This window comes from Nicotiana sylvestris, chromosome 7 (genome assembly GCF_000393655.2).
Source record: "Nicotiana sylvestris chromosome 7, ASM39365v2, whole genome shotgun sequence".
NCBI lineage: Eukaryota > Viridiplantae > Streptophyta > Magnoliopsida > Solanales > Solanaceae > Nicotiana > Nicotiana sylvestris.
Window position 1 is genome coordinate 82,407,528 of NC_091063.1, and position 72,089 is coordinate 82,479,616.

Genomic DNA, 72,089 nt, shown 5'->3' on the forward strand with positions numbered 1-72,089 from the left:
ACCGGGGGTTGGGTTTGGCCAATTTCGGGATTTTTGGTATAATTTGATTTATTTCGCATGTGCTTCTTTACTTTTGCCTATTCTAATGTTGGGTAGATTCGGCACGAGTTGAGGCTGAGGCGCGAGGCAAAGGCATCACGGAGTAGTATTTTCATCCGATTTGAGGTAAGTAACCATTGTAAATCTGGAACTGAGGGTACAAAACCCCGTATTCTAATTATTTTGATAAATGCGGTGATACACATGCTAAGTGACGAGTGTGTGGGCATGCACCGGTAGGGATTGTGACTTGGTCCGTCTCGTAGAGACTATTAAGCCGCGTATTTGGTTTGAAATCTTATAATATTCCTTACTTTAGACATTTACACTGTATTATGGGATGTATGCCATGTTTGGGGCCTTGTGCCAACCTGTTGAGATCCTTAGGACCATTTTTATTGGTTTCCTCACTCTATCTGTTTAAAAGCATATCATCAGTCATGTTTCTACTTGTTTATTGTTTTAAACTAGTTTTATCACTCTACTTCTTAAATGTGAGGACTGTTTAGACTGAGTTTCCCTAAATTCTACTGTTATGCCCGAGTGGCTGTGAGGTTAATGAGTGAGTGAGGTCGAGGATCTAATTATATATATATATATATATATATATATATATATATATATATATATATATATATATATATATATATATATATATATGGATCGGGCTGCACGCCACAACGATACTTATTTGGATCGAGCTGCGCACCACAACGATATGACGCTTGGGCTATAGGAGCCACTCCGGAGTCTGTACACCCCCAGTGAGCGTAGTCGACTATAAACTATGTATCGGGTTGCACGCCGCAACTGTTACTATGATTATTACTATTATGAGATAATAATGAGCCTGAGTGCTGAGAGTGAGTACTGAGTGACGAGAGCTGAGTCACGAGTGAAAGAGAGGCTACCCGAGAGGCCATATTCTAAGTGATATCTTGCCCGAGGGTCCCACTTATGATATTTTTACTGATTTCACTTTTTTTTTAAAATAAGCCTCTATTGAAAATTGTTAAGTAGATCATTTCAAGTAATATCAATTGAAACTAAAGATTTTATGATGAAACTGGTTTTAAACTGTGGAGTTTAATATATTATTCTGTTGTTTACTCCTTTATATGGTTTTAACTGCTCGTCACTGCTTTTAGACCTTATTTACTTTAGTTACTTACTGAGTTGGCGTACTCACGTTACTCCCTGCACCGCGAGTGCAGATCCAGGTGCCCGAGTGGTAGAGTGAGGGTCCTCAGCATTATCAGAGTTTGCCGAAGATTTGCAAGGTAGCTGCATGGCGTCCGCAGCCCTGCTTTCTTCCTCTATCCTTGTTTTCCGCATTTTAGACCTATGTTGTATTAGACAGTCATATTTGTATATTTAGAGGCTCTAGACTCGTGACACCAGATGTTTAGGCTATGTTGGTTTACTGTTTTATTGATTTCTGCACATTTTAGTTGTTTTAAACATTTCTTATGAAAAAAATTGAGATTTAAACCCGCGTTAGAAAATGGTTTTATAAAAGAAAAAGGGCTATGATTATTGCTTGGGTTGGCTTGCCTAGTAATGTGATAGGCACCATCAAGACCGGGTATTTAGGGTCCTGACAAGTTGGTATCAGAGCCTAGGTTACATAGGTCTCGCGAGTCATGAGCCGGTTTAGTATAGTCTCGCGGATCGGTATGAAGACGTATGTACTTATCCTCGAGAGGCTGCAGAACCTTTAGGAAAAACTTCATATTCTTGAAACTCTTGTCGTGCAAATCTGTTGATCCGAATACTAAATTTATATTATTCCATTCTCACAGATGGTGAGGACACGTGCTACCGGGCAGGATGGACGACCACCAGTACCACCAACTGGGGCCACTAGAGGCTGAGGACACGGTCGAGGCCATGGTAGGGGTAGATCAGCTAGGGCAGCACCTGCAGATCCACCAACTGCCCTAGTTTAGGATCATGTCCCAGTTGTGGACGCTACAACAACACCAGCTCAGGCACCAGCTGTGCCTATTGTGATTCCAGGCCTTTAGGAGGCTTTAGCTCAGATTTTATTAGTGTGTACCGGTTTGGCTCAAGCAGTCTCAGTTACTACGGCCACAACTACTTCTCAGGCCGGGGGAGGCACCCAGACTCCCGTTGCTCGCACACCCGAGCAGGTTGTGCAGGGACTCCAGACACCGAGGGCACCTCCAGCCCAGCCGGTTGCACCAGCTTATGAGTACGTGGTACCACTTATGTCGGATGATGAGCAGCGTCGATTAGAGAGGTTTGGTAGACTTTAGCCTCCGACCTTTAGTGTTATAGAGGGCGAGGATGCCTAGGTTTCTTGGATAAGTGCCAGAGGATGCTTCGTACAGCGGGTATTCTAGAGACCAATGGTGTAGCATTCACTACCTTTCAATTTTCTGGAGCTGCCTTTACTTTGTGGGAGGTTTATGAGAGGCGTAGACCTGTTGGTGCAGCGCCCCTTACCTGGCAGCAATTCTCTGTTTTCTTTCTAGAGAAGTATGTGCCACAGTCTCGCCGAGAGAAGCTGCGCAGGCAGTTCGAGCAGTTGCATTTGGGAGAGATGACTGTGACATAGTATGAGATGCGGTTCTCTGAGTTTGCTTGTCATAAGGTCTAGTTGGTTCCCACAGATCGAGAGAGGATCAAGAGGTTCGTTGATGGCCTCACATATCAGCTTCAAATTCTCATGACTAGGGAGAGGGTCTCAGGTGCTACTTTCGAGGAGGTTATTGACATCGCCCGTGATATTGAGTCAATTAGTTGCTAGGAGCGAGAGTAGAGGGAGGCCAAGAGGCCTCGGGGATCTGGTAGCTTTAGTAGTGCTCCTTTGACGGGTCAGTTCCAGCACGACAAGGGCCATCCATTCAAGCAGGCTCAGTCAGCTCGCCCAGGTTATCATGGGGCATCTTCGGGTCATGGATCTCACAGTTCTTATCATGTCCATTCATCACTCAGTGCCCTTCCAGCCTAGAGTTCTTCCGGTACTCCATCAGTTCAGGGTTCTTCCATGCCAGGTCCTTCTACTGGTCATTCCGGTGCTAGGGGTTCCCTTTAGTCCCCATCTCCAGCATCGGGGAGTTATTATGAGTGTGGAGAGCTTGGGCATATGAGGAGGCAGTGTCCTCGTCTTCTTGATGGTCCGTCTCAGCAGAGAGGTCAGCCCTCGACTTCAGCTCCAGTTACTTCACCACCCGCCCAAGCAGCTAGGGTTGGGGGTCAGTCAGCTAGGGGTTGCCCTAGAGGGGAAGTCGATCAGGTGGTGGTCAGGCTCGCGTCTATGCCCTCCCAGGTAGACTAGATGATGCCGCTTCAGATGCCGTGATTTCAGGTATCGTTTCAGTCTGCCACAGAGATGCCTCTATATTATTTGATCCCGGTTCCACCTTTTCTTATGTGTCATCATACTTTGCCCATTATTTAGATACGCCCCGTGAGTCTCTTGTTTCACCTGTTCATATATCTACTCTGGTGGGCGATACTATTATTGTAGGTCGTGTATACCTGTCGTGTGTGGTGACTATTGGGGGGTCTGGAGACCCGAACGAATCTTTTATTATTGTGTATGGTGGATTTTGATGTGATTTTGGGCATGGATTGGCTATCTCCGTGTCGTGCTATTTTTGACTGTCATGCCAAGACAGTCACATTGGCTATACCGAGTATGCCACAGATCGAGTGGCGAGGTTTGATTGATTATGTTCCTAGTAGAGTGATCTCATTCTTGAAGGCCCAACATATGGTTGAGAAGGGATGTCTTTCGTATCTAGCCTTTGTGAGGGATGTCGGTGCAGAGACTCCCAGTATTGATTCTGTCCCAGTTATGAGGGATTTTCCAGATGTGTTTTCCGTAGACCTACCGGGCATGCCACTGGACAGGGATATTGATTTTGGTATTGACTTGGCGTTGGGTACTCAGCCCATTTCTATTCCGCGGTATCGTATGTCACCAGCGGAGTTGAAGGAGCAGCTTTAGGAACTCCTTGATAAGGGGTTCATTCGGCCTAGTGTGTCGCCTTAGGGCGCACCAATCCTATTTATGAAGAAGAAGGCTGGCACTATAAGGATGTGCATTGATTATAGGCAATTGAACAAAGTAACAGTTAAGAACAAGTATCCTTTGCCTCGCATTGATGATTTATTCGACCAACTTCAGGGAGCGAGAGTATTCTTCAAGATTGATCTCCACTTAGGTTATCACCAGTTGAAGATCAGGGACTCGGATATTCTTAAGATAGCTTTCAGGACCTAATATGGTCATTATGAGTTCTTGGTGATGTCTTTTCGGCTGATCAATACCCCAGCAGCATTCATGCATTTGATGAATAGTGTATTCCGGCCTTACCTCGACTCGTTTGTAATAGTCTTCATTGATGATATTGTGGTATATTCACATAGTCAGGAGGAACATGCGGAGTATTTGAGGGTTGTGTTGAGATTGAGGGAGGATAAGCTTTATGCAAAATTCTCCAAGTGTGAGTTTTGGCTTAGTTAAGTGGCTTTCTTGGGACACGTGGTGTCCAGCGAGGGTATTCAGGTTGATCCGAAGAAGATAGAGGCGGTTTAGAATTGGCCCAGACCGTCCTCAGCCACAGAGATTCACGGCTTTCTTGGTTTGGCAAGCTATTATCGCGGGTTTGTTCAGGGATTCTCATCTATCGCATCGCCCTTGACCAAGTTAAATTAGAAGGGTGCTTCATTTGTATGGTCGGATGAGTGTGAGGAGAGCTATTAGAAGCTCAAGACAGCTTTGACCATGGCTCTAGTGTTAGTTTTGCCATCAGATTCAGGTTCATACACCATGTATTGTGATGCTTCGAGAGTTGGTATTGGTTGTGTATTGATGTAGGAGAGTAGAGTTATTGCTTATGCTTCTCGTCAGTTGAAGCCCCATAAGAAGAACTACCCCGTTCATGATTTGGAGTTGGCTGCCATAGTTCACGTGTTGAAGATTTGGAGGCATTACTTGTATGGTGTGTCTTGTGAGGTATTTACTGATCATCGTAGCCTCCAACACTTTTTCAAGCAGAAGGACCTCAATTTGAAGCAGCGGAGATGGTTAGAGTTTCTAAAGGATTATGATATCACTATATTGTACTATCCGGAAAAGGCCAATGTGGTGGCCAATGCCTTGAACCGAAAGGCGGTGATTATGGGGAGTTTGGCATATATTCTAGTTGGGAGAGACCTCTTCCAGTTGATGTTCAGGCCTTGGCCAATCAGTTTATGAGGTTAGATATTTCGGAGCCCAGTCGGGTATTGGCTTGTATAGTTTTTTGGTCTTCCTTATATGATCGCATCAGAGAGCGCCAGTATGATGATCCGCATTTGCTTGTCCTTAAGGAAAGAGTTCAGCATGATGATGCCAGAGATGTGACTATTGGTGATGATGGAGTGTTGAGGATGTAGGGTCAGATATGTGTGCCCAATGTGGATGGGCTTCTGGAGTTGATTCTCGAGGAGTCCCATAGCTCGCGATATTCCATTCATCTGGGTGCCACAAATTTGTATCAGGATCTGAGGGAGCATTATTGGTGGAGAAGAATGAAGAAAGACATTGTGGGATTTGTAGCTCGGTGTCTCAACTGTTAGCATGTGAAATATAAGCATCAGAGACCGGGTGGCTTGCTTCAGTGGATGGATATTCCTGAGTGGAAGTAGGAGCAGATCACCATGGACTTTGTAGTTGGGCTCCCATGCACTTTGAGGAAGTTCAATGCTATTTGGGTGATTGTGGATTGGCTGACCAAGTCCGCGTACTTCATTCCTATGTGTACTACCTATTCTTCAGAGCGGTTGGCAGGGATCTATATCCGGGAGATTGTTCGTTTGCATGGTGTCCAGTTTCCATCATTTTAGATTGGGGTACTCAGTTTACTTTGTAGTTTTGGAGGTCTGTGCAGCGAGAGTTGGGTACTTAGGTGGAGTTGACCATAACTTTTCACCCTCAGACGGACGGGCAGTCTGAGCGTACTATTTAGATATTGGAGGACATGTTGCGCGCTTGTGTCATTGATTTCGGAGGGTCATAGGATCAATTTCTACCGCTTGCAGAGTTTGCCTATAACAACAACTACCAGTCGAGTATTCAGATGGCTCCATATGAGGCTTTGTATAGGAGGCAGTGTAGATCTCCAGTTGGTTGGTTTGAGTCGGGCGAGGCTAGGCTATTGAGGATAGACTTGGTGCAAGATACTTTAGAAAAGGTGAAGGTAATTCAGGAGAGGCTTCGTACAGCGCGGTCGAGGCAAAAGAGTTATGCTGATAGGAGGTTCGGGATGTGTCCTACATGGTTGGCGAGAAGGTTCTGTTGAAGGTTTCACCCATAAAGGGTGTTATGAGATTTAGAAAGAAAGGGAAATTGAGTCCTCGATTCATTGGGCCTTTTGAGGTGTTTCGGAGGATTGGGGAGGTGGTTTATAAGCTTGCTTTGCGACCCAACTTGTCGAGTGTGCATCCGGTATTTCATGTTTCTATGCTCCGGAAGTATATTGGGGATTCGTCTCATCTTCTGGATTTCAGCACGGTTCAGTTGGATGGTGATTTGACTTATGATGTAGAGTCAGCAGCTATTTTGGAGCATCAGGTTCGAAAGTTGAGATCAAAGGATATAGCTTCAGTGAAAGTGCATTGGAGAGGTCGGCCCGTGTAAAAGGCTACCTGGGAGACCGAGCGGGAGATACGGAGCAGATATCCTCACCTATTTGAGGCTTCAGGTATATTTCTTGACTCATTCGAGGACGAACGTTTGTTTAAGTTGGGGAGGATGTGACGACCCGACCAGTCGTCTCATGAGTTACCGCTCTGTTTCCCCCATTTCTGTTTCTCATTGCTTTTTTTAGTTGTAGTTCATATGATTGGGTTGGTTGGCTTGGGTTCGGAGAGGTTTTGGTAAGGTTTGAGACAGTTAGTCTCTTTTGAGAAAGCTTAAGTTGGAAAAGTCTACTGGATGTTGACTTATGAGTTAGAGGGCTCGGATGTGAGTTCTGATGGTTCAGATAGCTTCAGGAGGTAATTTGGGACTTAGGAGCGTGACCAGAATGTGTTTTGGAGGTCCGAAGTAGATTTAGGCTTGAATTGGCAAAAATGGATTTTTGGCCTTTTCCGGTTGATAAGTGAGATTTTGATATAGGGTTGGAATAGAATTCTGAGAGTTACAGTAGTTCCGTTGTGTCATTTGCGATGTGTATGCAAAATTTCAGGTCATTCGTATGTGTTTTGGTTATGTTTTTTATCAAAAGCGTAATTTAGAAGATTTTGGAAATTTAGGCTTGAATCCGATGTGTTTTAGTTGATTCGATATTGTTTGAGGTGTTTTGAATATTGGTATAAGTTAGAACAAGGTTATGGGATATGTTTGTGCTTTTGGTTGATGTCCCGGGGGCCTCGGGGTATTTTCGGATGGTTGACGGAGAGTAGGAATGTTTGGTGAAGCTGCAGAATTTTCTGCTTCTGTTGTTTCCGCACCTGCGGATTGGGGACCGCAGGTGCGATGCCGCAGATGCGAGGAAAGGACCGCAGATGCGAGGAAAGGACCGCAGAAGCGGTCAAAGTGGTGAAGGGCAGGAGCCACAGATGTGGTGGGCTGAGCGCACCTGCGATGGCGCAGGTGCGGCTACTTGGTCGCAGGTGCGATTTTTGGACTTTTAAGTGAAAGACGCAGAAGCGGCTGATTGACTGCAAATGTGTTACCGTAGAAGCAGTATCTGGGCCTGTTTCCTTCGCGAAATTTCGCTAAGTTCTCCATTTTTTAAGACGGGAAGCGAGCTAGGGCAGTGATTTCAATGGAAAATCGAAGGGAATCAGTTGGATAAGTTCCCTAAGCTTCGTTATTTGGGTTTATAATTATTTTCCATTATTTAATCATGGTATTAGTGGAGATTAAGGAAGAAAATTGGGGATTAGGGTTTGAGATTAAGAGACCTTAAAATGGGAATTTGAGGGGTCATTTGGACTCCGATTTTAGTGCTCTTGGTATGTATGAACTCGTAGGAGGATAAGGATTCCGTTGTTGTGATTTTTATCGAGTTTCGAGACGAGGGCATGGGGGTCAGGTTTGGCCAATTTTGGGATTTTTGGTATAATTTGATTTATTTCGCATGGGCTTCGTCCCTTTAGCCTATTCTAATGTTATGATTCTGATTTTTGGTAGATTTGGCACGTGTTGAGGCCGAGGCGAGAGGCAAAAGCGTTGCTGAGTAGTATTTTGATCCGGTTTGAGGTAAGTAACCATTGTAAATCTGGAACTAAGGGTACAAAACTTGTATTCGAATTGTTTTGATAAATGCGGTGACACACATGCTAGGTGACGAGTGTGTGGGCGTGCACCGGTAGGGATTGTGACTTGGTCTGTCCCGTAGCGACTATTAAGCCGCGTATTTGGTTTAAAATCTTATAATATTCTGTACTTTAGACATTTACATTGTATTATGGGTTGTATGCCATGTTTGGGGCCTTGTGCCGACCTGTTGAGATCCTTAGGGGCATTTATATTGTTTTCCTTACTCTATCTGTTTAAAAGCATATCCTCAGTCATGTTTTGTTTAAAACTGGTTTTATCACTCTACTTCTTAAATGTGAGGACTGTTTGGACTGAGTTTCCCTAAATTCTACTATTATGCCAGAGTGGCTGTGAGGTTAATGACTGAGAGAGGTCGAGGACTATATATATATATATATATATATATATATATATATATATATATTATGGATCGGGTTGCACGCCGCAACAATATATATATTGGATTGGGCTGTGCACCGCAGCGATATGATGTTTGGGCTGTAGGAGCCCCTCCGGAGTCTGTACACCCCCAGTGAGCGTGGTCGACTATAAACTATGGATCAGGGTGCACGCCACAACGGTTACTATGATTATTACTATTATGAGATAATAATGAGCCTGAGTGCTGAGAGTGAGTACTGAGTGATGAGAGTTGAGCCACGAGTGACGGAGAGGCTGCCCGAGAGGCCATATTATGAGTGATATCTTGCCTGAGGGGCCCACTTATGATATTTTTACTGATTTCACTCTCCTTTTAAAATAAGCCTCTGTTGAAAATTGTTAAGTAGATGATTTCAAGTAATTCCAATTGAAACTGAAGATTTTATGATGAAACTGGTTTTAAACTGTGGAGTTTGATATGCTATTCTGTTGTTTACTCCTTTATATGGTTTTAACTGCTCGTCACTACTTTCAGACCTTATTTACTTTAGTTACTTACTGAGTTGGCGTACTCACGTTACTCCCTGCACCGTGTGTGTAAATCCAGGTGCCCAAGTGGCGGAGTGAGGGTCCTCAACATTATCAGAGTTTGCCGAAGATTTGCAAGGTAGCTGCATGGCGTCCGCAACCTTGCTTTCTTCCTCTATCCTTGTTTTTCGCATTTTAGACTTGTGTTGTATCAGACAGTCAGATTTGTATATTTAGAGGCTCTAGACTCGTGACACCAGATGTTTGGGCTGTGTTGGTTTACTGTTTTATTGATTTTCGCACATTTTAGTTGTTTTAAACATTTCTCATGAAAAAAATTGAGATTTAAACTCGCGTTAGAAAATGATTTTATAAAAGAAAAAGGGCTATGATTAATGTTTGGGTTGGCTTGTCTAGTAATGTGATAGGTTCCATCACGACCAGGTATTTAGGGTCGTGACATATGCGAAGCTTATCTTGCAAAGGAAACTGTCATTTTTGTTCTTATTATTTTGAGAGTAATGTGTGAATGATCCATTATATCTGCCTATGTCCATATTCAATCAACCAGGCCAATGTTCTAAGGATGTTAGAAAGAGAAGTTTGAGTGATATGGAGTACAAGTCAGCTACACTTTATATGTTGCTAAATTGTCCCGAAGTTGTACCTTTTCTCAAGTAATTATTGATTTAGTAGTTATAAAAATATAAAATTTACTGTGATTATATCTCAATGCAACTACTAAAAATATTTGATGTGTCACAGTCACTTCGTGGGTCAATTTGGCCATGATGCTGTATATACGAGATTTGATACGTGGTTCAAACAATTTGTAAGTTTATCCTTATAATATTCTAACACTATGTAGGTAAACAATGTTTGGAAGTTATGCTAACTTATGAATTTTTTTAACAATATGTAGGTAACTGATCCAAATAATGGTGTAAATTAATTTTTGAAAGATATATCTTGGGATCTGAGTTTCAGGTCACAACAACGTCTAAGTACGTTGTGAATGGTTATAAGTTTCATACATAGTATTACTCTAAAAATAAAAATAGCAACAATAACGGGGTGTGGGTTCAAGGTGGTGATGACAACCAAGTTGGAGATATTGATTATTATGGTGTGCTCAAAGAAATAATAGAACTACAATATACAGGTTGGCCATTTAAGAAATTGATACTCTTTAGATGCAAGTGATTTGACCCAAATCCAACAAGAGGTACAAGAGTACACAATCAATACAACATAATTGAGGTTAATCATACGAGGGAGTATGATCGCTATGATCCTTTCATAATTACACATAATGTTAGGCAAGTGTATTATGCTCCTTATCTATTATGGCGAAATAAGTTCGATTGATGGGTTGTAATAAAAACTAAGCCTGTAGGTAGGTGGAAGTCGAGAATGTGTTAGATGTTGCATATCAAAATGATATCTCCAGTGTTCATCAAATAGTGGACGAACTTTTAGAAAATAATTTGGAACATCCTGAACATATATTGGAGGAAGTTGATATAAATGAAGTAACAATTATAAAAAATGAGGAAGAAGAATCAACTAATGAAGTTCAAACTAGTGAGGAAGAAGAATTCTCGGACGAGGAACAATATGTGGATGAGCTTTAAAAAGTTGGTTTCTTTAATAACTCTCGTTTTATATATAGTTTCTTATATGTTTCAATCTAAATATGTATTATATTATGCAGATGACATGCAAGGGTCGAGGTAACAATGACCCTACTGGTTCTCGGGGTCGAGAAAAGGCTAGGGAGGGAAAGAGGAGGGTAAAAGATAATACTCCATCTTTTCCACCATCTTCAGAGATGCCTATGCTTATGTCTTATCCTCCACCCCAGGGCTATTTTGAGCTGCCACAACATCACTAGACCTACACCTTCATGCAGACACCAGGTCTTTTATCACAGGGCCATAGGACTATACGTCCGGCATACAGTCCAGCTGCCTCACGACCACGTGGATCGCAACCATCTGCATTGCATGGATCACATCCATCCATGTCACATCCACATGGATCACATCCATCCGTATCATAGCCACTCGGGTCACAGCCACTCGGGTCACAACCATTAGTATCACAACCATCAGTATCATAGCCACTTGCGGTCCATCAAGCTATGTCGCAGTCACAGGGATCGCAACCATCTCATCAGCGACTCCATCTATTTTATGCCTTCGCCTGCGAGATAGTAGCTCTGACCCCCCTACACCTTCCACACATGTCTCTGATATACATGCTTCGGACGGTGATGTTGATGATGACGAGGAGGTGTATTATGATCAATATGGCAGGATCATCCACTACCACAAAAAAGGTTTTTACCGATAATTATTTAGTGGCAATTAGCTACTTGCTGGTAATTTAATTCTCTCAGTACAAATATTAGCGGCATTTGTATATTTGCCACGAAATTGTGTTCTTTTACCATCCATTCAAAGTAATGGCCAGTAAAGGTTAAAAAATTAAGTCTATTTCCATTGGTTTTATTCTCCATCCAACTTTTTGCTGTAAAATATTCCCTCCCTCCAAGTTGCAAATAGATCTTCTCTGCTACAGCAAGCCGTAAAATTGAGCAAACCTCTCTCTCTCTATCATCGTTGTTAGCGCCTAACTCATCTCTCTCACCATCACCGGCCACTATCACCAGGTAATCTCTCAATTTTTTTTCCTTTTGATTTTGATGACCCTCTGCTCGTGAAATGCAAAGCAAAAGTGTATAAATATTAATTTTGCATTCGTAGTGAGAGCAGAAGAAGGTGTGCCTTCTTTAGATCCTTATGCCGATTAGATTAAATACAAATTTGATCGATCCTGAAGAACTAGGGTTTCTCTACTGGTCACGGCTCTTTTGTTCGTTTCTCTGTACTTTCGACCTTATCTATTTCTTTTTCCTTTGATGGTAGGCATCATTAAATATCAGTTTTTTTTCTCTAGAACCTATATTGGAAAGGTTCAATGTAGACTTAACCTAAGTTTGATCCATAATTTTTATACGGAATTGAGAAAAAGAAAGTAATATTTAAGGTGCATTCTGGTGAATTGGGTCTTGTGAAAAAAATGGAGAATTCAATTGGTAATTAGAATTGCAATACTACTATGTTTCTCAAGTTCTATTGAAGGCAGACATGTTTTATATAAAATCAAATTGATATGCATTTAAACTGCATGTAGTGAGTATAATTTAATTACTAATATTTTTTTATAATAAGTGTAGGAGAATTTACAATATGGGGTTGTTTCTTATGTCTTTACATTGTATTGTCTTGTCCCACACTCTAATAAAGTAAGTTTTCCCTTTCTGTTAATAATTGAGATTATAGAAAATATAGTAGCTGATTTTTTTGAATTACATTTCTAGTTCTTTATTATGTCTTTGTATTGAGAACTTGTTCTTGTATTATTCTTGATATAATAATGTTATACATCTGATAAAAGATGTTCAATCAGTTGCAGTAACATGAATTGGTTTATGTATGAGAGAACATTGCCTATCCAATATGTTTTTAAGTTATTTAAACAGTTCATTATATTATTTGTTAGATGTGAATTATTTACAGACTAAATTTGCTTCACTTACTTATTCATGTTAATTGAATGTTTACCTTATTTTGAGTTGAAATATTCTTGGTTGTATTCCCAAGTTGTCTCATATAGAGAAGAATTATAAGTGAATTTCCCAAGTTTACCTTAGATTCTTGTTTTCGTGGCATAGTACTTTTTTTTCTTATTAAACAATTTAATTGGTATCTTCTGTGCACAATATTAATATTCATCATCTATCAAGCCAAATTATTAAGCATCATATGTCCATACTATTGAAGTAAGTTAACTGATGCATCCACTATACGTATCAGTTCTGTTGAGATATAAGATATTTTTCCAACTTTATTATCTTCAAATTGTTGGTGTAAGTTATTGATGGAAGGTATAACAATTTTGGTTTACATTAGATTTCATATTTTGACATTCATTTTATTTCAACTTCTAGCTATTTCCTGGTTCTTGTGATACCATTATTTTTTTCTATGGGTTTTATTGATTGTACTAATATATTGCATCTTTTCGTCTTCTTGAGCTGAGAGTCTTTCGAAAACAGTCTCTCTATCCCTCGGGGTAGGGGTAAGGTCTGCGTACACACTACCCTTCCCGGACCCCAACAGTGGGATCTCACTGGATCATTGTTGTTGTTGTTGTTGTTGTTGTTGTTGTTGTTGTTGTTCTAGCTATTTCATTTCCAGAGTTACACGTTTTTCTTTTATTTTGAAAAAAGAGGTAAAAGAAAATAGTTCTGCGCGTCTACATTCTTAGCGTGAGATGATTATTTTATGGTGTTTGCATTTTTCGAAGCTGAACAGTCCAAACCAAGTATTCAGGTACTAGTCTTTTCTGAATCGATTACTAAGCTTTTGTACAAATTCTAAGTCATTTGGAATGAATAACTGGAGTTATACATCATATGTTTGGTGAGAGTTGCACCTTTCATGCTAAGCTATTGGAATTCTAGTATTTGTAAACTCTAAAATATACTTCATTGTGTTTGTTTTGTCGATAAACATATCAAAATTACTAAAAAGAAAAAGGAAGTATATGCTTATAAAAAATTAACATGCCAAGTAGATTTAAATGCTACATATATTAAAATTTTCTGAGTTGGAACAAAGCCTACTGATTAGTATATTTTGTTGTAATGTGCCACTTAGGAATATAAATCTCGAAATTGGATATTTTTACTGTGATGAAAAATGGGGTTTATGTGTAATTTTTTTCAAAAAATTGGTAGTGTAGTTACCTGCCCTGTTTCTGATTCTTTTTTGTCAGAGTTTGTTTATAGTATATAATATTTAGGCTTTAAACTCATAAGGTGACTTTTCAGATTTAATCTTAACATCTATTGTAGTCTTCTATTGCTAAAACTTCCATGTAGTTTTCAATGCCTAAAAGAAAAATCAAAAGCTTGACTCAGTGGAGTTAAGTAGATTTAATTTTCACATCGTTATATGTTCGTGAGGATATAAATCACTAGCTACTGCCTCTTCTTTGATATTTCAATGAGTGCTTTTAAGTGCCTCTAAAATGTTTAGTATGTTTACTTTAGTTGTTTGGAACATTCTAGGAGTCAAATTAATATTTTACTAACTTAAATTGTGTAGTGACGTTTTTTCTAGATTATAAAAAATTATTGCCATGAATATGCTGAAGTAGTCTTATTGGGGTAGGCACAAATATAAATCCAACATTGATACACTTTGATGGGCTAGTCAGACAAGTTCTTGGAGCATTGGAACACTGCCTGAATTATATTTTGAACTGGAGGTAAGAGATGATAAAGCTGATGAACTGTCACGACCTTGGTTAGCCCTCCGTGAACCAACATGACGACACCTAGTCTTTATGACTAGGTAAGTCTAACTTTGTAGAAGATAACCATACTTGCGGAAGTAAAATAATTTAAAAACAGAAATAAGGCAATAACAATGTGTAAATGTACCGCTCGGCAAACACCATGCTTAACTCTCAACACCAAACATAAATCCAAGACCCGGAAATCCATGAATCACAAGCTAAGAAAAAGGAAATACTACATAGCTCTAACTACGAATTTGTCTAATAAGAACAGAAAGTACATAAGGGCTAAATACGAAAAGTAGGAATAGAAATGGGCTCCTTGGTCTGCGGACGCAGCAGATGTACCTCGGAGTCTCTACGCAGTCACCTCCCTCAATGATAGTAGGCTTGATCAGCGGTACCTGGATCTGCACATGAAAAACATACGCAGAAGAGGCATGAGTACACCACAGCGATACTCAGTAAGTGCCAAGCCTAACCTCGATTGGGTAGTGACGAGGAAGGTCAGGGCCCTACTGAGATTAAATAAATATAGAGAATATGAGACATGACAGTATAAGATAAGCAGTACAATTGAAAATCTACAGTAAGAATCTATACAGGATAATAAGGAGTACAATAACGGAAACAGAAATAATGGCAAACACCAGGAAGTACCACTCATAACAAGGATGATAACCGGGGATCTCTCAGTATCCCGAGGATCTCTTAGTACCCTCAATATATGCCAGGGATCTCTTGGTATCCCGAGGATCTCTCGGTATCCTCAATGTATGCTAAGGATCTCTTGGTATCCCGAAGATCTCTTGGTATCCTCAATAAATGCTACGGATCTCTTGGTATCCCGAGGATCTCTTGGTATCCTCAATAAATGCTAGGGATCTCTTGGTATCCTCAATATATGCTAGAGATCTCTTGGTATCCCGAGGATCTCTTGGTATCCTCAATAATACTAAGGATCTCTTGGTATCCCGAGGATCTCTTGGTATCCTCAATAAATGCTAGGGATCTCTTGGTATCCTCAATAAATGCTAGGGATCTCTTGGTATCCTCAATAAATGCTAGGGATCTCTTGGTATCCCGCACCTCAGTCCAGATCATAAATATGTACAGGGGATCTCCCGGGATGCCGTCCCATCGTCCCAAATTAAAAACACATAGAAGAAACACAAGAATACACAATTAAATGCAAAATTTCGTACCAAGTAACAGTTAATTCTAACATAACATGCTTCACGTAATGCAATTAAGGTAGTTTAAGCAGATAGGCAATTAAATCAACTAAACATGCTTTTCTAAATTATAATAGGCTAAATTCGCAAGTAGAATAAAGCAGGAAAAAAAGGAACTCAATTGAAATACTTAAAGTAAAAACGGATTTTCAACAATTAGCTCAAGTACACACTTGTCACCTCACGTACTAGGCATTTCAAATACCAAATATATCATATCCTAAGGGGAAGGTCCCCCACACAAGGTTAGGCAAGCCACTTAACTCGAACCGGCTCCAAAATCAACCCGAAACCACACGTTTGCCACGAGTATCCGACTCCAAATGGCCCAAATCTATTCAATTTAATTACATATCGTAAATAACATCTCAAGCAATGATTCTACGATTTAATTCAAAGCTAAGATGTGAAATTAGGTAAAATGACCAAAATGCCCCTCAGGCCAACATCTCAGAATCGGGTGAAATTAACATGTTTAGAAACCTCGTACTCTCACGAGTCTAACCATATAAAAATCTCTCAAATCAGATGTCAACAACCCATTCAAAACTCAATAATTCGGCCTAAGAAGTTTCTTCCAATTTTTCCGAATTTTTAATCCCCAATACGAATTTAGATGATGAAATTAACTATAGATTGATGGAATATAACTAGAAAGGGGTAAATAATCGTTACCCAATGATCTCCTCTTCAAATCCCTCTCAAACTCACCCTCTCCCGAGCTCCAATTTGATTTTTCTAACTTTTGAAACTAAACCCTTAAATTTCATATTTCAGCGCAGTGATTTCCGCATCTACGATCAAGGGACCGCATCTGCGGAACATTGGTTGAATCTGCAACTTTCATTAAATGGCACAGGAAAGGCATCTATGATACTACTTTCGCAGATGCGAAACCGCATGTGCGGTGGAACTTCCGCGTCTGCAGACACTGAAGGGACACCCAAATTCTGCTTTTGTGGTCTCCTAAGCCGTATTTGCGGTACCATATCTGCGGTCCCCAAACTGCAGATGCGAAAATACCAGAAGCAGCAAAAATCTGCAACTCTTCAACTTTAAAATTCTTCCATCAACCATCCGAAATCACCCCGAGGCCTCCGGGACCTCAACCAAAAGCACCAATATCACCTAATACCTTATTCAAACTTGTACCAATCCTTAAAACACCTAAAACAACATCAGAAACTCGAATTAATCAAGAATTTAAGCCTAAGAACTCCAATTTTCCTCAAAATATGCTTTCGATCAAAAACCTAACCAAACCACATCCGAATGACCTGAAATTTTACACACGCATCCCAAATGACATGACAGAACTACTGCTACTTTCGGAATTCCATTCCGACCCTCGGATCAAAATCTCACTATCGGACCGGAAACTTCAAAAATTAAACTTCGGCATTTCAAGCCTAAATTAGCTACGGACCTCCAAAACACAATCCGAACATCCTACTAACCCCAAAATCACCTAACGGGGCTAACGGAACCATCATATTTCCATTCTAAGGCCGTCTTCATATTGTTCGGACTATGGATAACTTTCAAACACTTAAGCTCTCATTTAGGGACTAAGTGTCCCAAAACTCTTCGAAACTCAAAATCGAACATCCCAACATATCACATCAACAGAAATAAACTTGAGGAAAGCAGTTAATAGGGGATCAGGGCATAAATTCTTAAGATGACCGGCCGGGTCGTCACATCCTCCTACACTTAAACAATTGTTCGTCCTCGAACGAGCATAGAGACATAGCTGAAGTAGTAAAAAGATGAGGATAACGGCTGCGCATATCCTGCTCGGTCTCCCAGGTTGCCTCCTCGACCGGTTGGCCCTGCCACTGAACCTTTACCGAAGCAATGTTCTTTGACCTTAGCTTTCTAATCTGTCTGTCCAGTATTACCACCGGCTCCTCAACATAAGATAGATTCTTGTCCAACTGGACTGAATTGAAATACAACATGCGCGACGAGTCGCCATGATACCTCTTGAACATCGAAACACGAAATACCGGATGAACTCCTGCCAAGCTGGGAGGTAAGGCCAGCTCATAAGCAACCTCCCCAACACGCCTCAATATCTCAAAAGGGCCAATAAACCTCGGACTCAGCTTCCCTTTCTTCCCGTACCTCATAATGCTCTTTATAGGCGAGACCCGAAGCAGAACCTGCTCTCCAACCATATAGGAAACATCGCGAACCTTCCGGTCCGCGTAACTCTTCTGTCTGGACAGGGCTGTACGGAGTCTATCCTGAATCATCTTAACCTTCTCCAAAGCATCCTGAACCAAGTCTGTACCCAATAGTCTAGCCTCACCTAGCTCAAACCAACCCACCGGGGATCTGCACTGTCTACCATATAAAGCCTCATACGGTGCCATCTAAATGCTGGACAGATAGTTGTTGTTGTAAGCAAACTTCGCCAATGGCAAGAATTGATCCCAAGACCCTCCAAACTCAATCACACACGCATAGAGCATATCCTCAAGAATCTGAATAGTGTGCTCGGACTGTCCGTCCGTCTAAGGGTGAAATGTTGTACTCAACTCTACCTGAGTACCTAACTCATGCTGAGCGGCCCTCCAGAACCATGATCTGAACTGGGTACCTCTATCTGAAATGATAGAAACTAGAATACCATGCAGATGAATAATCTCCCGGATATAAATCTCCACCAACTGCTTCGTAGAATAAGCAGTACACACAGGAATGAAACGAGCGGACTTGGTCAGCCGATCCACAATTACCCTAATAGCATCAAACTTCTTCAAAGTCCGTGGGAGCCCAATTACAAAGTCCATGGTGATCCGCTCCCACTTCCACTCTGGAATCTATATCTGCTGAAGCAACCCACCCGGTCTCTATTGCTCATACTTCACCTTGAGACACCGAGCTACAAATCCAACTATATCTTTCTTCATCCACCATCACCAATAGTGCTGCATCAAATCCTGATACATCTTCGCGGCACCCGGATGAATGGAATACCGCGAGCTATGTGCCTTCTCCAGAATCAACTCCCGAAGCCCCTCAACATTGGGTACACAAATCCGACCCTGCATCCTCAATACCCCATCATCACCAATGGTCACATCCCTAGCATCACCGTGCTGAACCTGGTCCTTGAGGACAAGCAAATGAGGGTCATCATACTGCCGCTCCCTAATACGATCAAATAAAGAAGACCGAGAAACCACACAAGCTAGAACCTGACTGGGCTCCGAAAGATCCAATCTGACAAACTGGCTGGCTAAAACCTGAATATCCATCGCCATAGGCCTCTCTAATGCTGGTAAGTAAGTCAAACTCCCTAAACTCTCTACGCGGCGACTCAAAGCATCGGCCACTACATTGGCCTTGCCTGGGTGATACAGAATAGCAATGTCATAATCCTTTAGAAACTTTAACCACTCCTCTAGTGCAAATTTAGGTCCTTTTGCTTGAACAAATGCTCCAAGCTCTAATGGTCAGTATAAATCTCATAGGAAACCCCACATAGATAATGTCACTAAATCTTTAGAGCGTGAACAATCGCAGCTAACTCAAGGTCGTGGACAAGGTATTTCTTCTCATGTATCTTCAACTGTCTGGACGCGTTGGCAATCACCCTACCGTCCTGCATCAACACTACTTCGAGGCCAACCCTCGAGGCATCACAATAGACTGTATAAGACCCCGAACCTATAGCAGTGTCAAAATTGGGGTTGTGGTCAAAGCTGTCTTGAGCTTCTGAAAGCTCGCCTTACACTCTTCCGTCCACTAAAATGGAGCACCCTTCTGGGTCAGTCCAGATCATAAATACGTACAGGGGATCTCCCGGGATGCCGTCCCATCGTCCCGAATTAAAAACACATAGAAGCAACACAAGAATACACAATTAAATGTAAAATTTCGTACCAAGTAACAATTAATTCTAACCTAACATGCTTCACGTAATGCAAATAAGGCAGTTTAAGCAGATAGGCAATTAAATCAACTAAACATGTTTTTCTAAACTATAACAGGCAAAATTCACAAGTAGAATAAAGCAGGAAAAAAAGGAACTCAATTTAAATACTTAAAGTTAAACCGGATTTTCAACAATTAGCTCAAGTACGCACTTGTCACCTCACGTACAAGGCATTTCAATTACTAAATATATCATATCCTAAGGGGAAGGTCCCCCATACAAGGGTAGGCAAGCCACTTACCTCGAACCGGCTCCAAAATCAACTCGAAACCACACGTTTGCCATGAGTATCCGACTCCAAATGGCCCAAATCTATTCAATTCAATTACATATCATAAATAACATCTCAAGCAACTGATTCTACGATTTAATTCAAAGCTAAGACGCGAAAATAGGTTAAATGGTCGAAATTCCCCTCAGGCCAACAACTTGGAATCGGGTGAAATTAACATTTTCAGAAACATCGTACTCTCACGAGTATAACCATATAAAAATCTCTCCAATCGAATGTCAACAACCCATTCAAAACTCAATAATTCAGCCTAAGAAGTTTCTTCCAATTTTCCCAATTTTTAATCCCCATTACGAATTTAGATGATGAAATTAACTATAGATTTATGGAATATAACTAGAAAAGGGTAAACAATTGTTACCCAATGATATCCTCTTCAAATCCCTCTCAAACTCGCCCTCTCCCGAGCTCCAATTTGATTTTTCTAACTTTTGAAACTAAACCCTTGAATTTCATATTTCAGCCCAGTGATTTCCGCATCTGCGGTCAAGGGACTGCATCTGCGCGGTCAAGGGACCACATCTGCGCGGTCAAGGGACCGCATCTGCGGTCCCGCTTCTGTGGAACATTGGCCGCATCTGCGACTTTCATTAAATGGCACAGGAACCGCATCTGCGATACTACTTTCGCAGATGCGAAACCGCATATGCGGTGAAACTTCCACATCTGTGGACACTGAAGGGACACCCAAATTCCTCTTCTGCGGTCTCCTAAGCCCCATCTGCGGTACCACATCTGCGGTCCCCAAACCGCAGATGCGAAAATACAAGAAGCAGCAAAAATCTACAACTCTTCAACTTCAAATTTCTTTCGTCAACCATCCGAAATCACCTCGAGGCCTCCAGGACCTCAACCAAAACCACCAATATCACCTAATACCTTATTCAAACTTGTACTAATCCTTAAAACACCTAAAACAACATCAGAAACTCGAATTAATCAAGGATTTAAGCCTAAGAACTCCAATTTTCCTCAAAATATGCTTTCGATTAAAAACCTAACCAAACCACGTCCGGATGACCTGAAATTTTACATACACATCCCAAATGACATGACGGAACTACTGCAACTTTCGGAATTCCATTCCGACCCTCGGATCAAAATCTCACTATCGGACCGGAAACTTCAAAAATTAAACTTCGGCATTTCAAGCCTAAATTAGCTACGGACCTCCAAAACACAATCCGAACACGCTCCTAACCCCAAAATCACCTAATGGAGCTAACAGAACCATCAGATTTCCATTCTGAGGTCGTCTTCACACTGTTCGAACTACGGATAACTTTCCAACACTTAAGCTCTTATTTAGGGACTAAGTGTCCCAAAACTATCTGAAAGTCAAAACCGAACATCCCGGCAAATCACATCAGCAGAAATAAACTTGAGGAAAGCAGTTAATAGGGGATCAGGGCGTAAATTCTTAAGATGACCGACCGGGTCGTCACATCCTCATACACTTAAACATTCATTCGTCCTCGAACGAGCATACATACATACCTGAAGTAATGAAAAGATGAGGGTAACGGCTGCGCATATCCTAGTCGGTCTCCCAAGTCGCCTCCTCGACCGGCTGGCCCCGCCACTGAACCTTTACCGAAGCAATGTTCTTTGACCTCAACTTTCTAATCTGCCTGTCCAGTATTGCCACCGACTCCTCAACATAAGATAGATCCTTGTCCAACTGGACTGAACTGAAATCCAACACGTGCGACGGGTCGCCATGATACCTCTGGAGCATCAAAACATGAAATACCGGATGAACTCCTGCCAAGTTGGGAGGTAAGGCCAGCTCATAAGCAACCTCCCCAACATGCCTCAATATCTCAAAAGGGCCAATAAACCTCGGACTCAGCTTCCCTTTCTTCCTGAACCTCATAATGCCCTTCATAGGCGAGACCAGAAGCAGAACCCGCTCTCCAACCATATAGGAAACATCTCGAACCTTCCGGTCCGCATAACTCTTCTGTCTGGACTGGGCTGTATGGAGTCTATCCTGAATCATCTTAACCTTCTCCAAAGCATCCTAAACCAAGTCTGTTCCCAATAGTCTGGCCTCACCCGGTTCAAACCAACCCACCGGGGATCCGCACCGCCTACCATATAAAGCTTCATATGGTGCCATCTGAATGCTGGACTGATAGCTGTTGTTGTAAGCAAACTCCACCAATGGTAAGAATTGATCCCAAGATCCTCCAAACTCAATCACACATGCACGGAGCATATCCTCAAGAATTTGAATAGTGCGCTTGGACTGTCCGTCCCTCTGAGGGTGAAATGTTGTACTCAACTCTACCCGAGTACCTAACTCATGCTGAGCAGCCCTCCAGAATCGTGATGTGAACTGGGTACCTCTATCTGAAATGATGGAAACTGGAATACCATGCAGACGAATAATCTTCCGGATATAAATATCCGCCAATCGCTCTGAAGAATAAGTAATACACATAGGAATGAAGTGAGCGGACTTGGTCAGCCGATCCACAATCACCCAAATAGCCTCAAACTTCTTCAAAGTCTGTGGGAGCCCAACTACAAAGTCCATGGTGATCCGCTCCCACTTCCACTCCGGAATCTCTATCTGCTGAAGCAACCCACCTGGTCTCTGGTGCTCATACTTCACCTTGAGACACCGAGCTACAAATCCAACTATATCTTTCTTCATCCGCCTCCACCAATAGTGCTGCCTCAAATCCTGATACATCTTCGCGGCACCCGGATTAATGGAATACCGCGAGTTATGTGCCTCCTCCAGAATCAACTCCCAAATCCCCTCAACATTGGGTACACAAATCCGACCCTGCATCTTCAATACCCCATAATCACCAATGGTCACATCCCTAGCATCACCGTGCTGAACCTGGTCCTTGAGGACAAGCAAATGAGGGTCATCATACTGCCGCTCCCTGATACGATCAAATAAAGAAGACCGAGAAACCACGCAAGCTAGAACCTAACTGGGCTCCAAAAGATCCAATCTCACAAACTGGCTGGCTAAGGCCTGAATATCCATCGTCATAGGCCTCTCTGATGCTGGTAAATAAGCCAAACTCCCTAAACTCTCTTCCCGGCGACTCAAAGCATCGACCACTATATTAACCTTGCCTGGGTGATACAGAATAGTAATGTCATAATCCTTTAGCAACTCTAACCACCTTCTCTGACAGAAATTTAGGTCCTTTTGCTTGAACAAATGCTGCAAGCTCCGATGGTCAGTATAAATCTCACAGGGAACCCCGAATAGATAAGGGCGCCAAATATTCAAAGTGTGAACAATGGCAGCTAACTCAAGGTCGTGGACAAGGTAGTTCTTCTCATGTATCTTCAACTGTCTGGACGCATTGGCAATCTCCCTACCGTCCTGCATCAACACTGCTCCGAGGTCAACCCTCGAGGCATCACAATAGACTGTATAAGACCCCAAACTTGTAGGCAGTGTAAAAATTGGGGCTGTGGTCAAAGCTGTCTTGAGCTTCTGAAAGCTCGCCTCACACTCTTCAGTCCACTGAAACGGAGAACCCTTCTGGGTCAACCTGGTCATAGGGGCTGCAATCAATGAAAACCCCTCCACAAAACGACGGTAGTAACCCGCCAAACCAAGGAAACTGTGGATCTCCGTAACTGAGGATGGTCTGGGCCATCTCTGCACGACCTCTATCTTTTTCGGATCCATCTGAATGCCTTCGCTCGATACCACATGGCCTAAGAATGCCACTGAATCCAACCAAAACTCACATGTAGAGAATTTAGCATATAACTTCTTCTCTCTCAGAGTCTAAAGCACAGTCCTCAGGTGCTGCTCATGATCTTCCCGACTCCGGGAATACACTAGAATATCATTAATAAAGAAAATGACGAACGAGTCATGATACGGCCGAAACACACTGTGCATCAAATGCATAAAGGTTGTTGGGGCATTGGTCAGCCCAAATGACATAACAAGGAACTCGTAATGACCATACCGAGTCCTGAAAGCAGTCTTCGGGATATCTGGCTCCCGAATCTTCAACTAATGGTAACCTGAGCGCAAATCAATCTTAGAAAACACCTGTGCGCTATGAAGCTGGTCGAACAGATCATCAATACGAGGCAAAGGATAACGGTTCTTCACGGTAACCTTGTTCAACTGGCGATAATCAATACACATCCGCATAGGACCATCCTTTTTCTTCACAAACAAGACAGGAGCACCCCAAGGTGATACACTAGGCCTAATAAAACCCTTATCAAGCAATTCCTGTAACTGATCCTTTAACTCAGGAGGAGCCATACGATACGGAGGAATAGAAATGGGCTGAGTGTCCCGCAACAGATCAATGCCAAAATCAATATCTCTATCAGGCGGCATGCCTAGAAGCTCAGCTAGAAACACATCGAGAAAGTCCCGTACTACTGGAACTGAATCAACTGAAGGGGCATCAATACTGACATCTCTCACATAAGCTAAATATGCGTCACACCCTTTCTCAACCATATGCTAAGCTTTTATAAAAGATATGACTCTATTGGGAGTGTAATCTAAGGTACCCCTCCACTCAACACCCTGTACACCTGGCATAGCCAGCGTCACGGTTTTGGCGTGACAATCAAGAATAGCATAATGGGGCGACAACCAGTCCATGCCCAAGATAATATCAAAATCAACCATGCTGAGTATCAATAAATTGGCTCTGGTCTCAAAACCACTAAGAGCAACCAAACACGACCGATAAATGCGGTCCACAATGAGAGAATATCCCACAGGAGTAGAAACATAAATAGGGGAACTCAAAGAATCCCGAGATACCCCCAAATGTGGAGCAAAATAAGAAGAGACATAAGAATAAGTAGAACCTGGATCGAATAGAACCGATGCATCTCTGTGACAAACCAATATAATACCTGTGATGACAGAGTCGGAGGCAACAGCCTCGGTACGGGCATAGTATTGAGCCTGGCCTCCCCCTCTAAGGTGACCTCTACCTCCCCGACCTCCACCTCTAGCTGGTTGAGCAGGTAGGGTAGCAACTGGAGCTATAACCATAGCCTGAGAACTCTGCAGGGCACGTTGTGGCTGGGAAGTCTGTGGAGGTGCACTCCTCCCAAGTCTAGGGCAATCCCTCATCACGTGGCGTGTGTCACCACACTCAAAACAAGCTCTAGGAGGACATGGTGGTTGTGACAGGCTAGGGCCAGGTCTACTGGACTGACCTCTGAAAACACCCCGCGTAGGAGGCGCGCTAGAAACCGGAGGTGCATAATACGGCTCCTGAGGCCTAGGAGGAGTTGGAGCACTGCTGGCTGCTGGAAGAGCTAAATGAATGGGGCGGCTCATATAACCCCTACCATGACAATCGAAAGCTGGGGTACGAGCACCAGAATAATGGCCCGACTCTCGAGACCTCTTGGCCTCCCTCTCCTCTCTCTCTCCCTAGCATGCATACCCTCAATCCTCCTAGAATGCTCACCACCTGCTAATAAGAGATGTCCATATTCAACTCACGAGCCATGCTAGACCTGATGCTAGGAATGAGCCCCTCAATAAACCGGTGAACCCTCTCGCGAACAGTGGAAACCAAGGCTGGTACATGCCTAGCCAATCTGGTGTAACGGATAGCATACTCTGAAACAGTCATAGTGCCCTGGCACAAATGCTCAAACTCTACACGCCACACGTCCCTGAGGCTCTGAGGAACAAACTCCTTCAGGAACAGCTCTGAGAACTGAACCCAAGTCAGTGAAGCAGCCTCGTCTGGACTGTCTAACTCATAGGTGCGCCACCACTCATAGGCGGCTCCCCAAAGCTGGAAAGCTGTGAAGGAAACCCCACTCGATCCTGATATACCCATAGTGCGAAGGATACGGTGGCACTCCTCCAGAAATCCCAAGGCATCATCTGATGCTAGTCCACTGAATACCGAAGGATCATACTTCTTAAACCTCTCAAGTCTCCGCTGCTCATCCTTTGAAGCAGCTGCCCCGTCCTCGGGCTGAACTGGTACTGCAGGCAGTGCTGGAATGATCTCTAGGACCTTCTCAACATGTGTTTGCTACTCAGGAGTGCGGGCGGCGGGAGTCTGTGCTCCTCCCCTGGCCTGAGATGTGGCTGCAGCAAGGGGAAGCAGCCCTGCCTGAGCTAAGGTGGTGTACATACTGATGAACTGTGCCAGAGTCTCCTGGAGAGCTGGAGTGGTAGTAGCAGTAGGCGTGTCAGGTGTCTGGACTCCGGCTGGATCCGCTGGTGGTACCTTGGCAGCAGCTCGCATATGTGCTCTGGCTGCACCACGTGCGCGTCCTCGGCCTCTACCCTGGCCCAGCCTCTAACGACTGCAGTAGGGGGTGTGAGTGCCTGATCGTCTCGGGTAGCACGTGTCCTCACCATTTGTGAGAGAATAGAAGACAGAAGTTTAGAATTGTGATGTCAAAAATTATCACACAACAAGGAAATCAAATGAAGGGGAATTTTCCTAACAGTTACATAGCCTCTCGTAGATAAGTACCGTACCGATCAGCGAGACTCTAATAAACCGGCTTGTGATCCATGACTCCTATGAACCTAGAGCTCTAATACCAACTTGTCACGACCCTGGTTCTCCCTCCGTGAACCATCGTGATGGCACCTAGTCTCTACGACTAGGTAAGCCTAACTTTGCGAAAGATAACCAAACTTGCAGAAGTAAAACAATTTAAAAATAAAAATAAGGAAATAACAATGTGTAAATGTGCCGCTCGGCATACACCATGTTTAACTCTTAACATAAAACATAAATCCAAGACCCGAAAACCCATAAATCACAAGCTAAGAAAAAGGAAATACTATATAGATCTAACTACGGAATTTGTCTAATAAGAACAGAAAATATAGAAGGGCTAAATACTAAAAGCAGGAATAGAAAGGGACTCCTTGGTCTGCGAACACGACAGATGTACCTCGGAGTCTCTACGCAGTCGCCTCCCTCAATGATACTAGGCCTGATCAGCGGTACCTGGATCTGCACAAGAAAAATATGCGCAGAAGAGGCATGAGTACACCACAGCGGTACTCAGTAAGTGTCAAGCCTAACCTCGGTTGGGTAGTGACGAGGAAGGTCAGGGCCCTACTGAGATTAAATAAATATAGAGAATATGAGACATGACAGTATAAGATAAGCAGTACAGTTGAAAATCTACAGTAAGAATCTACACAGGATAATAAGGAGTACAATAACGGAAACAGAAATAATGGCAAATACAAGGAAGTACCACTCATAACAAGGATGATAATCGGGGATCTCTCAGTATCCTGAGGATCTCTTAGTACGCTCAATGTATGCGACGGATATCTTGGTATCCCGAGGATCTCTCGGTATCCTCAATGTATGCTAGGGATCTCTTGGTATCCCGAGGATCTCTAGGTATCCTCAATAAATGCTACGGATCTCTTGGTATCCCGAGGATCTCTTGGTATCCTCAATAAATGCTAGGGATCCCTTGGTATCCTCAATATATGCTAGGGATCTCTTGGTATCCCGAGGATCTCTTGGTATCCTCAATAATGCTAGGGATCTCTTGGTATCCCGAGGATCTCTTAGTATCCTAAATAAATGCTAGGGATCTCTTGGTATCTCACACCTCAGTCCAAATCATAAATACGTATAGGGGATCTCCCAGGATGCCAACCCATCATCCCAAATTAAAAACACATAGAAGCAACACAAGAATACACAATTAAATGCAAAATTTCGTACCAAGTAACAGTTAATTCTAACTTAACATGCTTTACGTAATGCAATTAAGGCAGTTTAAGCATATAGGCAATTAAATCAACAAAACATGCTTTTCTAAATTATAACAGGCTAAATTCGCAAGTAGAATAAAGCAGGGAAAAAAGGAACTCAATTGAAATACTTAAAGTAAAACCAAATTTTCAACAATTAGCTCAAGTACGCACTCGTCACCTCACGTACAAGGCATTTCAATTACCAAATATATCATATCCTAAGTGGAAGGTCCCCCACACAAGGTTAGGCAAGCTACTTACCTCGAACCGGCTCCAAAATCAACTTGAAACCACACGTTTGCCACGAGTATTCAACTCCAAATGGCCCAAATATATTCAATTCAATTACATATCATAAATAGCATCTCAAGCAACTGATTGTACGATTTAATTCAAAGCTAAGATGCTAAATTAGGTAAAATGACCAAAATGCCCCTCAGGCTAATGTCTTGGAATCGGGTGAAATTAACATTTTCAGAAACCTTGTACTCTCACTAGTCTAACCATATAAAAATCTCTCAAATCGGATATCAACAACCCATTCAAAACTCAATAATTTAGCCTAAGAAGTTTCTTCCAATTTTTCCCAATTTTTAATCCCCAATACGAATTTAGATGATGAAATTAACTATAGATTGATGGAATATAACTAGAAAAGGGTAAAGAATCGTTACCCAATGATCTTCTCTTCAAATCCCTCTCAAACTTGCCCTCTCCCGAGCTCCAATTTGATTTTTCTGACTTTTGAAACTAAACCCTTGAATTTCATATTTCAGCCTAGTGATTTCCACATCTGCGGTCCCGCTTCTGCAGAACATTGGTCGCATCTGCGACTTTCATTAAATGGCACAGGAGCCGCATCTGCGATACTACTTTCGCAGATGCAAAACCGCATCTGCGGTGGAACTTCCGCATCTACGGACATTGAAGGGACACCCAAATTCCACTTTTGCGGTCTCTTAAGCCGCATCTGCGGTCCCCAAACCGCAGATGCAAAAATACCAGAAGCAGCAAAAATCTGTAACTCTTCAACTTCAAAATTCTTCCTTCAACCATCCGAAATCACCCCGAGGCCTCCGGGACCTCAACCCAAAGCATCAATATCACCTAATACCTTATTCAAACTTGTACCAATCCTTAAAACACCTAAAACAACATCAGAAGCTCGAATTAATCAAGGATTTAAGCCTAAGAACTCCAATTTTCCTCAAAATACGCTTTCGATCAAAAACCTAACCAAACCAAGTCTGAATGACCTGAAATTTTACACACACATCCCAAATGATATGACGGAACTACTGTAACTTCCGGAATTCTATTCTGACCCTCGGATCAAAATCTCACTATCGGACCGGAAACTTCAAAAATTAAACTTTGGTATTTCAAGCCTAAATTAGCTACGGACCTCAAAAACACAATACGAACACGCTCTTAACCCCAAAATCACCTAACGGAGCTTATGGAATCATCAGATTTCCATTCTGAGGCCGTCTTTACATTGTTCGGACTACGGACAACTTTCCAATACTTAAGCTCTCATTTAGGGACTAAGTGTCCCAAAACTCTCCGAAACTTAAAACCGAACATCCCGACAAATTATATCAGCAGAAATAAACTTGAGGAAAGCAGTTAATAGGGGATCGGGACGTAAATTCTTAAGACGACCGGCCGGGTCGTCACATGAACTGAATTAGAGTCTATCAAATTTGTGAATTTGTTCTCAAGACATAATGAACTAAATTTAATAAAGTTTACGCTTTCTTCTGTATATTAAGGTACACTTTTTTCTGCTGGTGAAGAGAGATTGGATTGCGAAAAGTGGTCAGGAAAGCAAGTAGGGTCACAAAGCAGGTGAAGAGAGATTGGATTAAGTTGCTCATTCAAGCTGTGTACTTCTTTTTTGGTGTTGACACTGTAAAAGCTATGAATTTGTCATTTTTGTTTGTATATGTAATGAAATATTATTTTGTAGAGTGAATATTATCATTCTGTTAGAATGAATAAAAACAGAGTATTTATTTTATCATTTCAGGCTATAACAAATGCTGTTAGAAAGGTCAAATTTTTACCTCCAATAAATTGAATATTTGTTAACCATAAACAAAATTTATTAAATGCAAAAAAATGCAGATTTAGTTGCCACTAAAAGATGTTACCATTACCGACAGTTAAGTTCGTCTTTACCGGCAATTGTGATTGCCCCTAAATATATGAACTAAAATATCCCTTAACCACTTTTAGTGGTTATTTTAATTGTCGGCATATAATTGTCACTAGTTGTCAGACTTTTAGCGGCAATAATTTGGTGTTTTACCAGCACTCTTATTTATTGTCGCTAAAGCTTTTAGCGATAGTGGATTCAACGGCAAATGATTAATTACCGGTAAAAGATTTTGCGGCTATTTTTATTGCCACTAAAGGGATTATCTTTTGTCACTAAAAGCCTTTTTATTGTAGTGATAGTCCCTGAGGGCGATGGGTAAGAGTTATTTATTATTTTTATGTTTATTGTTTTGTACAATTTGTACTAAGCTATTAATGTATTTTTTTGTTAAATTGAAGGTTCATCCTGAGTAATATTACTATGAGGATAATCACCAAAGCCACTAGAAAGCTTTATAATGGCCCTTATGCAACTTGGAGTGAATTCTCATTCTCGCTGAATGAGCAAATTTTCAATCAATTTAATGTATCAATGTTCTTTTAAGCAGTATAATTATTTATATTTATGATATTTCTATATAATATTTAACTTTTGAAATACAGAGCAAGTGTGTATGGGAACACCGCTATAGCGCGGAAGTGGCTGCAAATTTTCATCACAAAGCTCGCAAGCAATTGTCGCATAGTTTCTCCAAAGCTAGAAAATTGAACTAGAAGCCTGACTGGTTGCTTCAAAATTTATGGAAGGATTTGCAAAAGCAATGGCTTACCGCAAAGTTCTTAGAGAAGAGCAAAAAAGGAAAGAAAGCTCGCGCATCTGAGAAGGGATGCTCCTTGCACACTGGAGGTACGATCAGCCTAGGGACAATAAAAAGAAGATTGATACGTAATTGCTTAATTTATTTTAATTTTCAAAGTATATATATTCTGTTTATTAACTAAAATTTATGAGTTTTCAGGAAAAGAAGTTGGGTCGTCCAATGAACCAAGATGAGCTATTCAAGGAGACTCATATTGTAAAGAAGAAAAAAGAGACGGATCAAGAAAGATGGGTCGAGGGCCGAGCCTCGACTGTACATGTAAGTTTTCACTTTTTATTAAGTATTTTGATTTACTTTTATATAAATATTGAAATACTAATTCAATGTAATTTTTCTTATAGGGTCGCTTCATAGTTGACGTGGAGGAATTCATACGCAGTCAGCCATCTAATGAGTCGGGCGAGCCAATCCAACTTTCGGACGAGGATAATAAAAGAATGTGGATAGAGGCTACTGGCAGTCCAAAATGGGGGAAGGTATACGGGCTTCCTACTAAAAAATTCCATCGCTATAAGTGTGGAATGCAAGGAATAGGGACTTCCTCGCAAGGCGAGCAACTTGATGGGGAGAGCCTCTCCGCTATGCGGGAGACTGTGACAAAGCTCACATCCGATCTAGAAGCGGCCAAGGAAAGAGAAAATCTTAGAGATGCTCAGTACATTGGCATGCAAGCTCAGTACCATGGCATGCAAGAGCAGCTCAAAACTCTCCTAGCTTCTGGAGGTTTTCCGATTCCCTATCTCTTGAGTCATCGCAGAGGCTCGACTTGAACGTGAGCGTTCCTTCCATCCTCCCCTTGCTCGTTCCTCCCGTCCTCCTCGTGATCGTTCTTCCCGTCCTCGACAAGTAGACCCTTCTCTATACCGTCTTGTTGATGAAAATTCATCAGACGGTGATGATAATGATGTTGTACAAAATACCCTTGACTTTTATATACTTTGAACTAGACAAATAGAACCGGCTTTGAACTAGGTGTAATCAACGTTAACTTAGTTTTGTTAGTTTAATTTGTTACTTCTATTGAACTTTAATTTGTTGGTTTTAATGTATTTTTTGAATTGTGTTGTTGTTGTTGGGTTGTTGTGGAGATTTTGGTATTGAAATTGTAGTTTATGAATTGAATTATATTGTCATTTAGGTATTTTGGTATGCTGGCAAGTGGTGTAGCTGCCAAAACAGGTATTTTATGCCAAAATTATTACCTAGAAAAACGATCAAAGTTGGTCGCTTACCAAATAAAATAAATTCTAGCAATTAGCGACCAAGGTTGGTCGCTTATATCTAAAAAAAATTAAAAAATTGAAATTGGCGACCAAGGTTGGTCGCTAATGAACCCAGATTTTATTAAAAAAAATATCCTGGAAATTAGCGACCAAGGTTGGTCGCTTATGTATAAATAAAATTAAAAAAAATAAAAATAAGCGACCAACTGAACCCAGATTGTTAAATATATATTTTTTTAAAATAATATATATTTTAATTTACAGACCAACGTTGGTCGCTAAGTTTTGATATATACTAAGTTAAAAAATATCGTAATTTAAATATATAGACCAACGTTGGTCGCTAAACTTATATTATTAAAATATTGTACCGACCAAAGTTGGTCAATATTTTGTTTACAGTGAACATTTGGTCATTTTACCTTAGCGACCAAAGTTGGTCGCTAAGATAAAAGGACGACCAATATAGCTACCAAGCCTGTTTGGACGCGTTTTGGTCGGTATATTGAGATAAGCGACCAACGTTGGTCGCTATATGTGATCGCGTTTTACTAAATTTCTAGTAGTGGACGACCTTGAAGATGACCAAGGAATGAACCTTTTAAATCTGCAAATATAAATTATTTAACTTACTACATTTATAACTACTATTCACTAATAGTATAGACTTTATATGAAAAATTTAAGTCGGGCTAATATATCCTAAGAAAAAATTACACATAATATAAGTATAAGCTCAATAGAAAAAAGAATAGTACAAATAATGAATAAGTTTTCCATAACTTAATATTCCCTAAGAAAACATTACACACAATATGAGTATAAGCACAATAGAAAAAAGTGATAGTACAAATAATGAATAAGTTATGCATAATTTAATATCCCCTAAGTTATACATTTTCATTATAAATCAATGTAAAATAAAAAATAGATATCCAATACTATTGTCATTTTTAGTGTTGAATTGAATTTATTTTGTTAGCGAATGTATTGATTTGATCTTTATTTGAGTTACTACACTTATGGGCTATAAAACTTATTTGACCATTCAAAAATGTTAAGTCCAAGCTTGAAATAATACATTAAAAGATAAAACTGTGAAAAAATTTAAGAAATATATATAAATTACATTACAATATTTTTAAAAAGTTATATTAATATAATGTCGGGTTGGTTTGGCTTCGGTTTGATTTTTTATAATTAAAACCAAGCCAAACAAACTATGGTCGGATTTTTTTTCCAATACCAAACCAAATCAGGTTTTTTTTTTCCGATTTGACTTGGATTATTGGTTTGGTACGGTTTATCGGTTTTGTTTGTATACCCCTATGAATAACTTTAGCTCAAGACTTGTATATATATATATATTAAAAAATTCAATAAATAACTTTAAATATTTGATAATGAAATCTATTTATAATATTATACTATTAACTTGAGATCGCAGTAGGAATTAATAAAATTTAAATCATATACCCGACTCTGATATCACAATATTTAGGGTGTTTTTGGTATTTCATGAAAAATGAGTGATTTTATGACTTATTTTCCCTTGTTTGGTTGGTGAGTGAAAAACTTTTTCCGGAAAATATTTTTTAGTGTTTGGTTACAGAGTAGAAAATATTTTTTATGCTACTTTCCTCACTCACCCCTTCTCCAAGTCCGCATGTTTCCTGTGCTCTCCCTTCCCCCCTCTAAATACCAACTCTATTTTTCTTCAAGAATTTAATTATTTTTCTAAAAATTCACACAAACACTTTTTTATGCAAAAAAAAAAAACGTTGAAATTTGTGCTCCATAACTAAAAAAAATACTCTTTTTTGGCTAAAAAGAGAGTACTCTTTCTACAACATGAAAATAAAGTACTTATTTTGTTAAAATAAAAGAAAATATTTTTTCTAAATCATGAAAAGAAAATACTCAATTTTTTTAAACAAAAAAAATACTTTTTCTACATCATGAAAAGAAAATACTTTTTTTTTATTAAAATGAAAGAAAATACCTTTTTTACATCATGAAAAGAAAGTATTTTTTTTTTTTGTTAAAATGAAAAAAATTCTTTTTTATATCATGAAAAGAAAAATACTCATTTGTTGAAATGAAAAAATGATACTCTATCTATAACATAAAAAGAAAGTACCATTAATAATATATTTTTTTAGGGTTGTGGGTTGGGGGTGGGGTGGGGGTTGGTTGATGAGGATGAGAAATAGGGCGGGGAAGATTTAAAAAGAGTTTGGGAATATATTCTCCTCCAATTGGAGGAAAATTAGTGAATAAATTGTAATTGTAGGGAAAATGAGTGATAGAGTCAATACAATAGATCTAGTCTATGAAGGGGAGACCCAATTCTGTGTAGAACAAAAGTGCTCGTGATTTTAATTATTAATTGTAGTGAATTTAGACTACAAGATTTGGACCTAGTTTCATTCTGCCTGATAAATCCAAAACCAAAACCATGAATACCTTGCCCAACTCCTACAACAATGTTTTTTTCTTTTTGAGAATGATTTGCAGTGATTCAATAAGTTAAAGAGTTCCTTTTAAATGTAACTGGCAACATCCCTTAATTTTAAGGCGGCTAATTTCACTTATTATGAATAGTTATTTCTAATATATTTTTTCTTTTATATTTTTTTTGTATATATATGTTACACTCTTTCAAATTCTGACACGTTACCAAGTTCAAATATTAGACCTGTTTTTTCTTGAATACATATACTACTCGATGAAAGTACATAGCGACTCTCTGCCGCTAAAAGGTACTCGTCCCCGGCACTCATTGAGTTGAAAGCCAAAAACTAAAATGATTCTTTTAGAGCATTTATGATTATAAATTACAACGACTTTAGTTGTTCTGTTTAACCTTTGAAGATATTTATGGACTTCATTTATTTCATTCTATAATCTCTCACTAAGGCACTCCTTCACCGTGAATGATTCTCTCATAGATACTCAGCTGGTTCCAACTAAACCACCGGATATTACTAACTCTTCTGATAGCTCGTCATCATCTATGGCAAATTTGGAGCAGACTACTTTCAAAGAAAAACTTCTCCTGAATGAAGGAGTAATTGACTTTGATATGGACCACTGCCCTGACACTCAGCATGAGTCTCCCCCTTCACAACTACCAACTCAAACAATCAGTGTTCCAAAAGGAATCAAAACTATCCACCTAACGGATGTAGACATATAACGTCTCTACTCCCCTTGAAAACATTCTCTAATCATAAAGATACTCGAAAAAAGAATTGTCCACCACTATCTCAAAACAAAAATTCAAGATTTGTGGAAACCCTCAGAACATTTCCCACTAATAGATTTAGGTTCAGATTTTTATATCGTAAAATTCATAAAGGAAGAAGACATGAACAATGTCCTAAAAAATGGTCCATGGTTTATCAATGGTCACTACCTATCCATCAGACGTTGGGAGCCAAACTTCGTAGCAACAGAGGCAAAGCTAACAATATCTGCAGTCTGGTATGACTTCCCCATTTACCAACAGAGTTCTATGATGGATCACTCCTTCAGAAAATTGGAAACTCCATTGGAACCCTACTAAAGGTCGATGCTTGCACGAGTGCTACTCTTAGAGGGCGTTATGCCCGTTTGTGCATCCAAGTGCCATTGGAAGACCCTGTCTCCACATGTACTAAAATTGGATCTCACATGCAACAAATTATCTTCGAAGGAGAAGGTTTCCTCTGTAAGAACTGTGGGCGATTGGGACACACACTACTACGTTTCCCCAACCAGAAGATTACGAAGGATAGTCATCAAAGTTTCAATGGACATCTGCCCAACTCCCAGCAACTGGAGCCTAATGATTTGGAAATATGGCAAACAGTATCTTTCACAAAAAAGAAGAAGCCCTCACAAAGGAATTTAGTACCAAAGTCAGAACCTTATCGCAGGATCCTCAGGCCACACCATGTATAGATGTGAATATTTTTACAGTGGAGTCAGGTGTCACGACCCAGATTTTCCAATCTCGAGGGTCGTGATGGAGGCTACTAATGGGAGCTAGGCAAGCCAAACCTTAACTACTTGCTACGCTTCCATATTGCTTCATTTTAACAAACATAAGGCGATAACATGATAACAACGGAACTTTAATTAATTTAGCGGAAGTCAACAATTAAATATCTTAAGGCTACGTCCATTACAAATTTTAAAACCTCAAATACCCAAAACTTGGTGTCACAGTGTCACAGACTGTCTAAGAGTTACTACATACAAGGTTTGAAGAAATACAATACACTGTTTCTAAACAAAAAAAAAATAGGAAATAGAGATAGAGGGAGACGTCAGGGCCTGTGGATGCCTGCAGTCTACCTTGGGTCTCCGAGTGGACTGAAGGAAGCACTCCAACTACTGTCTAAAAGCTGCTCTTGGATCTGCACACAGTGCAGAGTGTAATATCAGCACAACCGACCCCATATGCTGGTAAGTGTCTAGTCTAACCTCGGCAAAGTAGTGACGAGGCTAGGACTAGATTACCAAATAAACCTGTGTAGTTCAAATGTATATACAGTGGAAAAGAAATACAGAAAATAACCAGTCAATGTGGGAGGGGAAAACATGCTGAGGAGAGATAACAGTTCCGAATAGAAAGCATCAAGTAAGGAAAGAAACCACATAACTCGAACATCAACAAAGAATCAGAAATCAACAATTTGCACGGCATCACCCTTTGTGCTTTTACTCTCGTCCTCTCCAAAGCAATTTTATAATAAAAGTGTGCACGACATCACCCTTCGTGCTTTTACTCTCTTTTCTCACCATATAATCAATGGAAATCGGTACGGAATGGTTCATCGTGCGGCACGGCTTCACCTTTCGTGCTTTACACTCTTCCCTCAAAATAACAAACAATGCACGGCATTACCCTTCGTGCTTTAACACTCTTCCCTCACAATAGCAAACAATGCACGGCATCACCCTTCGTGCTTTAACACTCTTCCTCACCCAAAAAACAATCACAAGCAAAGGGGCAAGGGAATAAACAAAATAGTAATAGAGATCCCGACAAGGGAACAACAGTTAAACAATTAAATCCCGGCAAGGGAACAACAATTAAACAATTAAATCCCGGCAATAGAAGAACAAATAAATCAACAATATCCCGGCAAGGGTGACAACAAAATGATCTCTTCTCTTTCTCAATTTTACTTCACAATTCACTTCACAACTCGAGCCAATGCTTTATAGGTTCGATTATCACTTATACTTTCACAACTTCGCTATACAACTTGAGACAACGCTCCTCAATGTTCATAGGTCACAATTCTTTCCACAAACTTTATACAACAATTAGAAATCTTCACCAAGGCATTAATAATACAACGAAATTATGAAAATCACAATATAAGACTCACGGTCATGCTTGACACCAACGTATAAATACTCGTCACCATTCCTATACGTCGTACTCGACAAGAAGCAAATAGCAAATAGGACACAACTCCTAATCCCTCAAGCTAAGGTTAGACCAAATACTTACCTCGATGCCACGAACACAACTCAAGGTTCAATTATAGCTTAACCCCTTGATTCCACCGCCAATTCGCTCGTATCTAGTCACAATTTACTTAATTACATCAATAAACGCTACATGAATCAATTTGAATGCATGAAAATGAGTTTTCCAAAGTTTCACCCAAAAAGTCAAAATCGCCCCAGGCCCACGTGGTCAAAACCCGAGGTTCGAACCAAAACCCGATTACCCATTCCTCCACGAGCTCAAATATGTAATTTGTTTTGAAATCGGACCTTAAATCGAGGTCCAAATCCCCAATTTTTGAGAAATCTAGGTTCTATCCAAAACACCCAATATCCTCCATGAAAATAATTGATTTGAAGTTGAAATCATGTTAAAAGATGTTAATGATTGAAGAAAACTAGTTAAAAACGACTTGCAATTGATTTGGAGAAGAAAGGTTGTTTGAAAAATCGTCTCTTATGTTTTTGGGGTTTTTGAAAAGTACAAAATAACTGAAAATCTCGTCTATTTATACCCCTCAGACCCCTTGTGGGGACCGCACAAAATGGACTGCGGCCACACAGGCCTTCCTAAGGTATTGTGGTCCAGTGCCCTGTGCGAACCACACGAAATGGACTGCGGCCGCACAGGCCTCCACCGCGCACAGCATGAAACCGACCGTGGACCGCACAGGCCTCCATCGCACACCGCACGAAATCGACCGCAGATGGCACTAGCCCCCTTCTGCGGTCGCACACGTTTTTGTGCGGACCGCACTGGCGGGTTCAGAGACCTGCAACTTCTGGTTTCAATCTAAAACATCCCAAACCTATCCGAAACTCACCCGAGCCCTCGGAACTCCAAACAAAGTGTGCCTACTAACTCAAAAATATCATATGGACCTACTCGTGTAATCAAATCATCAAAATAACATCATGAACATCAAATTAAGTCTCGAGATCAATGAAATTTTCTCAAAACTTCTTTAAACATAAATTTTGCGATTTAAGTCCGAATCACGTCACATGACATCTGTTTTTCACCAAATTCCACATAAATGTCTTAAATCATATATAAGACATGTACCGGACGCCAGAACCAAAACACGGGCCCAATACCATCATGTTCTAATCAAATTTTATTTCAAATTTCTTTAAATAATCCCAGAAAATAATTTCCTTTAAAAATTCATTTCTCGGGCTTGGGACCTCAGAATTCGATTCTGGGCATACGCCCAAGTCCCATATTTTCTTACAGACCCTCCGGGACCATCAAATCATGGGTCCGGGTCCGTTTATCCAAAACATTGACCGAATTCAAATTAGCTCATTTTATAATTAAAACTTATCGTTTTTCACAGATTATCATATTTAAGCTTTCCGACTACGTGCTCGGACTATGCACGTAAATCGAGGTGATTCTAAATGAGGTTTTCAAGGCCTCAGAACACGGAAATTCACATTCTCCACCTCTAAAACAACCGTTCGTTCTCGAACGGACAAAAGAAGGAAGTAAATGAGTCAGGGAAAAGATGGGGATAACGGCTTCGCATATCGGACCCGGACTCCTAGGTCTATGCCTCAGGAGGCTGACCTCTCCACTGAACACGAACAGAAGGAAAACTCTTCGATCTCAACTGACGAATTTGCCGGTCTAGAATAGCTATCGGCTCCTCCTCATAAGACAAGTCCTAGTCCAACTGGACAGTGCTAAAATATAACATGTGGGATGGATCGCCGTGATATTTCCGGAGCATGGACACATGAAACACTGGATACACGGCTGACAAGCTCGGCGGCAATGCAAGTCTATAAGCCACCTCTCCCACTCGATCAAGAATCTCAAACGGACCGATGAACCTAGGTCTAAGCTCGCCCTTATTCCCAAATCTTATCACGCCCATCATAGGCGGCACTCGGAGCAATACCCGCTTTCCTACCATAAAAGCCACATCTCGAACCTTGCGGTTTGCATAACTCTTTTGCCTGGACTGAGTTGTACGAAGCCTATCCTGATGTGATGACCCAAAAGGTCATCACTTGCTTTAAATTAAATATTGTGTTCTGAGGCCTTGAAAACCTCATTTAGAGTCACCTCAATTTGCGTGCACAGTCCGGGCGCGTAGCCAGAAAGCTTAAATATGAAATTTTGTGAAAAATGATAAAATTTGGTTATAAAATAAGTTAATTTGACTTCGGTCAACGTTTTGGGTAAACGAATCCGGACCCATGATTTGACGGTCCTGAAGGATCCATAGGAAAATATGGGACTTGGGCGTATGCCCAGAATCGAATTCTGAGGTCCCAAGCCCGAGAAATGAATTTTTAAAAGAAATTGTTTTCTGAAACTTTTTAAGGAAAAATTGAAATGAAATTTGCTTAGAACATGATGGTATCGGGATCGTATTTTGGTTCCGGTGCCTGGTATATGTCTTATATATGATTTAAGATGTTTTCGTGAAATTTGGTAAAAAATGGAGTTTATTTTACGTGAATTTGACTTTCGGTTGAGGAGTTATGGACTTTGAGAGTCCTTGATGAAAATGTTAAGTTTTGAGCTTTAATTCATGATTTTACATGTTATTATGATGATGTGATCACACGAATAGGTCCATATGATGTTTTTGAGTTAGTATGCACATTTGGTTTTGGGTTCCGAGGGTTCGGGTGAGTTTCGGGTAGGTTTCGAGATGTTTTAGGCTTAAAACCAGAAGTTGCAGGTCTCTGAACCCACCAGTGTGGTCCGCGGTCGACCTTGTGCGGTGCGCGGTGGAGGCTGTGCGGCCGCAGTCGACTTTGTGCGGCCCGCATAGGGCACTGGACCGCAGTAACCTTAGGAAGGCCTGTGCGGCCACAGTTCATTTTTTGCGGTCAGCACAGGGGGTCTGAGAAGGGTATAAATAGGTGCGATTTTCAGTCATTTTTCATTTTTCAAAACCCCAAAAACATAAGAGGCGATTTTTCAAAAAACCTTTCTTCTCCAAATCAATTGTAAGTCATTTTTAACTAGTTTTCTTAAATCATTAACATCTTCTAACATGATTTCAACTTCAAATCAATGATTTTCATGGGGAAAATTGGGTGTTTTTGGTAGAACCTAGGTTTTTCAAAAAATTGGAGATTTGGACCTCGATTTGAGGTTCGATTTCAAAACAAATTATATATTTGAGTTCGTGGGGGAATGGGTAATCGGGTTTTGGTTCGAACCTCGGGGAAAACTCATTTTCATGCATTCAAATTGATTCATTTAGCATTTATTAATATAATTAAGTAACTCGGCGCTAGATACGAGCGAGTTGGTGGTGGAATCAAGAGGTAAAGCAATAGTTGAGGCTTGAATTGCATGCGTGACATCGAGGTAAGTGTCTGGTCTAACCTTAGCTTGAGGGATTAGGAGTTGAGTCCTATTTTCTATTTGCTTCTTGTTGAGTACGACGTATAGGCATGGTGACGAGTATCTATACGTTGGTGTCAATCATGACCGTGAGTCTTAAATTGATACTTGTTGTATTCTTGAATGTTACTATGGTTGAAATAGTGAGTAAATCCTTGATATTGAGCAAAGACTTAGTATGTTTATCGTGGAACATACTTATGATTGAGAAATGGTGGTATTTGAGACGAGTAGGAGTTGAGTTAAGATTGGTTATAGTTGATTCTCCCTTTTCGGGACGTATATACTTGTACTGCTGAGTTCCCTTACCAGGATAGTGTAGTCTATTGTTGATCCCTTGCAGGGACGGTTAATTATAATTATTGGTGACTGTATAGTTGGAACGGGTTGCGCGCCGCAACAGATATTATATCGGATCGGGTTGCACACCGCAACAGCTATATATATGGGGATCGGGTTGTATGCCGCAACAATGTTAAATGACAAGGTATCGGGTTATGCGCCACAACAGTATTGTTATTGTATCATTGTAGATATTGAGATGTCCTTTCATATTTTATTAAGTTTCTATTGGTCTTGATATGTTTCCCAGAAGCATGTACCCCTCCTATTTTAAACTGCTCATTCCTGTTTATTTTCCGCCATATATTATATAACTGCACAGGTTTATCTGGAGTCTAGTCCTAGCCTCGTCACTACCTCGCTGGGGTTAGGTCAGGCACTTACCCACACATGGGGTCGGTTGTGCTGCTACTACACTCTGCACTCTGTGCAGATACCGGAGCGGCACTTGATCAGCAGCAGTAGGGGAGCCAGCCTTCTGTCTATCGAGACACCGAGGTAGCCTTGCAGGCATCTGCAGGCTCGGCATCTCCTCTATCTTTTATTATATTCTGTTATCTCATGTATCCGAGACAAACAGTGTTATTTTTCCTTCAAACTGTTGTATGTAGTACTCTTAGTAGTTCATGGATATTGTGACACCAGTTTCTGGGTAGAGGCATGTGTTGAATTTCGAAACATTTTGGTTTTATATTTGTTTAAGACTTCCGCTTAAATCTCATATTCCGCTGTCATTTAGATGTTTATCACTTGTTAATATAAGTTGTAAAAAATATTAAAATAGAATAGTTAAAGATTTCTAAGTTCGTGGCTTGCCTAGTTTCTACGAGTATGCGCCATCACGACTCCCGAGGGTGGGAATTCCGGGTCGTGACAAGTTGGTATCAGAGCTCTAGGTTACATAGGTCTCACAATTCACGGACAAGCTCAGTAGAGTCTGAGGGATCAGTACGGAGACGTTTGTATTTATCCCCCAGAGGCTACAGATTTAGGAAAAACTTCACATTTGTTCTTTCATGTCGTGTGGTTCTGTTTCTCAATGTAAATTGAATTTCTACTCTGTTCTTTCGCAGATGGTGAGAACACGTGCTTCCTCATCTACCACTCAGCAGCCCGACCCCCTAGAAGCAGCTCCCACGAGGGGCAAAGGCCGAGGCGGAGGTCGTGCCAGAGGCCGAGGTACGGGTAGAGCTCAGCCCCGAGCAGCAGCCCCAGTAGCGGAGCCACAGGTTGACTTTGATGACGGGGTTCCGGCCCCAGCAGCTCCGGTGGGCTTAACTCAGGTCCTAGAGGGGTTTATTACTACCCCAATCCTTCAGGATGCTCTTGTCCGATTCGTGGGCCTCATGGAGAGTGTCATCCGAGCGGGCTTGCTTCCTGTAGCACTAGTCGTCTCTCATGCTGGAGGAGGGGCCTAGACTTCTGCTACTTGCACTCCGGAGCAGGTAGCTCCTCGGATAAGAGGCCCCGTCATTCAGATAGATTTAGTGGTGCCTCGTTTGGAGGCAGAGATTCATATGGTAGAAGCCATCCTCCTAGGCCATTTCAGTTAGCTCTTCAGGTCTCTCACGGCACTTTAGGTAGCCATGGTATGTAGATGCAGTATTCTGATCAACAGTCCTACAGTGCACCACCAGCTCCTATTAGTGCACCGTCGCTCCAGAGTTTTTAGGGTGATCATTCTGGTCGCCAAGGTCAGTCTCAGTTTCCTCAGCCACAGCACTCAGGTGGATGCTATGAGTGTGGTAAGTATGGTCATATCAGGAGGGCTTGTCCGATATTGGTGGGTACGAAGTTGCAGCAGCAGTGTACCTGTGCTATGGTTCAGCCACTAGGTGTTCCACAGCCCGCCCAGTAGCTAGAGGTGGGGGTAGAGGTGCTAGAGGTGGAGGTAGAGGATCTAGAGGTGGAGCTCAGGCCGCCAGAGGTGGAGGCCAGCCACCGCTAGAGATGTTCCACATCCCGTATGTGTCATCTTATTTTGCACCATATCTGGTTATGCCAAGTGATTCATTGAGTGTTTTCGTTTATGTGTCTACACTGGTAGGTGATTCTATTGTAGTTGATCGAGTCCATCATTCTTGTATTGTGGTAATTGAGGGTCTTGAGACTCGTGTAGATTTGTTGCTTTTAGACATGGTCGATTTCAATGTTATATTGGGGATGGACTGGTTATCACCTTACCACGCTATCTTGGACTGTCATGCCAAGACTGTGACCTTAGCTTTACCGGGTATGCCTCGTTTAGAGTGGAGAGGGACTCCTGGTCATTATACCCGTAGTATTATCTCTTATGTGAAGGCTCGGCGCTTGGTCGAGAAGGGGTGTTTGGCCTATTTGGCATATGTTCGTGATTCTAGTGCTAAGGTTCCCTCTATTGATTCTGTACCCGAGGTTCGTGAGTTTCTTGAGGTATTCCCTTCAGACTTGCTGGGTATGCCACCCGATAGGGATATTGATTTTTGCATTGATTTGGCTCCGGGCACTCAGCCCATTTCTATCGTGCCGTATTGTGTGGCCCCTCCTGAGTTGAAAGAGTTGAAGGAACAGTTGCAAGCCTTGCTTGAGAAGGGTTTCATTAGGCCCAGTGTTTCGCCTTGGGGTACGACGGTGTTGTTTGTTAAGAAGAAAGATGGGTCGATGAGAATGTGTATTGATTACCGGCAGTTGAACAAGGTTACAATCAAGAATAAGTATCCATTGCCGAGGATTGATGATCTGTTTGATTAGCTTTAGGGTGCCAATGTATTTTCAAAGATTGATTTAAGATCTGGCTACCATTAGCTGCGGATTAGGGCATCAGATGTCCCTAAGACAGTTTTCCGCACTCGGTACGGGCATTATGAGTTCTTGGTAATGTTATTCGGGTTGATAAATGCCCCAGCAGCTTTTATGGATTTGATGAACCAAGTGTTCAGGCCTTATTTGGACTCGTTCGTGATAGTCTTCATTGATGATATTTTGATATATTCCCGTAGATAGGAGGAGCACGACCAGCATTTCAGAGTGGTTCTTCGGACTCTGAGGGATAGTCAATTATATGCTAAGTTCTCGAAGTGTGAGTTCTGATTGAGTTCAGTTGCATTTCTAGGTCATGTTGTATCAGCAGAGGGTATTCAGGTTGATTTGAAGAAGATTGAGGCAGTCAAGAACTGGCCCAGACCAGCATCAGCTACAGAGATTCGGAGTTTCTTGGGGTTGGCAGGCTACTATCGTCGGTTCGTGGAGGGGTTTTCATCCATTGCAGCCCCGATGACCAGGTTGACCCAGAAGGGTGCCAAGTTCAGATGGTCGGATGAGTGCAAGGCGAGCTTTCAGAAGTTCAAGACACCTCTGACTACGGCACCAGTGTTGGTTTTGCCCACAGGTTCAGGTCCTTATACAGCCTATTGTGATGCATCTCGCATTGGACTTGGTGCAGTGTTGATGTAGGATGGCAAGGTCATTGCCTATGCTTCGCGGCAGTTGAAGATTCATGAGAATAACTATCTGGTTCATGATTTGGAGTTGGCATCCACTATTCACGCATTGAAGATTTAGAGGCATTATCTGTATGGCATGACATGTGAGGTGTTCATAGATCACAAGAGTCTTCAGTATTTGTTCAAACAAAAAGAGTTGAATTTGAGGCAGAAGAGGTGGTTGGAGTTGTTAAAAGATTATAATATCACCATCTTATATCATCCAGGAAAGGCCAATGTGGTGGCTGATGCCTTGAGTAGGAAGTCAGCCAGTATGGGCAGTCTTGCTTATATTCCGGTCGGTAAGAGGCCGCTTTCTTTGGATGTTCAGGCCTTGGCCAATCGGTTCATGAGGTTGGATATTTCTGATCCTAGTCGGGTATTAGCTTGCACGGTCGCTCGTTCTTCTTTATTGGAGCGTATCCGTGATCGGTTGTATGATGATCCCCATTTATGTGTCCTTAGAGACATGGTGCAGCGCGGAGGTGCCAAGAAGGTTACCCTAGATGATGATAGAGTTTTGAGATTGCAGGGTCGAGCGTGTGTGCCAAATATGGATAGGCTTCGAGAGTTGATTTTAGAGGAGGCCCATAGCTCCTGGTACTCTATTCATCCGGGCGCCGCAAAGATGTATCAGGATTTGTGGCAGCATTATTGGTGGCGGAGAATGAAGAAGGATATCGTAACATATATGGCTCGTTGTTTGAATTGTCAGTAGGTCAAGTACGAGCATCAGAAGCCTGGTGGGTTATTTCAGAGGATTGAGCTTCCCGTGTGGAAGTGGGACCGGATCATTATGGACTTTGTTACTGGACTCCCAAGACTCGAAAGAAGTTCGACGCAGTATGGGTCATTGTTGATAGGCTGACCAAGTCAGCGCATTTCATTCTTGTGGCAGTCTCCTATTCATCTGAGAGGTTAGCTGAGATCTATATCCAGGATTTTGTTCGTCTTCATGGAGTGCATGTGTCTATCATTTCGGACCGAGGTACGTAGTCTACCTCGCGTTTCTGGAGAGCAGTTCAGCGAGGGTTGGGTATGCAAGTTGAGTTGAGCACAACATTTCATCCTCAGACGGACGGGCAGTCCGAGCAGAATATTCAGATTTTGGAAGATATTCTTCGAGCTTGGGTCATTGACTATGGAGGCTCGTGGGATCAATTTTTGCCTTTAGTAGAGTTTGCCTACAATAACAGCTACTAGTCGAGTATCCAGATGACTCCTTATGAGGTGTTATATGGTAGACGGTGTCGGCCTCTGGTTGGATGGTTTGAGCCGGGAGAGGCTCGGTTGTTGGGTACGGATCTGGTTCAGGAAGCCTTGGATAAGGTCAGGATTATTCAGGATAGGCTTCGTACAGCTCAGTCCAGGAAAAAGAGTTATGTAGACCGCAAGGTTCGAGATGTGGCTCTTATGGTCGGTGAGCGGGTATTGCTCCGAGTGTCGCCTATGAAGGGCATGATGAGATTTGGGAAGAAGGGCAAGCTTAGCCCTAGATTCATTGGCCCATTTGAGATTTTGGATCGAGTGGGAGAGGTGGCTTATAGACTTGCATTGCCGCCGATCTTATCAGCCGTGCATCTAGTGATTTATATGTCCATGCTTCGAAAATATCACGGCGATCCATCCCACGTGTTAGATTCCAGCACTGTCCAGTTTGACAAGGACTTGTCTTACGAGGAGAAGCTGGTGGCTATTCTAGACCGGCAGGTTCGCCAGTTGAGGTCGAAGAGTTTTCCTCCTGATATACGGAGCCGTTATCGCCATCTTTTCCCCGACTCAGGTACTTCCTTCTTCTGTCCGTTCGAGGACGAACGGTTGTTTTAGAGGTGGAGAATGTGATGACCCAAAAGGTCATCACTTGCTTTAAATTAAATTCTGTGTTCTGAGGCCTTGAAAAACTCATTTAGAGTTACCTCGATTGGCGTGCACAATCCGGGCGCGTAGTCGGAAAGCTTAAATATGAAATTCTGTGAAAAATGATAAAATTTGGTTATAAAATGAGTTAATTTGACTCCGGTCAACGTTTTGGGTAAACGGACTCGGACCTGTGATTTGACGATCCCGGAGGGTCTGTAGAAAAATATGGGACTTGGGCGTATGCCCATAATCGAATTCCGAGGTCCCAAGCCCGAGAAATAAATTTTTCAAAGAAATTGTTTTCTGAAAATGTTTAAGGAAAAATTGAAATGAAATTTGCTTAGAAAATGATGGTATCGGGCTCATATTTTGGTTTTGGCGCCCGGTATAGGTCTTATATATGATTTAAGATGTTTCCCTGAAATTTTGTGAAAAATGGAGTTTATTTTACGTGAATTTGACTTCCGGTTGAGGGGTTATGGACTTTGAGAGTTCTTGATGAAAATGTTAAGTTTTGAGGTTTAATTCATGATTTTGCATGTTATTATGATGATGTGATCGCACGAATAGGTCCATATGATGTTTTTGAGTTAGTACGCACATTTGGTTTTTAGTTTCGAGGGCTCGGGCGAGTTTTGGGTAGGTTACGGGATGTTTTAAGCTTAAAACCAGAAGTTGCAGGTCTCTGAACCCACCAGTGCGGTCCACGGTCGACCTTGTGCGGTGCGCGGTGGACGCTGGGCGGCCGCAGTCAACTTTGTGCGGCCCGCACTGGGCATTGGACCGCAGTAACCTCAGGAAGGCCTGTGCGGCCGTAGTTCATTTTGTGCGGTCAGCACAGGGGGTCTGAGAGGGGTATAAATAGGTGCGATTTTCAGTCATTTTTCATTTTTCAAAACCTCAAAAACATAAGAGGCGATTTTTCAAACAACATTTCTTCTCCAAATCAATTGTAAGTCATTTTTAACTAGTTTTCTTAAATCATTAACATCTTCTAACATGATTTCAACTTCAAATCAATGATTTTCATGGAGGAAATTGGGTATTTTGGGTAGAACCTAGGTTGTTCAAAAAATTGGAGATTTGGACCTCGATTTGAGGTTCGATTTCAAAACAAATTATATATTTGAGTTCGTGGGGAAATGGGTAATCGGGTTTTGGTTCGAACCTCGGGTTTTGACCACGTGGGCCCGAGGGCTATTTTGACTTTTTGGGTAAAACTTTGGAAAACTCATTTTCATGCATTCAAATTGATTCATTTAGCATTTATTAATATAATTAAGTAACTCGTGGCTAGATACGAGCGAGTTAGTGGTGGAATCAAGAGGTAAAGTGATAGTTGAGGCTTGAATTGCGTGCGTGACATCGAGGTAAGTGTCTGGTCTAACCTTAGCTTGAGGGATTAGGAGTTGAGTCTTATTTGCTATTTGCTTCTTGTTGAGTACGACGTATAGGCATGGTGACTAGTATCTATACGTTGGTGTCAATCATGACCGTGAGTCTTAAATTGATACTTGTTGTATTCTTGAATGTTACTATGGTTGAAATAGTGAGTAAATCCTTGATATTGAGCAAAGACTTAGTTTGTTTGTCGTGGAATCTACTTATGATTGAGAAATGGTGGTATTTGAGACGAGTAGGAGTTGAGTTAAGATTGGTTATAGTTAATTCTCCCTTTCCGGGACGTATATACTTGTACTGGTGAGTTCCCTTACCGGGATAGTGTAGTCTATTGTTGATCCCTTGCCAGGATGGTTAATTATAATTATTGGTGACTGTATAGTTGGAATGGGTTGCGTGCCGCAACAGATATTATATCGGATCGGGTTGCACGCCGCAACAGATATTATATTAGATCAGGTTGCACGCCACAACAGATATTATATTGGATCGGGTTGCACGTCGTAACAGCTATATATATATATATGGATCGGGTTGCACGCCGCAAAAATGTTAAATGACAAGGTATCGGGTTGCGCACCGCAACAATATTGTTGTTGTATCGTTGTAGATATTGAGTTGTCCTTTCATATTTTATTAAGTTTCTGTTGGTCTTAATATGTTTCCCAGAAGCATGTACCCCTCCCATTTTAAACTGCTCATTCTTATTTATTTTCTGCCATATATTATATAACTGCACAAGTTTATCTGGAGTCTAGTCCTAGCCTCGTCACTACCTCGCTGGGGTTAGGCCAGGCACTTACCACCACATGGGGTCGGTTGTGCTGCTACTACATTCTGCACTCTGTGCAGATACTGGAGCGACACTTGATCAGCAGCAGTAGGGGAGCCAGCCTTCAGTCCACCAAGACACCGAAGTAGCCTTGCAGGCGTCCGCAGGCTCGGCGTCTCCTCTATCTTTTATTATGTTTTGTTATCTCATGTATCCGAGACAAACAGTATTATTTTTCCTTCAAACTGTTGTATGTAGTACTCTTAGTAGTCCGTGGATATTGTGACACCAGTTTTTGGGTAGAGGCATGTGTTGACTTTCGAAACATTTTGGTTTCATATTTATTTAAGACAGCTTAAATATCATATTCCGCTGTCATTTAGATGTTTATCACTTGTTAATATAAGTTGTAAAAAAGATTAAAACAAAATAGTTAAAGATTTCTAAGTTTGTGGCTTGCCTAGCTTCTACGAGTAGGCGCCATCACGACTCCCGATAGTGGGAATTCCGGGTCGTGACAAGTTGGTATCAGAGCTCTAGGTTACATAGGTCTCACAATTCACGGACAAACTCAGTAGAGTCTGAGGGGTCAGTACAGAAACGTCTGTATTTATCCCCAGAGGCTACAGAGTTAGGAAAAACTCACATTTGTTCTTTCATGTCGTGCGGTTCTGTTCTCAATGCTAATTGAATTTCTACTCTATTCTTTCGTAGATGGTGAGAACACGCGCTTCCTCATATACCGCTCAGCAGCCTGACCCCCCAGTAGCAGCTCCCACGAGGGGCAGAGGGCGAGGCCGAGGTAGGGGTAGAGATCAGTCCCGAGTAGCAGCCCAGTAGCGGAGCCGCAGGTTGACTTTGATGACGAGGTTCCGGCCCCAGCAACTCCGGTGGGCTCAGCTCGGGTCCTAGAGGGGTTTATTACTACCCCAGTACTTCAGAATGCTCTTGTCTAATTCGTGGCCCTCATGGAGAGTGTCATCCGAGCGGGTTTTCTTCCTGTAGCACCAGTCATCTCTCAGTCTAGAGGAGGGGCCCAGACTCCTGCTACTCGCACTCCGGAGCAGGTAGCTCCTCAGATTTAGACTCCAGCGGTTTAGCCAGTTGCAGCAGTTTAGTCGGGTATGGCAGCTCAGACCAGTGAGGGAGCGGCTATGTCTGCCGATGCATTGTGGAGGCTGGACAAGTTCACAAAGCTCTTCACTTCCACTTTCAGCGGTGCATCTACGGAGGATCCACAAGATTATCTAGACACCTGCCACGAGGTTCTCAGGAACATCGGTATTGTTGAAACCAATGAGGTTGATTTTGGTACCTTTCACTTGTCTGGATCCACCAAGACTTGATGGAGGGATTATTGCTTAGCTAGACCAGCCGGATCACCAGCCTTGACTTGGGAGCAGTTCACACAGCTATTTCTGGAGAAGTTCCTCCCCATTACTCAGCGAGAGGCTTATCGGAGGCCGTTTGAGTGCCTCCAGCAAGGTTCCATGACGGTTACCCAGTATGAGACTAGGTTCATTGACTTAGCTCGCCATGCTCTTGTCATACTTCCTACTGAGAGAGAGAGGGTGAGTAGGTTTATTGATGGTCTTATTCAGCCAATTCGCCTTCAGATGGCTAGGGAGGCTGGGAGTGAGATCACTTTTCAGGAGGCGGCCAATGTGGCCCGTAGAGTGGAGATGTCCTGTCGCAAGGAGGTGGTCATGGGTCGGATAAGAGGCCTCATCATTCAGGTAGATTCAGTGGTGCCTCGTCTGGAGGCAGAGATTCATATGGTATAGGCCATCCTCCTAGGCTCTTTCAGTTAGCTCTTCAGGTCTCTCATGGCGCTTTAGGTAGCCGTGGTCTGCGGATGTAGTATTCCAATCAGCAGTCCTACAGTACACCACTAGCTCCTATTAGTGCACCGCCGCTCCAGAGTTTTTGGGATGGTCATTCGAGTCGTCAGGGTTAGTCTCAGTTTCCTCAGCCACAACACTCAGGTAGATGCTATGAGTGTGGTGAGTATGGTTATATTATGAGGGCTTGTCCGAGATTGGTGGGTACACAGTTGCAGCAACAGGGTACCCGTGCTATGGTTCAGGCACCAGGTGTTCCACAGCCCGCCCAGCCAGCTAGAGGTGGGGGTAGAGGTGCTAGAGGTGGAGGTAGAGGATTTAGAGGTGGATCTCAGGCCGCTAGAGGTGGAGGCCAGCCACCTGTAGGCCATCCCAGAGATGGAGCCTAGGGTGGTGGGGCCCAGCCCCGATGTTATGCTCTTCCAGCCAGGTTCGAGGCTGAGGCTTCAGATGCGATTATCACAGGTACTATTCTGGTTTGTGATAGAGATGCTTCAGTGTTATTTGATCTAGGGTCCACCTACCCGTATGTGTCATCTCATTTTGCACCATATCTGGTTATGCCTAGTGATTTATTGAGTGTTACCGTTCATGTGTCTACACCGGTAGGTGATTCTATTATAGTTGATTGAGTCCATCATTCTTGTATTGTGGTGATTGAGGGTCTTGAGACTCGTGTAGATTTGTTGCTTTTAGACATAGTCGATTTCGATATTATATTGGGGATGGATTAGTCATCAACTTACCACGCTATCTTGGACTATCATGCCAAGACTGTGACCTTAGCTTTACTGGGTATGCCTCGTTTAGAGTGGAGAGGGACTCCTGGTCATTCTACCTGTAGTGTTATCTCTTATGTGAAGGCTCGGCGCTTGGTCGAGAAGGGGTGTTTGGCCTATTTGGCATATGTTCGTGATTCTAGTGCTAAGGTTCCCTCTATTGATTCTGTGCCCGTTGTTCGTGAGTTTCTTGAGGTATTCCCTTCAGACTTGTTGGGTATGCTACCCGACAGGGATATTGATTTTTGCATTGATTTGGCTTCGGGCACTCAGCCCATTTCTATCCCGTCGTATCGTATGGCCCTGCCTGAGTTGAAAGAGTTGAAGGAACAGTTGCAAGACTTGCTTGAGAAGGGTTTCATTAGGCCCAGTGTTTTGCCTTGGGGTACGCCGGTGTTGTTTGTTAAGAAGAAAGATGGGTCGATGAGAATGTGTATTGATTACCGGCAGTTGAACAAGGTTACAATCAAGAATAAGTATCCATTGCCGAGGATTGATGATCTGTTTGATCAGCTTCAGGGTACCAATGTATTTTCAAAGATTGATTTAAGATCTGGCTACCATCAGTTGAGGATTAGGGCATCAGATGTCCCTAAGACAGCTTTTCGTACTTGGTACGGGCATTATGAGTTCTTGGTAATGTCATTCGGGTTGATAAATGCCCCAGCGGCTTTTATGGATTTGATGAACCGAGTGTTCAGGCCTTATTTGGACTCATTCGTGATAGTCTTCATTGATGATATTTTGATATATTCTCGCAGCTAGGAGGAGCACGAGCAGCATCTCAGAGTGGTTCTTCGGACTCTGAGGGATAGTCAATTATATGTTAAGTTCTCGAAGTGTGAGTTCTGATTGAGTTCAGTTGCATTTCTGGGTCATGTTGTATCAGCAGAGGGTATTCAAGTTGATCCGAAGAAGATTGAGGTAGTCAAGAACTGGCCCAGACCAGCATCAGCTATAGAGATTCGGAGTTTCTTGGGGTTGGCAGGCTACTATCGTCGGTTCGTGGAGGGGTTTTCATCCATAGCAGACCTGATGACCAGGTTTACCCAGAAGGGTGCCTAGTTCAGATGGTCGGATGAGTGTAAGGTGAGCTTTCATAAGCTCAAGACAGCTCTGACTACGGCACCAGTGTTGGTTTTGCCCACAGGTTCAGGGCCTTATACAGTCTAATATGATGCATCTCGCATTGGACTTGGTACAGTTTTGATACAGGATGGCAAGTTCATTGCCTATGTTTCGCGATAGTTGAAGATTCATGAGAAGAACTATCTGGTTCATGATTTGGAGTTGGCATCCATTGTTCACGCGTTGAAGATTTGGAGGCATTATCTGTATGGCATGACATGTGAGGTGTTCACAGATCACAAGAGTCTTCAGTATTTGTTCAAACAAAAGGAGTTGAATTTGAGGCAGAGGAGGTGGTTGGAGTTGTTAAAAGATTATGATATCACCATCTTATATCACCCGGGAAAGGCCAATGTGGTGGCCGATGCCTTGAGTAGGAAGTCAACCAGTATGGGCAGTCTTGCTTATATTCCGGTCGGTGAGAGGCTGCTTTCTTTGGATGTTTAGGCCTTGGCCAATCAGTTCGTGAGGTTGGATATTTCTAATCCTAGTCAGGTATTATCTTGCACGGTCGCTCGTTCTTCTTTATTGGAGCGTATCCGTGATCTGTGGTATGATGATCCCCATTTGTGTGTCCTTAGAGACATGGTGCAGCGCGGAGGTGCCAAGAAGGTTACCCTAGATGATGATAGAGTTTTGAGATTGCAGGGTCAAGTGTGTGTGCCAAATGTAGATGGGCTTCGGGAGTTGATTTTAGAGGAGGCCCATAGCTCCCGGTACTCTATTCATCCGGGCACCATAAAGATGTATCAGGATTTGCGGCAGCATTATTGGTGGTGGAGAATGAAGAAGGATATTGTAGCATATGTGGCTCGTGGTTTGAATTGTCAGCAGGTCAAGTACAAGTATCAGAGGCCTTGTGGGTTATTTCAGAGGATTGAGCTTCCCGAGTGGAAGTGGGAGCGGATCACTATGGACTTCGTTACTGGACTCCCGAGACTCGGAAGAAGTTCAACGCAATATGGGTCATTGTTGATAGGCTGACCAAGTCAGCGCATTTCATTCCTATGGTAGTCTCATATTCATCCGAGAGGTTAGCTGAGATCTATATCAGGAAGATTGTTCGTCTTCATGGTGTGCCTGTGTCTATCATTTCGGACCGAGGTACGCAGTTTATCCCGCATTTATGGAGAGCAGTTCAGCGAGGGTTGGGTATGCAAGTTGAGTTGAGCACAACATTTCATCCTCAGACGGACGGGCAGTCCGAGCAGACTATTCAGATTTTGGAAGATATTCTTCGAGCTTGGGTCATTGACTTTGGAGGATCGTGGGATCAATTTTTGCCTTTAGCAGAGTTTGCCTACAACAACAGCTACCAGTCGAGTATCCAGATGGCTCCTTATGAGGTGTTATATGGTAGACGATGCCGGCCTCCGGTTGGATGGTTTGAGATGGGAGAGGGTCAGTTGTTGGGTACGGATCTGGTTCAGGAGGCCTTAGATAAGGTCAGGATTATTCAGGATAGGCTTCGTACAGCTTAGTCCAGGCAAAAGAGTTATGTAGACCGCAAGGTTCGAGATGTGGCTCTTATGGTCGGTGAGCGGGTATTGCTCTGAGTGTCGCCTATGAAGGGCGTGATGAGATTTGGGAAGAAGGGCAAGCTTAGCCCTAGATTCATTGGCCCGTTTGAGATTTTGGATCGAGTGGGAGAGGTGGCTTATAGACTTGTATTGTCGCCGAGCTTATCAGTCCTGCATCCAGTGTTTTATATGTCCATGCTTCGGAAATATCGCGGCGATCCATACCACGTGTTAGATTTCAGCACTGTCCAGTTTGATAAGGACTTGTCTTACGAGGAGGAGTCGGTGGCTATTCTAGACCGGCAGGTTCGCCAGTTGAGGTCGAAGAGTTTTCCTCTAGATATGCGGAGCCGTTATCCCCATCTTTTCCCCGACTCATGTACTTCGTTCTTCTGTCCGTTCGAGGACAAACGGTTATTTTAGAGGTGGAGAATGTGATGACCTTTTAAATTAAATTCTGTGCTCTGAGGCCTTGAAAACCTCATTTAGAGTCACCTTGATTTGCGTGAGCAATCCGGGCGCGTAGCCGGAAAGCATAAATATAAAATTCTGTGAAAAATGATAAAATTTGGTTATAAAATGAGTTAATTTGACTTCGGTCAGCATTTTGGGTAAATGGACCCGGACATGTGATATAACGATCCCGGAGGGTCCGTAGAAAAATATGGGACTTGGGCGTATGCCCGTAATCGAATTTCGAGGTCCCAAGCCCGAAAAATAAATTTTTAAAAGAAATTATTTTCTGAAAATGTTTAAGGAAAAATTGAAATGAAATTTGCTTAGAACATGATGGTATCGGGCCCGTATTTTGGTTCTGGTGCCCGGTACAGGTCTTATATATGATTAAGATGTTTCCGTGAAATTTGGTGAAAACGGAGTTTATTTGACATGAATTGGACTTCCGGTTGAAGAGTTATGGACTTTGAGAGTTCTTGATGAAAATATTAAGTTTTGAGGTTTAATTCATGATTTTTCATGTTATTATGATGATGTGATCGCACGAATAGGTTCATATGATGTTTTTGAGTTAGTATTCACTCTTGGTTTGGAGTTTCGAGGGCTTGGGTGAGTTTCGGGTAGGTTTCGGGATGTTTTAGGCTTAAAACCAGAAGTTGCATGTCTCAGAACCCACCAGTGCGGTCCGCGGTCGACCTTGTGCGGTGTGCGGTGGAGGTTGTGCGTCCGCAGTTGACTTTGTGCGGTCCACACAGGGCGCTGTTGTGTGGCCATAGTCGAATTTGTGCGGTCCGCACAGGGCGCTGCTGTGCGGCCACAGTCGACTTTGTGCGGTCCGCACAGGGCACTGGACCGCAGTAACCGCAGGAAGGCCTATGCGGCTGCAGCCATTTTGTGCGGTCCGCGCAGGGGATCTAAGAGGGGTATAAATAGACGGGATTTTCAGTCATTTTTCATTTTTCAAAACCCCAAAAACATAAGAGGCGATTTTTCAAACAACTTTTTTCTCCAAATCAATTGTAAGTCATTTTTAACTAGTTTTCTTCAATCATTAACATCATTTAACATGATTTCAACTTCAAATCAATGATCTTCATGTGGGAAATTGGGTGTTTTGGGTAGAATCTAGATTTTTCAAAAAATTGGGGATTTGGACCTTGATTTTAGGTCCAATTTCAAAACAAATTATATATTTGAGTTTGTGGGAATGGGTAATCGGGTTTTGGTTCGAACCTCGGGTTTGGCCACGTAGGCACGGGGGCGATTTTGACTTTTTGGGTAAAACTTTGGAAAACTCATTTTCATGCATTCAAATTGATTCATTTAGCATTTATTAATATAATTAAGTAACTTGTGGCTAGATACGAGCGAGTTGGTGGTGGAATCAAGAGGTAAAGCGATAGTTGAGGCTTGAATTGTGTTCGTGACATCGAGGTAAGTGTTCGGTCTAACCTTAGCTTGAGGGATTAGGAGTTGAGTCCTATTTGCTATTTGCTTCTTGTTGAGTACGACGTATAGGCATGGTGACGAGTATCTATACGTTGGTGTCAAGCATGACCGTGAGTCTTAAATTGATACTTGTTGTATTCTTGAATGTTACTATGGTTGAAATAGTGAGTAAATCCTTGATATTGAGCAAAGACTTAGTTTGTTTATCGTGGAATCTACTTATGATTGAAAAATGGTGGTATTTGAGATGAGTAGGAGTTGAGTTAAGATTGGTTATAGCTGATTCTCCCTTTCCGGGATGTATATACTTGTACTGCTGAGTTCCCTTGCCGGGATAGTTTAGTCTATTGTTGATCCCTTGTCGGGACAATTAATTATAATTATTGGTGACTGTATAGTTGGAACGGGTTGCGCGCCGCAACAGATATTATATCGTAACGGGTTGCACGCCGCAACAAATATTATATTGGATCGGGTTGCACGCTTCAATAGATATTATATTGGATCGGGTTGCACGCCGCAACAGTTATATATATGTGGATCGGGTTGCACACCGCAACATTGTTAAATTATAAGGGATCGGGTTGCGCGCCGCAATAGTATTGTTATTATATCGTTGTAGATATTGAGTTTTCCTTTCATATTTTATTAAGTTTCTGTTGGTCTTGATATGTTTCCCCGAAGCATGTACCCCCTACCATTTTAAACTGCTCATTCTTGTTTATTTTCCGCCATATATAATATAACTGCATAGGTTTATCTGGAGTCTAGTCTTAGCCTCGTCACTACCTCGCCAGGATTAGGACTAGCACTTACCAACACATGGGGTCAGTTTTGCTGATACTACATGTAGACACGTGATTTTTTACCTTCCCCGAGAATTTTCATATTTTTAGCATGAATATTTGAAATTGGGTCTAATATAGCTATTTTAACTATTTTACTTTATTTCGTCGCAAAAGAAAAATTACAAAAAATATATATATGAATTTTAGTTTATGTATTTCTCATAAACTTGAAAAAATACAAAAAAAACTGTACCTTAATTTTGTACTTTATATAATTTCGAAAAATTACCAAAAAATATAGTTCTATTAATGTTTTGTAGTCATTTTAATTTTTGAAAAAATACAAAAATATTACTTTATATTTTATCTTTATATAAAAACGAAAATTACAAAAAATAGTTTTATTAATATTTTGTAGCTATTTTAATCTTGAAAAATATTAAAAAAGATATAGCTTTGTTTTAAATATTAGTCTTATTTTGGTAGTTATTTTACTTACATAGGATTAGTTGAGCAACGTCGTGTTCTTAATCTCAGATCCGGGCAAAAGAATAATATTCGGGTTCAAACTACCCGTTTTTAGGCCTAATTTTGGGGCCTAGCCCATAATAATCCGAGTCCACCACACATGGGGGACACGCGTGGGGAACACGGACGGAACACGACACACGGGGAACCCCACCGCGCATGGGGGACACAAATCTTGGACCCCTACACGCGTGGGGTCCATTTTTCTTGGCAAAGGGTACAAAATGCACGGGGGACTTTGACAGAAGGAGGGGGTGAAAGACAAGATTTTGAAGGGGGGTACTGTACATCTTCTTCCTAAGAAGATACAAGCAAAAAACCCTAGGAGCAGCCCTACCCAAAAACCATCAACAACCCACCATCCACCACGAACCAGCTCCCTCCATCGTTGTCACTGCCCATCGACCACCTGTTGAACCAGCAAAACCCATAACCATCGTCACTCCTCCTCCTCCTAACTCCACCACCCGTACCTGCCCGTCGACCACTGCCCAAACAGCCTCTCGCATCCCCAGAAGTGAATCAAACCACCAGCTCCCCGCCACCACCAAACAGACCCTTCCACCACCCGTCACTGCCCGACACCCCCACGTCCAAACGCCACCACCAAACAGGCCCGTCAGCAGCCCCCCTCTCGTCAACCTTACTGCCGTCGTCGTTGTTTCATCTTTCGCGAGCAGCTGTTGGTTGTTGCGATTCTGCCTTGCCGAGCTTTGTTGCAGCGTTGCTCCTCCTTCGTCGCCAATGACCCCTACTCTTTCAGTCCGAAGAGCCAGCAGCCTGCATCTTCCTCACATCCAAATGCCCCCTTCTGCTTTAACTTCTCGTGTCAATCTGTTGCGTCAAAAAGAATAAAACTAGCAGCAGCCAACACCTCGGGTTGTTGACAGTCTTGGTCCGAGCTTTCTGTTTTCCGTTGAGGTCGACTTTGGTTCGTCGAGGTCCGGTACGTCGAGGTTGTTGTTCGAGGTTTCGTCGCAGGTCCAATGCATCGGACGTTAATCTCAAGTAGGTCATCTCTGTCCGTGTCCTTCATATTTGCTGTTAGTAATATGTATATGTGATGTTTTGAAATACAATCCTAGTTCATGCGGATAGTACGCGAATTGAGCGAGACATATATACATGATGTTTGCGAATTGCTATTTTTGTTAATTAACTCCGTATGGTATTGAAATTTGGTCGTGAACGTCTTTTCCTTTGTTTCGTTACTTTAAATAGTTATTTGACATTTTTTTTCTTCATGTTTAGATTGTTGTATCCAAATATTTGTCATAATAGGGGGTTTGTACACATTCTGAAAGGTGTTAATTATTTTAGTTTGTCTTAATAGTTGTGAACATGTAGTAGTAATGTTGAAATTATGGTAGTAATTTTAATTCCGCGGAAAAATACTCGTTTCATCAAATAAGTTCAATCCACAACCCACGACCTCGCAAAGTAGCAAAAATGTAGTTATTTTAGCCTTATCCTTTTTTAAAAAAATAAATAAATAAATAAATAAAATGAGACGATCCTCGCCAAATAAAAGGGACAAATTGCGGGGCCCTCACAAAATATATGTATTAAATACTTAGATTCCGGGGCGGGCCGTTTAGCAAATTTCACGGCCCTACCCCAAAATAATAATGCGCTAGTTGCTTTAGGCGCGCCTTTAATAATTTATTCTCCCTAACTCGGGTGCACATTTATGTGACCCAAATCCAAATCTCAACGGAATCAAAATGTATCTCTAATCACGGGTATATTGATTGTGGCGTGGTCTGAGATGCATTTCCATGACGTTGCAAATTTCTTTTTAAAATAATGAATGAGACGAGCCTCGACAAACAAAAAATGCACAAGCTGCGGGGCCCTCTAATGTATATATTAAAATACTTAGAATTCGGGACAGACCGTTTAGCGAATTTCACGGCCCTTCCCAAAATAACAATACGCTAGTTGCTTTAGGCGCATATTTAATAACGTTATCTTCCTAAACTCAGGTGCACATTTATGTGACCCAAATCCCAATCTCAACAGAGTTGAAATGTACCTCTAACCACGGGTACATTGATTGTAACGTGGTTCGAGGTGTGTTTTCCACGATGTTGCAATTCTTGATAAAAATAACAGTAAATGATAAAAGCGGTTAAAAGATAAAATTTGCACATAAGTTCATATTTGTATAAAATCAGATAATCAAGCCGAATATAACAGTTGAGCGACCGTGCTAGAACCACAGAACTCGGGAATGCCTAACACCTTCTCCCGGGTTAACAGAATTCCTTATCCGGATTTCTGGTGCGCAGACTGTAATTTGGAGTCATTCTTTTCCTCGATTCGGGATTAAATTGGTGACTTGGGACACCCTAAATCTCCCAAGTGGCGACTCTGAAATAAATAAATAAATCCCGTTTCGATTGTCCTTTAATTGGAAAAAACTCCTTACGCCCTTGCGGGGCGGAAAAAGGAGGTGTGACAGCTATGGTGACTCAGATGGGGACAAAACCCAGAATCACTGGTTCAGGGTTAGAAATTCGAGCTTAGATAAATTGTTATATTTGGTTTTATCTGATTTTGTTACATGTTTGGGCTCAATGTGCTAAATGATGTATTTTACCGCTTTGATATTATTTGGACTGTATATATAAACTGTGTCGAAACCCCTCTCTTCTCTCTCTTGAGGAGTGCACGCTGGTCGTGACTTCTTTCTGTTAGTGTCATATACCAAAATAGAACGAGGATTCGGAGGAGTTGCAAAACCGGATGGCCTTTTGGTTACCGGTACACAGCTCCCATCCTCGGCTCGAGTTGTCCGCTCGGGTAAGCCAGGTCTAGAACAAATACCCAGGTTATGAACTTAGTATAACAAAGCCACATGCCCGATCCCTAGTAGGAACGTTTATTTGCATCATGTGCATTTGACTTAGGGGACTCAACACAGGGGTTGGGTCCGTCTAGGACAAGCAACCTGAAAATAATAGACCATTTTTTGGCATCCTATGTGCTACATGTTGTATTTATTCAAGGGTGAATGGGTCATTTGGCGGACCAATGATAGTTGAGGACAAATGACACTCCTTATCATGCTGATCATCTTAAATAAGAAAGTTGCACGATTTTTTTTTAGATAAGCATGCTATTATGTTAATTAAGCACATGGGGAACATTGTGGAATTCAAGAAGCCTTGGTATTCCAAATGTCCCCCACGCTTCATTTTTGGGAAAAGCACATGGGGAACATTTGTGGAATCCAAGAAGTCTTGGAATCCCCTATGTCCCCCATGCTTCATTTTTGGGAAAAGCACATGGGGACCATTTGTGGAATCCAAGAAGTCTTGGAATTCCCTATGTCCCCCACGCTTCATTTTTGGGATAAGACAGAACAAAATTTTATTTGAATTCCAAGTTTTAATAGAAATTTTTTATTGACGAGCTACAGCAATTGCACCTATTAAAGCAACTAAAAGGATTATTGAAATCAGTTCAAATGGAAGAAAAAAATCTGTTGATAAATGAATTCCAATTTGTTGACTATTACTTATAAAATCTTGCTCTATAATCTGGTTTGATCTTGTAGTCCAAATAATCCCGTACCATGACGTATCTGAAATAGTAGTAATTAGTGAAATAAAAAGACTTATACAAACCATCGAAGTAATTCCATCTCCTACGGTCCAAAGATGAAAATCTTTGTAATATTCTGAACCATTCATGAACATCACAGCAAAAATGATTAAAACATTTATAGCTCCTACGTAAATAAGTAGCTGCGCAGCAGCTACAAAATAGGAGTTAGATAGAATATAGAATAACGATGTACAAACAAGAACCAATCCCAAGGAAAAGGCAGAATAAATTGGATTGGGAAGTAATACCACTCCTAGACCCCCTAATATAAGACCCGACCCTAGAAAGACTAAAAGAAAATCATGTATTGGTTCAGATAAATCCATTTTTTATCAAAAATCAAAAACGAAGAATTTCATGACTTTATTGACCTGACCAGGAAAAAAGAAGTTTTTCAATTTTTTATGATACTTCTTAATTGTTAATTGAATGAAATTGTAATGGGTATGAATTGACGTAGATGCTTTTATTTTATTGGACCACTATCAATTCTTTATTCGTCGAACGAGTAGTTTAAACCTATCGATTTTGGATATCATTTATCTACTTTGAAACCATTACTATTATTATAACTATAATATAGAAATCCGTTTTGTTTTCAATCTAAATTAAGCTAGGAGTCTCATTAACCAACCACTAGTTTGAATTGAACAAGCAAAAATATCATTCTTTTAGATCCGAACTAAGCCTTCGTAATTCGGAATTTTTTTCGAATTTAGGGTTTATTCATTTTTTATTTGAGGTAAATTCGAAATTGTTCGAATTGTGTAATCATCAATTACTGACATTGGTAAGCGACCCAAAGCGATTTGATTATTCGTCCCCGAGACGTTGAAAGGTCGTGCTTGCAATATTGAGTTTTCTAATTTGAAAAACGATAAAAAGAGTCATAAATAAGTCAGGTGATGTTGTTTTGTCATAAATAGCCGAATGTCCCCGGAAAGGACGCCGGAAGACTGACTTTGCATAAATAGCCACCTTCGGGTCATTTTTTAAGATTTGGTCCAGTTGACCCTCACAGCCTTAAAAATCTTCGTCCCTGAGGCGCTGAAGGGCCGTGTTTGCAACACCAGGTTTTTATTATTGTTTGAAAAAAAAACAAAGAGCCAGCGGTCAGGTGAATACCGTTTGGATTTTTTGTCAAAAACAAGCCGAGTCAGCTTCGGCCGCGTCTTAAACCGTTCTTGCCGAAATAGCCTTAGAGTATCTTTCAGTTGTCGAAAGGCTATTTTCGTAAAAGAACGGACAAGTTTGTAAAGTGTCACAAAATAATTCTCCCCGGCCTCGAATTCATGCGAATTTGGAAGGGGCCACATTTGCAAAAAAAAAAAAAATAACCGTTCGGTTGCATTTGTCAAATGGAGAAAAGGAGCTGGCCATTTGTTTTGGAGTTTGTAAATCTTTTGATTAGAATATGTAGGTTGTTTGATTTTCCAGTTTGTAGGTCATCTTCAAACCTTTGAAACTCAGTTTGTTATAATATGAAAATTGAAAAAATGTTTAGTATTGTTTATCTTTTAGTGGTCCGAACTACGCAAGGTCTGATTCATGCGGGGTCATGATACGTAGGCAATCTCCATAAGATTCGACCACAACAAAAAAAAATGAAGAAAAAAATGAAATGAAAAAAAAAGAAATGAAAAAAAAAGAAAAAAAAAGGAAAAAAAAAGGAAAAAAAATCGAAAAAAAAAAGATGTTGTTAATAATGAGGACCGACTGAGTCCATTCTAACCTGTTTGTTTCGCAAAGAAAGTTAGGGTGGTTGGTTTGTGGTAAGCCGGACAATGACACCCAGAATCCTTTACTTGCACCTCATGATACACACTCTGCTGGGATCAGGCCTGATAACAGAAGCACTCGAATCCTATTGGGAACTTCCTGACGGAGGTTGATGATATTGAAGCTGGTAATGGTCTTGGCAATATTGATGCGAAGTTCAGTGTCTAAGATGCCAGTTTTGATAAAGTGGGAGGACGGTCCGTTCCTTGGTTAGCAAAAGAGAAGCTTGTGGTGGCTTATTTTGTTGTCATTTCTGTTGTTCGGATTATTAGGATTGTAATTCGGATTTTGTCCTGTGTCAAACCTTCTTATCTTTCCATTTTTTGTCATTGCGGTTTGTTTAAGTTTTGTCCAGGTTGTTTAGGATTTTATTCCGGTTTGTTTTTGTTTTTTCAAACCATTTTACCGGTAATCTAATGCAAAATCCGGTCTTCTATTATTTCCAGTTTTCTTTTGTTTAGTCCTTTATCATTTTATTCAACGCCGATTCTAGTGACATGACATGCACACACAGTTCGGGCCTAATCTTAAAAGTTAATCATAAAACCCTGGGAAGGTGATCAAAGCATTTAAAGGAAATAAGAACGGTTTGAGCCCGAGTCATGTGGAACTGGGGCAAGTAAAACACAAAGAAAAACCGTTAAAAGCAAGATTCGCCAAATTGGCATGAGGGCCGTTCATAATAATGAGAATGAGAGTGTCGCCCAACTGTGCTTTAGAAGTGACAAATGAACAAACAGAGGTTGAATATAATTGTCAAGTCCAGCACCATCAGATGAGACTACAAATTTAAATTGTGTTGTTTGCACTTGGCATGTTTGAAGACTGGAATGACGAAGGCATTTTGTTCTGCTACCTAAACACTTTATCCTTCGTTACCCCTTTTGAGCCTTGTTTACTTTTCTTTCATACCCCTCGTTCGGAATCAGTAGCAACGACTAGAAGATACGAACATGGAAGATAAAGAAAAAAAAAGAATAGCAAAACAACAAAAAGAAAAAAAAGAAAAAAAAAGCAAGAAAAAAAAAGCAAAAGAGAAAAGGAAAAGAAAAAGAAAAGAAAGATAAGAAATGAGTGAGAAGAAAGTCAAACGAAAAAAGAGGAATTGGGAACTACATTTGACCTGATTCCTCAAAGAGGATACGTAGGCGCTTCACGGCTTGGTCATAGTTTTGAAAAATGAAAAAAAAAATCAATCAATTAAAATATCCCCAATCAAGAAACTGGGGCAAATGTTGCGTTGGTTGTAAATAAATCTAGTTCTGAAGGTTGTAATTAATAACCCAAAATCGATGCATTTTTTAGCCTTTTATATCATTCTTTCTAGCCCTATCCAAAACCCACATTACGGTCCAAAGAAAGACCTTCTGATCAGTCTTCAAAAGATGTCAAGTCAGACAAATGAGAGTCTTACCGGTGTATATAACATTATGTTCCACAGCAAAAAGGACTCTAATCTCCAGCAGAGAGAGTCATACCGGCAACACTCCAAATCCCCAGCTGGAAAGTGATACAAATGAGAGAGTCTTATCGGTGAAAATCTTTACGGACACCATAAGGCGACGAAAGCTGAGAGAAAAACCAAAATTAGAGAGACTTGATAGTGAAAACCTGCGGGCACTACAAGTCGAATAAGATTGAGAATCAGATGGGGAACTGCCAATTGAAGGTCTTGAAAGACGATTGACGGCAGAAGATAGGCCACATATGCATGTCATGACCATTAGAGTCGGTATCGGCGTTTGATAGGTTTTTATTTATAGTTTCTTTTGTTAAAGAGACATCTTTTTCCTTTGTCTTTTTTATTCTGTTCCCTTTTATCTTTTTCCTTTCATAGAAAAATTCCCCAATAGAGTCTGTTTGGTCAGAACAAGTGAGAATTGACTTCAAAATATGCCATCAGCTTTCCAATTATACAAAATGAGATCTGACTAGTACATCCAAATGGTATAGTCAGCAAGGAACAAGCGCGAGGCCAGTGTCAAGAAAGATATCCCCAGCAAAAGGGAATTGACGAAAGTATTGACGAGTGTCAAGAGGGATATCCTTGCCAAAACCAAGGTTATAAACCTCAAGGCCAAGGCCCATGAACAAAGCAAGGAAAGTAGTGAGCATGATTTGGGGAAATTCATACGAGACTAAAAGGTTGGGGAAATGCCAGTTTCTGAACTATGCCACAAAAGAGGAGGGATATCCTCAGCAGAAAGGGATTATCCCCAGCAAATAACATCATCCCCAACAAGTTGTGGAGCGCAGAGCAAGGAAGGAGAAAGGGAAAACCATCCCAGTAGGAGTATCACAACCAACCACCAGGTTTTAAACTAACAAATTTTGTTTGATTTGAAACAGGTAAAGGTAATGGCATTGATGCCAGAAATGCATGCACAAGGGATATTATCAAACTGGGGCAGAAAATTTTCCTTCCATTTAGAAAATTTTTTGGAAGTCAGGTACCCATTCGGGGAAGAATAAAGATAACGCCAGTCTCAAGGGAAGTGGTCTTAGAACCAGTGTTGCCCCCAACATAATAAGTTTCAATGGAGGAAGTTGTTCCCCAGCAAAGGGATGAAACTTGAGCTCAGAAAAAGCAAGAGGCCAGCATCATTCCCAACATCCTTCCGAAGAGTGAAGCACTAGTTCTGAAGGAATCAGAATCCCCAGTAGTGTTATCCTCGACAGCGTTATCCCCAGCTGATAACATTTTACCCCCCAACAGGTAAGTAAATAATTCCCCCAACAGTGTTATCCCTAGCAGTTTCGAGCAGTCCAACACAAGTTTGGTGGAAATCGGTGTCTTCAGAGGTTCCTTTCGGGGAAAGGTAAAACGAGCCTTAAGGGAGTTAGTATTCAAAGTAAGAAGCTAATAATAAAAAAAAAAAAAATAATAATAAAAAAAATATAAAATAATAATAATAAAAAATAATAATAATAATAATAAAAAATATATATATAATAAAAATAAAAAAATGGGGAAGTAGTTTGCAGAGGAATGAAACATCCTACTCAAAAGGAAGTAGTTCTGGAAGGAGTAAGCTAACATATTTACTCAGCAGAGTTATCTTCAGCAGAGTTATCCCCAGCGGATAATCGAGATGTAGAAGCATCTTCGACGGATTTTTCGACCAAATTTCAAGAGGGTCGGACAACCCATAATGGGGAAGGTAGAAAGGTAAAATTCATCCCAAGCAAAATAATCCCCAGCAAGTATTCGAGGTAAGACATTTTCAAGTCTTAAGGATATGTCGAGTTCATCCGCCCTCGAATAGGATATGTCGGGTTCATCCGCCCTCGAATAGGATATGTCGGGTTCATCCGCCCTCGAATAGGATATGTCGGGTTCATCCGCCCTCAAATAGGATACGTGGGGTTCATCCGCCCTCAAACAGGATACGTTGGGTTCATCCGCCCTCAAATAGGATATGTTGGGTTCATCCGCCCTCAACTAGGATATGTTGGGTTCATCCGCCCTCAAACAGGATATGTTGGTTTCATCCGCCCTCAAATAGGATATGTCGGGTTCATCCGCCCTCAAATAGGATATGTTGGGTTCATCCGCCCTCAAATAGGATTCTATTTCCAAAATTGTTGTTGAAGACAGGCGCCCACCTGTATAACGAGAGGAATATATTTCTGTCTTTATATTCATGTTCTAGGTCGCCCACCAGTATAATGCGGGAATACATTCTGTTCTAGGTCGCCCACCAGTATAATGCGGGAATACATTCATGTTCTAGGTCGCCCACCAGTATAATGCGGGAATACATTCATGTTCTAGGTCGCCCACCAATATAATGCGGGAATACATTCATGTTCTAGGTCGCCCACCAGTATAATGCGGGAATACATTCATGTTCTAGGTCGCCCACCAGTATAATGCGGGAATACATTCATGTTCTAGGTCACCCACCAGTATAATGCGGGAATACATTCATATTCTAGGTCGCCCACCAGTATAATGCGGGAATACATTCATGTTCTAGGTCGCCCACCAGTATAATGCGGGAATACATTCATGTTCTAGGTCGCCCACCAGTATAATGCGGGAATACATTCATGTTCTAGGTCGCCCACCAGTATAATGCGGGAATACATTCATGTTCTAGGTCGCCCACCAGTATAATGCGGGAATACATTCATGTTCTAGGTCGCCCACCAGTATAATGCGGGAATACATTCATGTTCTAGGTCGCCCACCAGTATAATGCGGGAATACATTCATGTTCTAGGTCGCCCACCAGTATAATGCGGGAATACATTCATGTTCTAGGTCGCCCACCAATATAATGCGGGAATACATTCATGTTCTAGGTCGCCCACCAGTATAATGCGGGAATACATTCATGTTCTAGGTCGCCCACCAGTATAATGCGGGAATACATTTCTGTCTTTTCATTTCATGTTCTAGGTCGCCCACCAGTATAATGCGGGAATACATTCATGTTCTAGGTCGCCCACCAGTATAATGCGGGAATACATTTTGTTCTAGGTCGCCCACCAGTATAATGCGGGAATACATTTCTGTCTTTTCATTTCATGTTCTAGGTCGCCCACCAGTATAATGCGGGAATACATTTCATCCAGGCGCCCACCTGTATAACGAGAGGCATACATTTCAGTCTTTTCATTACAAGTGTTGAAGTTGGTAGCCCGCCCATAGAACAGAGGCATACATTTCAGTCTTTTCATTACAAGTGTTGAAGCCAGGCGCCCACCTGTATAACGAGAGGAATACTTTTCAGTCTTTAAATTTCATGCAAGGCGCCCACCTGTATAACGAGAGGAATACTTTTCAGTCTTTACATTTCATGTCAGGCGCCCACCTGCATAACGAGAGTAATACTTTTCAGTCTTTAAATTTCATGTCAGGCGCCCACCTGTATAACAAGAGGAATACTTTTTAGTCTTATACTGCAGATTTTGAAATCAGTAACCCCACCGGAAGGTAGAAGGTTACAACAGGAATCCCCAGTAGGAAGCAATAAAATCCCCAGCACCGGGAAGCAGAAGACTACAACAAAAATCCCCAGCATTCAACCAAGTTATAAATAGCAGAAGCTCGCCTCAAGAATGCGAGTCAACGGTCTGATATGGTCAACAAAAGCTGGTCACAAAAAGAAAAAAAAAAGAAAGAAAAAAACAAGAAAAAAAAGAGAGAAAAAATGAATCCAAAGTACGGAAGTGGAGAACATATGTGGTCTGCTCAAGAACTAGCACCTACAACTAGCAAGTATCAAGGTTCAAATCCAAAGTCTGTATGAAGCACCATTCAAGACTCAAGACCAAGTTTCAGAAGACTTAAAGATAGGAATCCTTGTAACTAGTAGCTGATAGGCTTAGTTAGTCTTTTTCAGTTTTCATTTTTGTTGTAATGACAGGACCGCGGACCGGAACCTCAACGGAACGGCACCTCGATCGGCTCTTCACCTCGGTACACTTCACTATCTCTCTCATTTCCGAACTACACGTGGCCTGATTCCTGTATAACCAAGGATATGTAGGCAGCTCAGATACCAGGGCTCGGTCACATTCCCTCCCTTTCCTTAAGTGTAGTCCGTCCAAGTAATGGTCGGGTCAAAAACACGTCTAGTCGTTCTTTGTCGGAAAACTCTTCGTGTTTCCAGTCAAAGAGGGCAGCTGTAGACACGTGATTTTTGACCCTCCCCGAGAATTTTCATATTTTTAGCGTGAATATTTGAAATTGGGTCTAATATAGCTATTTTAACTATTTTACTTTATTTCGTCGCAAAAGAAAAATTACAAAAAATATATATATGAATTTTAGTTTATGTATTTCTCATAAACTTGAAAAAATACAAAAAAAAACTGTACCTTAATTTTGTACTTTATATAATTTCGAAAAATTACCAAAAAATATAGTTCTATTAATGTTTTGTAGTCATTTTAATTTTTGAAAAAATACAAAAATATTACTTTATATTTTATCTTTATATAAAAACGAAAATTACAAAAAATAGTTTTATTAATATTTTGTAGCTATTTTAATCTTGAAAAATATTAAAAAAGATATAGCTTTGTTTTAAATATTAGTCTTATTTTGGTAGTTATTTTAGCTACATAGGATTAGTTGAGCAACGCCGTGTTCTTAATCTCAGGTCCGGGCAAAAGAATAATATTCGGGTTCAAACTACCCGTTTTTAGGCCTAATTTTCGGGCCTAGCCCATAATAATCCGAGTCCACCACACATGGGGGATACGCGTGGGGAACACGGACGGAACACGACACACGAGGAACCCCACCGCGCATGGGGGACACAAATCTTGGACCCTTACACGCGTGGGGTCCATTTTTCTTGGCAAAGGGTACAAAATGCACGGGGGACTTTGACAGAAGGAGGGGGTGAAAGACAAGATTTTGAAGGGGGGTACTGTACATCTTCTTCCTAAGAAGATACAAGCAAAAAACCCTAAGAGCAGCCCTACCCCAAAACCATCAACAACCCACCATCCACCACGAACCAGCTCCCTCCATCGTCGTCACTGCCCGTCGACCACCTGTTGAACCAGTAAAACCCATAACCATCGTCACTCCTCCTCCTCCTAACTCCACCACCCGTCTCTGCCCGTCGACCACTGCCCAAACAGCCTCTCGCATCCCCGGCAGTGAATCAAACCACCAGCTCCCCGCCACCACCAAACACCACCACCAAACAGACCCTTCCACCACCCGTCACTGCCCGACACCCCCACGTCCAAATGCCACCACCAAACAGGCCCGTCAGCAGCCCCCTTCTCGTCGACCTTACTGCCGTCGTCGTTGTTTCATCTTTCGCTAGCAGCTGTTGGTTGCTGCGATTCTGCCTTGCCGAGCTTTATTGCAGCGTTGCTCCTCCTTCGTCGCCAACGACCCCTACTCCTTCAGTCCGAAGAGCCAGCAGCCTGCTTCTTCCTCACATCCAAACGCCCCCTTCTGCTTTAACTTCTCGTGTCAATCTGTTGCGTCGAAAAGAATAAAACTAGCAGCAGCCAACACCTCGGGTCGTTGACAGTCTTGGTCCGAGCTTTCTGTTTTCCGTTGAGGTCGACTTTGGTTCGTCGAGGTCCGGTACGTCGAGGTTGTTGTCCGAGGTTTCGTCGCAGGTCCAATGCATCGGACGTTAATCTCAAGTAGGTCATCTCTGTCCGTGTCCTTCATATTTGCTGTTAGTAATATGTATATGTGATGTTTTGAAATACAATCCTAGTTCATGCGGATAGTACGCGAATTGAGCGAGACATATATATATGATGTTTGCGAATTGCTATTTTTGTTAATTAACTCCGTATGGTATTGAAATTTGGCCGTGAACGTCTTTTCCTTTGTTTCGTTACTTTAAATAGTTATTTGACATTTTGTTTCTTCATGTTTAGATTGTTGTATCCAAATATTTGTCATAATAGGGGGTTTGTACACATTCTAAAAGGTGTTAATTATTTTAGTTTGTCTTAATAGTTGTTCATACATGTAGTAGTAATGTTGAAATTATGGTAGTAATTTTAATTCCGCGGAAAAATACTCGTTTCATCAAATAAGTTCAATCCACAACCCACGACCTCGCAAAGTAGCAAAAATGTAGTTATTTTAGCCTTATCCTTTTTTTAAAAAAAAATAAAATAAAATGAGACAAGCCTCGCCAAATAAAAGGGACAAATTGCAGGGCCCTCACAAAATATATGTATTAAATAAAATGCGCTAGTTGCTTTAGGCGCGCCTTTAATAATTTATTCTCCCTAACTCGGGTGCATATTTATGTGACCCAAATCCAAATCTCAACGGAATCGAAATGTATCTCTAATCACGCGTATATTGATTGTGGCGTGGTCTGAGATGCATTTCCATGACGTTGCAAATTTCTTTTTAAAATAATGAATGAGACGAGCCTCGACAAACAAAAAATGCACAAGCTGCGGGGCCCTCTAATGTATATATTAAAATACTTAGAATTCGGGACAGGCCGTTTAGCGAATTTCACGGCCCTTCCCAAAATAACAATACGCTAGTTGCTTTAGGCGCGTATTTAATAACGTTATCTTCCTAAACTCGGGTGCACATTTATGTGACCCAAATCCCAATCTCAACAGAGTTGAAACGTAGCTCTAACCACGGGTACATTGATTGTAACGTGGTTCGAGGTATGTTTTCCACGATGTTGCAATTCTTGATAAAAATAACAGTAAATGATAAAAGCGGTTAAAAGATAAAATTTGCACATAAGTTCATATTTGTATAAAATCAGATAATCAAGCCGAATATAACAGTTGAGCGACCGTGCTAGAACCACGGAACTTGGGAATGCCTAACACCTTCTCCCGGGTTAACAGAATTCCTTATCCGGATTTCTGGTGCGCAGACTGTAATATGGAGTCATTCCTTTCCTCGATTCGGGATTAAATTGGTGACTTGGGACACCCTAAATCTCCCAAGTGGCGACTCTAAAATAAATAAATAAATCCCATTTTGATTGTCCTTTAATTGGAAAAAACTCCCTACGCCCTCGCTGGGCGGAAAAAGGAGGTGTGACACTACACTCTGCACTCTGTGCAGATACCGAAGCGGCACTTGATCAGCAACAGTTGGGGAGCCAGCCTTCAATCCACCGAGGTAGCCTTGCAAACGTCTGCAGGCCCAGCGTCTCCTCTATCTTTTATTATGTTCTGTTATCTCATGTATCCGAGACAAATAGTGTTATTTTTCCTTCAAACTGTTGTATGTAGTACTCTTAGTAGTCCGTGGATATTGTGACACCAGTTTCTGGGTAGAGGCATGTGTTGACTTTCGAAACATTTTGGTTTTATATTTATTTAAGACTTCCGCTTAAATCTCATATTCCGTTGTCATTTAGATGTTTATCACTTGTTAATATAAGTTGTAAAAAACATTAAAACAGAAGAGTTAAAGATTTCTAAGTTCGTGGCTTGCCTAGCTTCTACGAGTAGGCGCCATCACGACTCCCGAGGGTGGGAATTTCGGGTCGTGACACCTGAATAATCCTGACCTTGTCCAAAGCCTCCTGAACCAGATCTGTACCCAACAATCGAGCCTCTCCCAACTCAAACCACCCAATCGAAGATCGACACCGCCTACCATATAAAGCCTCATAAGGAGCCATCTGGATACACGACTGGTAACTATTGTTGTAGGCAAACTCTGCTAAAGGCAAAAACTGATCCCACGAACCTCCAAAGTCAATGACACAAGCTCGGAGCATATCCTTCAAAATCTGAATAGTCCGCTCGGACTACCTGTCCGTTTGAGGATGAAATGTTGTAGTCAACTCAATATGGGTGCCCAACTCTCGCTGAACTGCTCTCCAGAAATGCGAGGTAAACTGCGTTCCTCGGTCCAAAATGATAGATACAGGCACACCATGAAGATGAACAATCTCCTGGATATAGATCTCAGCTAACCTCTCAGATGAATAGGAGACCGCCACAGGAATGAAATGCGCTGACTTGGTCAACCTATCAATAATGACCC

At 41.5% G+C, this 72,089-nt stretch overlaps 1 long non-coding RNA gene across 1 annotated transcript; it reads left to right on the forward strand.

The window, feature by feature from the left end:
• The first annotated feature begins 11,796 nt into the window (after window positions 1-11,796).
• LOC104220974 (uncharacterized) lies at window positions 11,797-29,799 on the forward strand. The gene is made up of 3 exons (XR_709617.2): window positions 11,797-11,906; window positions 14,476-14,572; window positions 29,586-29,799. It is a non-coding gene; the product is annotated as an uncharacterized lncRNA (long non-coding RNA).
• The last annotated feature ends 42,290 nt before the right edge of the window (window positions 29,800-72,089 follow it).